This window comes from Manis pentadactyla, chromosome 1 (genome assembly GCF_030020395.1).
Source record: "Manis pentadactyla isolate mManPen7 chromosome 1, mManPen7.hap1, whole genome shotgun sequence".
In the NCBI taxonomy this organism is placed as follows: Eukaryota; Metazoa; Chordata; class Mammalia; order Pholidota; family Manidae; genus Manis; species Manis pentadactyla.
Window position 1 is genome coordinate 6163924 of NC_080019.1, and position 70355 is coordinate 6234278.

The following is a 70355-nucleotide window of genomic DNA, read 5'->3' on the forward strand; positions in this document are numbered from 1 at the left end:
TACTTTTGTCCTTGATTTTCTTCAGTTTGAATATGATATGCCTCAGTGTAGATTTTTTGGCACTTATTCTGTCTAGTGTTCTCTGAGTTTCTTGAATACGTGGTTTGAGAAATTCTGTTATTTTTATTTCAAATGTTTATTCTTTTCTCTCTTCTCATGTAAATGGGAACATGTGTAATTCCCATTATATACATGTTACACCTTTTGTAGTTATCCCACAGTTCTTGAAAATTATGTTCCAGGGCTTTTTTTCCCTTTGTTTTTCAGCTTGGGAAGTTTCTACTGACATACCCTCCAGCTTGCTGACTCGTTGCTAGCTGTGTCCAGTCTACTGATGAACCCATCAAAGTCATCCTTCACTTTGCTATTACAGTGTTTCTGATTTCGAGCATTTCCTTTATGATTCTTAGGATTCCCATTTCTGCTTATACTACCCACCTATTCCTGCATGTTGTCTACGTTTTCCACTAGAGTCCTTAGCTTGTTAATCAAAGTCATTTTTAAATTCCTGGTCTGATAATTCCAGCATCCCTCTCCTATCTCTGGTTCTGATGCTTGCTCTGTCTCTCAAACCGTGTCCTTGTTAGTGTGCCTTGTAATCTTTCTGCTGAAAGTTGGATATGATGTACTGGGTAAAAACAAGCTGGTACTGGTTCCTGTAGAGGTTTCTCCTCATGGGTTTCTACTCTGGTAAGTTGTGATACTCTGTATCCACCTATCTGTCTTTCCTATCTTGGGGGCAGCAGTTTGCCTTTTGTTTTAGAAAAACCTGTTTTCCTTCTTCTACACAGGAAAAATTCCAGTTCTTCCCCAGCATGTGTTTCTTCCCTTTGAGTCTCTTTTACTACTCACACAAAACACATTTCTGACACCAAATACGTGGCGGTTTTTCACTACACCAAGCAATTCTCTGCAACTCCAGCCGAGTGTGCTATAATTTAACTCGATTCTGACACCATCTGCCTGGAGATAGCATCAGATCCCGCAAGTTAAGGGCTCAGTCCCACAAGAATGCTACCTGCCCCATACACACATATACACCTGAGATGCCAGTCACAAGCCCTGTGCTTCTGGCCTAATGATTATAGATCAGATATTCCAATGACCCCCTCCTTGGGTGTGATTAATTTGCTAGAGCAGTTCACAGAATTCCAGGAAACTTGCTTATGTTAGCCAGTTTATTAAGGATATGGTAAAAGATACAGATGAACAGCCAGATGAAGAGATACACAGAGTGAGGTCGGGAGGGTCCCAAGTGCAGAAACTCGGTTCCTGTGGAGCGGGAATGTGTCTCCCTCCTGGTGTGGATGTGTTTACCTACTTGGAAGCTCTCCAAACACTGTAATTTGTGGATTTTCTGGAGGTTTAAGTATGATCAATTTATAAGTCCATTTCCAGCCCCTCCCCATCTCCAGAGAAGTGGGGAATACGGCTGAAAATTCCAAGCTTCTGATCATGGATTAGTCTTTTTGGGGACCAGCCCCCATCTGAGAGCCATCCAGATGCTCACCCAGAGTCACCTGAATGGAACAAAATATGCTCCTGCTCCTATTATTTAGAAATTTATAAGGGTTTTAGGAGCTCTGTATCAAAGACAGGGGCAAAGACAAATATTAAAACAAAAGACACTCCTAGTTCTCTTATCACTTAGGAAATTACGAGAGCTTCAGGGGCTCTGTGCCAGGAACTTGGGGCAGAGACCAATATATATTTTCTATTATTTCAACCACTGTGACCTAACTTCTCTGATGGGTATATTAAGAGTTGTTGAGTTTCAGTTTGTTCCATCTTTTTCCTTGTTAGAATGGAATTACTGATTTCCAAGCTCCTCAGATGCCAGACTGGAAACCAGAGCGCTCATCCTTTTACATTTAATCTGTGTCTTCGTTTTTAAAATGGGTTTCTTGCAGGCACCGTATAGTCAAGTCTTGCTTCTTTATCCAATCTGACAACTTCTGCCTTTTAAATGGAGTGTTTATGCCATAAAGTGCTTATTGTCATCATCAGTATGGCTGACTTTAACATTTTACTGCTTGTTTTCAGTTTGTCCCATCTGTTGTTTCTTTTTACCTCTTTTCCTGTCTTGGGTAAATTAGATTAATTGAACTTTGTTATATACAAAAATTAAAATAAACATGTTCTTGTTTTCCTCTACCTTCTTTAACATGTGGAATACATTTAGAATAGCTCTTTTAATATCCTTATCTGCTAGTCCCATTATCATTTCTGGTTCTGTTTCTATTGACTGACTTTTTATGCTGGCTGTGGGTTGCAGTTTTTCTGGTTTTGTTTTTCTTTTTCCCATGAGGCAGTAGTCTTCTGAAGATACTGCCTGATGCCCCATGTATTAGAAGGCTTTTCCAGCCTTGCTGGTGGGAACAGAGGCTTTCTGGCTTATGTGAGCTCAGGAGATTGTTCTACCTACTTCTTCTCCGTTTTTTTCTCCACAGCCTTAGTATTTTTTCACACACATGAGCATATGAGCACTGAGCCAGATTCTGCAGATCTCTGAGCCTCTGCCTCTGTCGGCAGTCTCCTCTGCTTTGCTTCGTCCTCCCTGAACTCAGACCATCGCCTCCTTTACACGGCAAGACCACTGGTTTCTGTTTGAGTTTCCCATTTCTGGGCTGGGGCCTGGAAACTTTCTGCAGAAAGTGAGAAGAACTTACTGGGTTCACCTTGTTCCTTTCTCTTTTCAAGGATTGCTGTCCTGTGCTCTCTGTGTACAATGTCTGAGAACTCTTATGTCATATATTTTGTCTAGTTTTGTAGTGGCTTAAGGTGGAAAGATAAATGTGGTTACTGTCTCTCCATCATGGGCAGGAGTGGAAGTTAAAGCTTCCTTTATACATGTGATACTGTTCATTTGTCCAGCCTCATTTCATTCAAGCCCTGTATCTGGTGGAGAATTAAGCAATGAATGAGTCTCCTTGAGAGAGCCTTGTACTGAGTCATTTTTCCAGTTCTGCCACTCGCTAGTTGTCATTTAATTCCCATGTGCCTTAGTTCCTCCTCTATAAAACTAGGGTAATACTAATATACCTTCCCTGCTTTCCTTGCAGGGTGCTTGAAAATGAAATCAGGTGTGATTTGTAAGAGCATCTTAAATCATGTTTTAAGTAAGCAAAAATACCTGTTGGAACAAGTAAACCAGTCTGGTTCGTTCTGCTCCAAACATTGTGTTGACTAGATAGTGTCAGGAGTGAGGGGATGACTGGGTAAAAGCCAGCTGAAGAAGGGTCCCCAGAACCACTGTCCCGGCCTGCATTTAAATGAGGCCAGAATATCCCCAACCATCCCTCTAATAAAACTCTACAAATCCCAGTTCCAAATGTGGATCTGTAATGCATTCAGCTGTTTTCAAATGCAATTCACTATTCACACCCATCCTATCCTTTAAATTGTTTTACGGCCCTAAACACACTTTGTGCCCCAGAAGTCTCCCTCTTAAAAATGAAATTACCATTAGTCTATTTCTATTATTTTCTTTGAGGGAGCTTTGACAAACCTTTCAAGGACTGGCATTGTGTGACATGCATGGAAGATAGGCAGGAAGGAGAGGGTGACACCCTTCTTTGCCTTGACATTGGCTTTGGGGTGGGAAGGAGTGTTGTTACAAGTTTCTTAGTTATGTGTCGGTTTTAAACCTCCAGTGTCCTCACTGCCACTGTCTCACACACACACGTGCCTCATGGAGCTTTTAAAATGGCAACAATTCTTCGACACTCCTCATAGTGAGAACTGGGGATCTATGTTCCCTCCCTTTGAATCTGGCCAGGTGTGGGCCTGGTTTGAACCCACAGAGTACTGGTCAGTATGATGCCATGTGACTTCTGAGCCCAAGTCCTAAAAATGCCGTGCATCTTTTGATTTGTTTGTGAGAATGCTCATCCCTGGATCGAAGTTGACATGTAACAAGTCCATCTAATGAGGCCATCATGTTAAAAGGAAGCTAAAACAATATGGAAAAGCTGTGGATACACTTCAGTTAACAGTCCCAGCTTAGCCCTGGCCTTTGAATCATCCCAGCCCTGTTGTGCCAGACATATGGCTGAGGAAGTTTCCAGATGGTTCCACCTCCTGACCATTCAAGTTACCTTCAGCTGTGCGTGTCTTTCCAGCTGTGACACAGACATCACGAAGGAGACATCCTCACTGTACATTATCCAAATTCTGAATTCCTACCCGCAGCATCACTGAGCATAACGATGGTTGTTTGCACTACTAAGTTTGGAGAGGTTTATGACACAACAGATAACAACTGGAGAATGTCCCTTCCCAGAACATGTCACATGCTGGCAGAGATGCAGGGCAAATGGTTCAAGGACCGACACAGATAGCGTAAGTGGATACGGATGAGGCATGTTTCCCAGTGAAGGCTTCATAAAGGGGTGCTGAAGACTGCCAAGACATCCCAACTTCCTAAATATAAATCCAGAGGCTGTTGAATGGAGTTTCTTTCCACGAGTTGCTGTGACCAACTCAATCTAATGCTGGTGTGAAATGAGCCTCCTGCAAGCAGCCCTCTTGTTTCCCAACTAGCCAGCCCACTGCACTGTTCCCCTCAGCCCCCCAACCCCCGCCCTGCCCGTCTTTCCCCTCTAATTGAGTGCCTGTTGTGTGCAACATGTTACTTTAGGTTTGAGAGTGTCAAAGATGAGTGTGCATTGACCATGTGTTTTGCTGTCTGTATCTTGATGCTTTGCCGTCTGGGGCCTTGCTGACTGGAGGGACTGCCCCTTCCAGGGCTAGCCAGTTCCCAGAGGTAGTAAGCAACTCGCTAGTGCGCCTTTCAAATACAAACCCACACCCCACCCACCTCCTTTATGGAGCTCTTGAGCTCTGGGCCATTATCCACATGCGCTAATCACCCAAAAACCAGGTGGCTAGGGACACACAGTCCCTAAACCTCCGAGCTTACCCAAATTTTCAGACTAGCCAACCCCAAGCCTGTTTCCCCTCCCTTGCCCATTACTTCCTGAGGAAGCCACAATAAAGACTCTTGCCCACAGGTTCCCCTGTGCCCGTACTTTCCCAGGTGTCCCCCACAGAGTGGTTGTGTCCCTCTCAGGAACTGTGGGTAATTAGCTTCTCAGTGGCAATGGTCTCCTGGTCTGCTGGCCTTACTATGTCTTTTATTTCCTATTAATATACTATATTTTAAAACAGAATGATACTCAGTCCCTGTCCTAAGGGAACTTACAATTTAGTGGTGGTGGTGAGCCTTAAAATAGGGGTGCCAGTAACATTCTGTTTCCTGATCTGAGCACCACTTACAAAAGGTGTTAGCTTTGTGAACTCTCACCGTCGGGCTGTACACTGTGCACTTCTCTGCAAGCGTGCTGTACTCCAGTGAACATATTACTAAAGGACAGAACATGAAGTAATGGTAGTTGAAATCTATCCATTCAAACAATCTCATAAGCTAAACAAGTATGCTCGGCTTCTCACCCCAGAATGGTCGGCTGATGACAGAGCTCTGCATGATGATATCTCTATCAGGGCCGCCTCATACCGTCAACCATCCTGAGACCGTCTACCCAGAAATCAGATGTGTACAGGTAGCCTAGGAAGAGACTTGTTTGCCATTATTGTATTATTTATAGGTGGTTTCTAGTCCATTTCCCCCTCTTCTTCTAAGACATCTGGAAAGAAGAGGCAATAGGATAGAGATAGAAACCTTGAACCTGCAGTTTGTCTTGTACTTTGTTGGTTTTTCCATTTAAATTTGTGCAAAAGTTTAGCTTCCGACCAATTAAATAAAGGTCACCTCAGTTCGGTAATCCAACACAGATACTCCCTTACAGAAGGAAAACTGGTCATTGCTCAGAGTGGACTGGGAGAAAATTACTGTAGAGAGGAATGTGGCTTGGAACTCGCCTGGCCCCAGAAGCAAACAGAAATCCCCAAATGAGCGGTGGCTGTTCTCAGTGGTACCCCCTAGGGTGCATACAACACAGGCAAGTCGTTCGTCTCACTGGGGGTCAGAGGTTCTCCCGCTGTGACTGGTTAGGTGCCTCGCTCAAATGTGCACAGCTGTCAGCGGCAGATGCAACTGGACTCGCGTTCTGGCCTCAAGTCAGGGTCCTCCCACCATTCACTAGGAGACATGGCTGACCAGCCGAGCCTGCATGTGTGTGTGGGGCACTCTGTAGCAACCACGAAATCTGATCTGGGCGACCCCCGGAGCACTTGGGTTTCTGTACCTCAGGATGCTGTTATAGCAAGTCCCTCTTCTGATGTTGTCAGGGGGTCCATACTACCCACATTCAGGAGCAGTGTAGTCTGAAAACGCTGTTCCTTTCCTCCTCATCCCTGTAGAAAAGCTGTTAGACTTAGGGTGCTGTGTAGCTCTGACCAGGTGTCCTCATGTCCTGCCTGCTTCTAGTCCTCCCAGGTAAACCTACAGGTGTATCTTAATCCCCTCAAATCATTTTAATTAGGGACCTTGATGAATTTCTCCTAAATGGCCATGAAGGGACTTTCGTGGTTTAAAAGAGAGGAACTCTTGAATGTAGCTTCTTGGAGGGAAGTCAGGGCTTCTGGACGCTGGATCAGCCTGGAGGGGTGGGTGAGAGGGCGGCGCCAAGTCTCCTGGCTTCCCAGCATGCACCTCACCTGTGGCCAACAGGTTTGTCCATTCGCTTTTCACATTTCCTTGAAACTCGAAGTGCCCTTCAGATGAGGAAATGTCCAAGGAACTTGGGGGGTTCAGACTGGAGAGAGCACAAGGGACAGGGGGAGATGGTTAGAAGCCCTGCTCTCTGGCCTGGGGCTCTGGTGAGGGTGGGGAGCTGGTCGCTGGCTGAAGGCAGCCCAGAACCAGGAGCAAAGGCAGGAGGGCAAGAGATGTGTGTGCAGGCGTCTGCTCTGCCAGGTGCCGCTGCAGCCTCACCTGGGATAATGGTTTAATTCTACAGCTCAGACTACCCACTTCCGAGAAGGTTTGTGTGGAGAGGCGATGAATGTAGATAAATCAGTGTGAGCACATATAGTGGCAATGGTGATTTCTACCCACAGCCTGGTGTGAGCGTCAAACCGCCCCAGCAAACACATGCACAGTCCACGGCAGAGAGGGGCCTGGGTCTGTGGCTCGGCGGTCCCAGTGCAGCTGCGGGGTGCAGCTGCGGGTGCCGGGGCTGCCTTGCGCTGGCAGGGAATGCGTGCCGACTCCCCTCCTCCTCCTTGAGTGGTCAAAATTCGTCAGTTTGAAATAGAATAAGGTAAGGTCCAGGAGGGAAAGTTCTGGAGCCCGACCCTATTAATTTTATTTACATTTTCATCCTTTCATAATTTTTTAACATTAAGTATAGTAGGCGCCCTCGCAAATAATAAATCAGTAATCCTGTATCACATTTTACAGGTGGGTTAACTGAGGCTGAGACCAGGTGAATGAACTAACATCTCCCGCTAGCCAGCTGCACCTGCTCAGGCTGGGCCGTGGGGGGGTGTTTGGACTCAAGGCCTGTGTTGCGGAAACGGACGTTCAACGAACTGCAGAGCTAAAGGCAGATGGGACGGAGGAGGGGAATGGGAGGGGAGGGAGGGAAGGGCAAAAGGAAAGAGCAAAGTCATTTAGGACGGCAGAGAGCGCAGTTCACTCAGCACACACCGGGGGAGTGGGGCTCTCCCACCTGTGTGCCGACAGGTCTGCTGCGTGGTGCCCCCACCCCCCGGGTCCACTGTGCCCTGACTCACCCCCGGTGGACCCGTTTCCCCGACCCTGCCCTCCAGTGTCTCTGGGAACCCCCACGCCATCCCATCTGGGACCCGGGACGGCAAACCTGCGTCTGCTTGGTTCGGTTGCACGGAGCGCCGACCATGTGGATGAGTCTCCGCCCCAACCACTGGCCGCAGACCTGGGCCCCGCCCTGGCCCGAGCAGGCGTCGCGGGTGCCTCGGAGGGCGCCAGCCCTGGCCCCCTCGCCCAGCCGTCTGAGCCCCCCGGCTTCGCGGGTGCTTAGGCTCTACGCGGAGCTCCGAGAGCCTGAATGCCACAGTGAGGAGAGGGGCGGCAGGGTCACAGGGACCCCGCATTCCTTAGCGCTGCCCGCACCAGGGCACGCTTGCATCAAGTTGCCCCTGTGAATCAATGCATGGTTGCAAATTAAGGAAGAAATGAAGGAAGGCAGGGAGCGCACGCGCCCCGGTTCCTGGGTGCAGATAGCTTACTGCTCAGGGCGGCGCCCGTGCTCGTGGTGCGGCCGTCAACGCCCAGGTCCTGGACAACCCAGGTTCGCCCGCTCTCTCCGAACGAAATGCAAGAAACTAAATGATTGGAAACAACACATATTCTGTCTGCCCCCGCTTCCCTATTTTCTCCATTTTTGCCACCGGTGTCTGGAATCCAACTTGACCGCTCTGTGCTACCCGGGGCCAGCGTTCTTTACAACCTGGTGCCTGGGCGCCGCCCCACTGCGTGCGCGCAGGAGCGCGCGGGGCTGGGGTCGGGGACGGGGTGGGGTGGGACGCCAGAGATGCGGGCGGGAGTGGGGGTGTCCGCAGTCGGCGAGGGGCGCTGTCCTTTAAAGGCTGCTTAACCCTGCCGAGCACCTGCCGCGCGCGCCCTGCAGCGGCAGTGAAGTTATGAAGTGTTGGAGCCGTGTTTTCCAGGGGACAGCGGTTGCCGACAAGTCCCCCCTCGGTGATCGCTTCTCCCTCCCACTCCTCCCCGAGTCCCTCCCGCCGCAAACACACACCCACCGGCCGCGAGCTGCCCTAGCTGCCCGAGGTACCCAGAGCATTCTGCCTTGGGGATTTTCCTTGAGGAATCTCTGGCAGAAAGGACCAAGATGGGAACTGGCCGAGGTTCCCAGGGCAGGGAAGTCCGCCTGGACCACCAATGCATTCTCCCCGCAGCCCCCGCCCCAGGTCTGCTCCCCGCTCCGTTCCCGGCGCCAGCCAGCCCCGCCGCTGCACTCGGGTTCCAGGGTGCTCTCCTGGCTGCGGGCCGGGACACCCACTCGCCAGCCAGCGCCCTGCCCCACAAGGGCTGGGAGAGGAGCTCACGGGCCTAGGGTGCTGCTGCTCGCACCTGCCTGGAAGGGAGAGGAAAACTAAATCTATGCGTAAAGCCCGTTCTCCGATGAAAATCGTCTTGGCTCTAGGGGTTAAAATTGGGACCTAACGGAGAAGTTGCATTTCTGTACCCGCTTGTCGGCCCTTATGGGTAGGGCCCGCCTGGGAGTGCAGGTTGCACACAAGGCCCTTGTGAACTCAGTCATTGCGCGCCGGGACAATGAAATCCGGGCTTAGAATTTACGGGCTTAATGTCTTAGAGTTACATTAACATCCATCGTGTACAGAGTTTGAGCTTTCACGTTTATCATCTCACCGAATCTTCACAACAGCCCTGTGAGATCAGCCTTATCATCATTCTCATTTTAGGATTAGGAAAGGAGGCCTAGAGAGACGCCTGACTTGCCCAGAGTCACGCAACAAGTAACCCGAACACCGAGGACGGGTCCTGCCTGCAGACCCCGCCAACCTCCCACGACAATACTACCGCCTTTCAGGGTCACCTCTGCAGAACCCTGCACGGGGGTGGCGCTCAGTGAATATCTGTGGACTGAATTCCAGTATATCTAGTCAAGCCGTGTGACTGCCATGTTTTATATACAGTAGGGTCTGTCTAAGTCTTATTTACTCACTCATTTTATTCATTCACTCATGCGGCAGTTCCTGAGCAACTACTATGTGTGGGCGCTGAAGAGTCGAGGGAAAAACCCTAATCACTCGAAGCAGAGTGTGCGTGGGCTGCGGTCCGCCGCAGGGGTTTGGCGTCCACGAGGGAGGGCCACGCGCCGCAATCCCGCAGCCCTCCGGGTTGAACACAGGCAGAGAACACGCAGCGCCATCCGCCCTAGGGTGTCGGGATAAAGGGGGGACTCAGGGAACCCCAGATCGTGCCCTGGGGGATGGGGAGGGGAGGGACGGAGGGACTCCGTTCCCAGGGGCAGGACTGATGGTCGGAGTAGAAAAGAGAAAACACAACGAGAAGCGCGAGGGAAGATGGGAGAAGAGCGAGAGGTGAGGCAGCTGGACGCCCGACGGACACCCGAGCCTGGGGGGAGGAGGGACGGGCGCAAGAAGAGAGAACTCAGACGGCAGAGTTATAAAGGGGCGCCGGGAACGCGGACAGGCGCTCCCGAGATCCGGGAAGCTGCGGGGACGCCAGGGGGGCTCGGGCCGCGCTGCGGGGACCCTGACGCGGGATCCAGCCCCAGCCCCTGTCGGCCTCTATGGCCGCGGGCGGCCACCGGCGAGGCTCCCGAAGCCCGGGTCGTTTTAGAGAAGCACTGGGTGTGTTCCCTTAAGCACGGGACACAGGTTTCTCCGGAGGGATTCACGGCCCATTTCCTGCGAAACCTGCCGGGCTTCGGTTCTCCGCCGGCTTCCAAGCGCGCGAGAAGTTGCTGGAGGGCGGCCCGGGGAGGCCGCGGCCGGTCGGGGCCAGGGACCGGCGTCCGGCGCCCCTGCTGCGCGGCACCTGCGCCCGGAGCTGGCGGGACGCGAGGCGGCCGGGCGCGGATGCCCGGAGGGCACCGGGGGCGGGGCGGCGGGCCGGGGGCGGGCGCGGGGGGCGGCCTTCCCTCCCTCTTCTCCTTCCGGCAGGACGGAGCGGGCCGCGCGGCCCGGACGGCGGGAGGGGGCCCGCGGCGACGGAGGGAGGGAGGGGCCGCGCCGCCTGCCCGAGTCATTGGAGGACGCGCAGCCCGAAGCTGATAAATAAGGGGCCGAGCCGCGGCCGACGGCCAAGTTGGGCGCCCCGACCCGAGCGAGGGCCAGGTCAGCGCCGGCCCGGCGAGGCGAGGCGAGGCGAGGCGACCCCCGTGCGGCCATGGCCTCGCTGCTGGGCGCTTACCCGTGGCCCGAGGGGCTCGAGGGCCCGGCCCTGGACGCCGAGCTGTCGGATGGGCTGTCCCCGCCGGCCGCCCCCCGCCCGCCGGGGGACAAGGGCCCGGAGAGCCGGATCCGGCGGCCCATGAACGCCTTCATGGTGTGGGCCAAGGACGAGAGGAAACGTCTGGCGGTGCAGAACCCGGACCTGCACAACGCCGAGCTCAGCAAGATGCTGGGTGAGTAAGCGGGCGGGCGGGCGGGCGGGCACGCCCCGGGGTCAGCCGGCTGGGGGCGCGGACAGAGAGGACGGGGACGGGGCTGGCGGCTGGCGGCCAGGCGGGGGCCGGGGAGCGCGCAGGGCTTGGGTTGGTGGCGTAAGGGTGCGCGCGGGGAGCGCGGCCGCTCGCCGTGCCTGCTGGCTTGGGCATCTGTGCCAGCGTGGGTGGGCGCGCGGTGGCCGGCATTCAGGGCAGGGACACCTTGGTGGGGTCCAAAGTGAAACCTCGAGGCGCACCGGATGACCCGGGAGGGCCACTCGCCAGGACAGGGCCCCAGGGGACAGGCGGGGCCGGGCAGCTGCCGGGTCCGTTGTAGCCCAGCGACGGGGACCCGCGCGCACAGACAGGCCGGGAGGGAAACATTGAGGCCGTTTGCTGGGAATTCCGAAGCGGGAAAAGCCACCATTCCCCGAACTTTACCACTGGCACGATCACAGTGGGAGGACCCAACTATTACTAACGAATAGTCGTGAAGAGAGACCTGGTGTGAACGGGTCCCCAGTTTAACTATTAAACCAACATCAGGAAACGTCTGTGTAAGTGGACTCGATTCGTCAGTCTATTTCTCAGTAGTTAAGATTGTAGACAATTTGATTCCAATGCTTAGGGCGGCCAAGGAGGGTCTGTCCTGGAGCTGGGCAGCTTGCCCAGTGCTGCCCCGCAGTCCCAGCGGTGGCAGCCGCATGCGCTCAGGGACAGGCCCGACCGGCGGAGCCCAGAGAGGATGCGAGGGCGCGTCCGAAAAACCGGGGTCGGTGTCCGGCCGTCTTCTGTCTCCCGCGTCTGGAGCTGAGCCCTTGTCATCTTCGCCCTACTCCTCACCTCTTTGCCCCCCGGAACTGGTTTTTATTCGCTTTAATCTGTAGAAACCTTTCAAAGCCCTTTGTGTGTGCATCGGGCACTGCACTGTGAGAAGGGCGAGTGTGTGGTCACCCCCGGTTGGCCCAGCCTGCCCCAATCCCGCAGGCCCAGAATAGAGCTTTGCTCCTTTCTGTAGGAGCTCTGGGCTGACCCCCTGTGAGAACGTGGAGGGCTGATCCCCACCTTCCTGCCCTCTCAGGCTCACAGAGAGGGTCCCTCCTGTCTAGACGCCAGTTCAAAGCAGCTGTGAGCTGGCTTCAAAGAGCCTCCACACAGCCCAGTCTCCTGGCGACTGTGCTCAAGGCCGAATTAGTTGGTCAGTGGCTTAGTGAGCCCCTTCCTCCATAAGAAATAATAAAAATTCCATTTTATACTGTGTTAGCATTAAAACAAATATATTAACATATGCAATGATAAAACATTTTCTTTGGCTTAAAAGTTTGTATTTTTCTTCAGCCTTCTAAAGAAATGAAAACACTTATTTTTAGGGTTGAGCCTACTGCTGGAGCACAGCTCTTGTGACCAGGATAGAGCAGGGGTTCTGCTGCAGGCCCAGACCAGAGATGGGAGAGGAACTTGAGCTGAGCTAAGGAGCCTTGCAGGATTGGGGCTACCAGGTCCCAGGGAAGGCACAGGCAAAGGGACCTGGACCAACAATGCTTCCCATGAGTTGATCCCTGCTGGTAGTGTGCATTTAGGCTTCCAGAGGTTATAGTTCATTTTGCAGGAAAGACACTTGATTCCTTCCTGCTTAACCACACAGCTCCTGGCACTGGGTGAGGGAAACCAGCATGGTGTTGCTTTTTAAAATATGGACCTTCCACACCTCTTGATAGGGGGGCAGCAGAATGACCTGCTTCCACCCCCATGAACTTGCCCAGCCCTTTCCTTTCTCCTTAGGAAAGGGAAGGGCTGGATGTGAGAGTCCCAACTTATTCTTACTATCAGCTTTCAATCACTAACATTAAAAACTTTGCCCAGTAGCGCATTTTTCATATATTACAAATGAAAAAGAACATTAAGACAGTCATATATTTAGTGGCTTTTAAAACAAACATATTTTATTCACACTACAACATCCAGAAACATTTAGGAACTAGAGCCACATTTTATATTCAGCCCACAGACAGGGTGTGGGGTGTGTCTGGATCTTGTCCTCTTGTGACAACTTTGTGGCCTCAGCCACAGGCTGGGAACTGTTGGCCAACCCCAAATCTGGAGTTGCTAACACTTTGCCCTTCTAAGTGACAGCTAATTATATTGATGACTCTATCAGAATAGTCATCAACTTTCAGCCCTGTGGTAGAATACCTGTAATAACTGCCCTACTTCACCATCTTTGAGGGCCTGGCGTGCAGAGCCAGCCAGCCAGTGTGGCACGGAGGGCAACTGTACACACAGCTCTACTTGGCCCAGCACAGAGCGCTCGGGTGGGAGATGGGCCCCTTTCCTTACAGGACTCAGTTGCCCGGCTTCCCCCCTGGGCTAGTAGGTCTCACACTTCAGGAGACACTAAAGTCTACAGGGAAACTTAACAAAGTTGCAGAACCCCCAATCCAGCCTAGTAGGTGACAGTCTAAGGGGTCTGGAAGCAGCCTTCAGAAAACCTGCAGCCAGAGGGATGGGCAGTGTCTGAGATGAATGAGAGATGCAAAAAGTTTGCAAAACAACACACAAGCAAGTAAAGACAAAATACAAGGGAATCTAGCATTTTTCAGAGCAGTGTGGTACAAGGGGAGGTTGCTTCTTTAAGAGAGGGTTTTGAGTTGGGCAGTAGCACAATGTATTTTATAGTGAGGAAAACAGTGCCAAAGAAGTTGACGAATTTGCTTCTGCATAGAGTCAATGGCTGTGCAGGTGCCATCTGCCACAAAGGGTCTTAGGTAGATGGCTGGAAGCCACCACTTGTGTGTGTGTGTGTGTGTGTGTGTGTGTGAGACAGGGTGCGTGCATACATGCGTGGTTGGTGCAGGCAGATGCTAGCATTCTGGCCATGGTCAGGTCTTCATACAGCAGGGGCCTCTGACCTTCAGATGTATAGGATAATGGTCTGTTATCCCAAGCGAGATCCTGCATATGAAACAACTGACCAAGCCTGAGTTCCCACACAAGAAGGCATGTGAGATTGATGCCATAAATATCGTAATATCACTTCCTAAGTGACAATCAACTAAGGCAAAGCGTTTTCATTAACATGCACAAATGATTAGAACTGGCCCTCCAGAGGTAACAAAAGCCCAAATCAGTGTTGGAGTCCTTTTATATTTTTGCCCTGTGGCTGATACTGGGTGCGGTGGGCCTTTCTCAGTGAATCTCGCATTGTTTACATGATCACTTTATCTAGGGGTTTTTATATGGGACGTGACTGGAGGGTGTGCGTAGTAGGCACGGATGGTTCTGCGGGGTGCTGGCGGGAGTGGCTGTTTTGGCCTCACGGAGTATGCAGGGTCTGGGCTGGGGAAGGGTGCGAGGAGGGCGGTGTCCCTTGGGGCGGGGCGCGGGCGGGCTGGGTGGGGGACAGCGGTGGACAGTGTGTGTGCGCGCGTGTGTGTGAGCGAGAGGGACGCTTGGAGGCAGGAGAGGCTGAGACAGGTGCGGCGCCGGTGCTGACAGTGCCCTCTGTGACTTGTGCGAGCAGGGAAGTCGTGGAAGGCGCTGACGCTGTCGCAGAAGAGGCCCTACGTGGACGAGGCGGAGCGGCTGCGCCTGCAGCACATGCAGGACTATCCCAACTACAAGTACCGCCCTCGCAGGAAGAAGCAGGCCAAGCGCCTCTGCAAGCGCGTGGACCCCGGCTTCCTGCTGAGCTCCCTGTCCCGGGACCAGAACGCCCTGCCCGAGAAGCGCGGCGGCCGCGGGGCGCTGGGCGAGAAGGAGGACGGGGGTGAGTACTCGCCGGGCTCCGCGCTGCCCAGCCTGCGCGGCTGCTACCACGAGGGGCCGGCTGGCGGCTGCGGCACCCCTGGCAGCGTGGACGCCTACCCGTTTGGGCTGCCCACGCCCCCGGAAATGTCGCCCCTGGACGTGCTGGAGCCGGAGCAGACCTTCTTCTCCTCCCCGTGCCAGGAGGAGCACGCGCACCCCCGCCACCTCGCCCACCTGCCCGCGCCCGCGTACTCACCGGAGTACGCCCCCAGCCCGCTGCACTGCGGCCACCCCCTGGGCGCCCTGGCGCTCGGCCCGTCCCCGAGCGTCTCTATGATATCCACGGTACCCGGCTGCCCCCCGTCGCCTGCCTATTACTCCCCTGCCACCTACCGCCCCCTCCACTCCAACCTGCACGCCCACCTGGGCCAGCTCTCCCCGCCTCCCGAGCACCCCGGCTTTGACGCACTGGATCAGCTGAGCCAGGTGGAACTCCTGGGGGACATGGATCGAAATGAGTTCGACCAGTATTTGAACACTCCTGGCCACCCAGACCCTGTTGCAGGGACCGTGGCCCTCAGTGGGCATGCCTCGGCCTCCCAGGTGACACCGACGGGCCCCACGGAGACCAGCCTCATCTCCGTGCTGGCTGATGCCACGGCCACGTATTACAACAGCTACAGCGTGTCATAGAGCCGGGGCCGCAGCCCTCCCCGCCCCGCGCCCCGACAGAGCGGCCGCGACCCCGCAGAGCTGCGGCTCCCACCGCCCCGGGCGGGCAGGCCTGGACTGCCGCTGGCGCCGGGGCTCTGCGATCCGCCCGGGCCCTTCCCCTGAAGGGGGCTGTGCTGATCCCCGCGCCCCCTCCACTCCCTCCAGCCTGCATTTTGAGTATTTTCCTTCAAATGAGTTTTCATTGGCTGCACCTGGGAATAAGGCGAGGTAGGTGCTGAAAGGTGCTGTTTCCCGGTGGCTTTTTCACTGACCTCTCCTCCCTGTCCCCATCACGAGGACAAATGCATAAAAAGCCCAGCAGTATTCTCACCTCTTTTGCTAATGACACAGCCGCAGGGGTAGAGCCCTGCTGATGTTTGGGTCCATCAGGGGAGGCGAGCCTCCCGCTGGGATCCCAGGCCTGCTCTGCTTCAGAGGGCTGGTGAACCCCCACTGGCATCTCTTCTCCCAAGAGCCCCTCACCCCCACCTGTAAAGTCAAGGACAGACTTGACATCAAAGTTTCCCTCTCTGCTCCAGGGTCTTCTGATGTAGGATTCTTTCAAAGCTAACTAAAAGGAAAATGAAGTTTGATTCATTAGTAGGCTCATGAACAGGCCGGCAGGTGGTAATTCTACATGCACAGCCCAAGAGCATGGGGCTTTCTGCACGGCACTGCCTTCCCAAACGATCCTAGTCTTCTAAAGGGACTCTTTTCCAATTTGAGAAAAAGCAGTCATTGTGATCTGGGAAATTAACCACTAGGGTTGACTGCATCACTGAAAATGAGATTGAATTCAAGTCTGTTTTTTATTTTTTACGTAAGTTCTTTTCTTTTTATTAAACATGTATTTCAAGAGATATACACAGCCTGAATGTATACAGTGTGTGTGACACACACAACACACACACCTTCATGAACACAGTTGGATGCATGTCTGGCAGCCTAAGGCAGACACTCTTGTTGACGTTGGCATCTTTCGGTCAACTCCCTGTTCCTAACGCCACAAAGAGCAGGGAACCTAAAAAATTTCAACAAAGCAGCACCACTTACCTTCTATGTGGATGTGCTGATTTCTTGAGCAAGATTTCAGCACACTGCAGACACAGAAGGAACCTCCTCCCTGCGGTCTCTGTCTCCCTCTCCTGAGATCTCTTTCTCTCTCCTTCCTGGCCCTGCTTCCACCTGAGTTGCCATTAATTCAAAGGTGCCCTGACCTCAAACTCTGAAGCATGATTCCTATGGCTGAGATGGGAATTGGTTCTTCTCGCCAGCCAGCTGGTTCTTGGTAACATCTTCGGCCAACACTTCAAAACAACTTCCCCATTTATTCTATTACGTTCCAGAGAACAGAAACACCTGGGATTCAGAAAGTTTCTGAGCCCTGACCCTACCTGGAAAACATCCCCATCCTTCTCCCAAACCTCCTTTGAAGGAACCTACCCAGCAGTGGGCTAAAAGACAGTTGTTTGTCTTTTGATCTCAGTATATTATTGCCTGTATAAGTGTTTTATATATTCTCCTATTATTTTCACCTTATATTTTGTATTGTTGAAAGATTTTTTTTCCTTCTGAGGAGTCCCATTGTAAATCACTCATAAGATATAATTAATCTTTATGCTATTACTGTATATGACACTTGGTAATAAATAGTAAATCATTGATTGGTGCAGCCCAGAACTGGCCTTCATGATCTTGTAAAATATCATCACAGACATTAAGCTAAACTGTTCCGTTTCTTTTTTGTAAGAACTACACAGGCTTTGGAACAGTTAGAGATACTGGTTTGTCTAAAATATTTAATTTAAATAAATGTTTTTGTACCGTGATCATTCTATCATTTAACATACGGTTTTGCAAAAAGAAAAAGTTTCCAAGTGAGGCATAGAAAACATGCCCAGTGATACTTATATTGGTCAAAGTGTTATCTACACCAACTTTTTTATTTTATTAAGTTATCTTATAGGGGTGGTTTATTTTATGAGTTATGATAAAGAGATAAAGCCTAATATTACATATTGAAAATGGTGTTATCATTAATATTGAAAGAAAAAGCCAGCCCATAGTCTGCCTACAGAACAATTTTCTCTGTGGGATGACTTCACCCTTATCAGTGGAATGTGGTGATTGTCAGCCTGTCTCAAGATAGGAAGGAAGTTCTGCCTAATTTTTCTCTTATTTAAGGCTATCACATTTTTTCTCTTCTTGAAGTAATCTTGAAAAGCACCCAGATTTCCCACTTGACTATGCATTTATGAATGTGGTATAACAAGATATTGTGGGCTCGCAAAACCCAGTGGAATGTTGTGGAGAGGGCAGGGGAGCTCACAGATCAGAGGTTAAAGGAGGATTTTGTGAGGTTCAGGATTAACTCCCAACCAAAACTGCCTGGAAAAAACTGATGATTACTAAGCCCCTTGCAGGTCACCCCTGTCTGGCTTCTCTCTGGCAGGAAGCAGTTGTAACTTGTTCAAGTCAAGGGCAGCCTTGTGTTCTTCCAGGCCCTCTGGGCCAAGGAGTAGGTCTTGGGAAGGCCCAGATGGGTTTATGTTCATCCAATTTTGATCATAATCTATAGTCATTACTTTAATAGCACTTTATAGGTGTAGGAAGATTTACAGCAACTTTTATGGGCTATTTCTCATCCACAGCCCCAGGGGGGGGCTGTCACCCAGCCACCCCATTGCGCAGCCGGCACACTGAGGCCCAGGGTGGGAGGCAGTGCTGCACGGTCCACCCCTTTCAGCCAGTGGAGGCCGGGGGTCCAGCTCTTCATCAGGTACATTTGTTGGCAGCATCAGCCAAACAGTTCCACAGCTCAAGGCTTTTTTAGCACTTCACCACAAATGAATTACAGGTTCATACTGTTCACAGCCTGGGGGAAAACAGAACGAACCTGGAGGAAACTACAGGGCACAGTTAGATAAGATCCAAATCACTGCTGGCCCGCCCTCGCAGTGGTTGGCTGCAGGGTCCTCAGCTGGCTGGAGGACTTGACCGGCAGTGTGTCTGCCTAGGACAGGGGCCCTCCCACTGTCAAATGGGTGCATTTCATTCCAGGACACACTGTCGATCGGGGGCGTTGTCCCTGCCTCGGGAAAGGCAGGAAGCAGGCTACCATGCTGCTCTTTCACTTTTGCTCAGCTGTGAAACAGTTGTGCGTAGAAGCCAGGGCTATTTTAGAGTTCTTGGTGATGGTTCTGGGTACCCAGTTGCCCCTGGTGACAGAGCCCTTTTTGCTTTGGCTGATGAGAATTGATGGGTATGCACAGTTATTCGTTGCTTTTCTAAAATGTAGACGTTACCATTTCATTGTTTTCCTTAAGGTCCTTCTGCACCTGCTTGTGGCCCACGCATACAGGGTGGGCGCAGAGGTGGGTTCATATGAAGCCAGGGGGTTCATGCGTCCATGCCCCTCACCTGTAAAGCATCCTGGGGGGGACCCTGATGATGTATTCACATGGCCAGCTCCAGCCCCCCAGTTGTGCAGGCTTCAGGACCCTCAGCACCTGGCTTGTCCTCATGTGAGTGGCCCTAGGGACGACCTTCTTTCCAGAAGCCTCCCCCATCACCTCTTGCACCCCACCATGGTGTACCTACTACACAGAAAACCTACTGTGCTCTGAAAATGCTTTCCTTCCCCATAATCCTGTTTTTTTCCCAATACTCTTCCCCAACTGGGGAGACCCTCACTCCTATCACCTGTCTGATGACACCCGCTCATTGTCCAGATCCAGCTCAGGTGCCCCATCCTGCCCAGCAGAGGGGGTCGCTCCTCCCCGAGTTCCCGCGGGGCTGGGGCAGATCCCGGTGATGGCACTTGGCCATCGCCTGGTGCTGGAATTATCAACTAGGAGCATCCTCCCCAGCAGCACAGACAGAGTAGCTGCTCAAAAATAAATGAATAAACACAGGAAATGTCCTGTAGGTCTTCCAGGTAATATTGGTGGTAAAGACTTGAGACCTCTCGGTCCCTTATTTTCACACCCATCTCTCTGGAAACCAAGACCTTGGCGCCTTGTGCGTGTAGCTCTCAGGGCTCAGAGGCTCGGTGTGATGCAGCCATGGCTGTCCACCCTCACCTGCTTGCAGCCTGGAGTACACAGGTCGGGAGAGAGACACAAGAATCCCAGAGGGGATCTCCTCTCCCATCCCACCTTAGAGTCGCAGATGAGAGCTGAAGACAGACGATCTGTAACCTTTATACTTGCCTCCCTCTCCTTTTGAAAAGGCTGTGTTCTTTAGTTCACCCCAGTGAAGCGGATTTGAAAGGAATCCTTGCAGGAAAGTAGGAAGAAAGGAAGGTAAGAAGAAAAGAAGGAAGGGAGAAAAGAAACCTATATCTATCTATCTACCTATCTATCTACCTACCTATCTACCTATTATCTATCTATCATCTATCTCTATCTATTATCTATCTATCTATCTATCTAATCTATCATCTTTATCTATCTATCATCTATCTATCTATATCTATTTATCTATCATCTATCTATCTATCTATATCATCATCGTCTATCTATAGCTATCCACCCATTCATCTTTCCACCTCATTCACCCATCTATCATCTTTCTACTCAGCCATCTACCCATCTATTATCTATCTATCTATCTATCTCATCTATCAATCATCTATCTATATATCTATCTGGACTATCATCTATTGATATTTTCATTCTCAAAAGAGACACAATCTTTGTAGAAAGTTAAGGAAAAAATATAGAGAAATAAAGTAATCTATTGTCCACAACTTAGAGACATTACTGGTAATTTATATATATCCTTTCAGACTTTTTTGTCTTGTTCTACATACATATGTCTTTTATGATTAAACATCTTTATTCACTAATATTAAATAAACATTTTCCTATGTCATTAAACTTTATCTTTCTGCAGAAAGTGTTTTCTTTCCAGTTGAAAAACCAATGTGCAAAAATTTTGGAAACAGGAAAAATTACCCACTCCACAACCCTGACATAACTATTTTCAACATACTCATTGTATACTGGCCTCTCCAGTCTCATGCTCACGTGGTGTGATCACACTGCAGGTATAGATATCATTGGTATTTGGCTTTCTCCTCTCCACATTCTATACCAGAGGTTTCACCACATTGATAGCTGTCTTCATATTTTTCATTTTTGATGATGGCATAGTATTCAGTGCGTTCATGTAGCTCAATGTGTCTGACCATCCCCCTTGCTATTAGGTAACTAAATTGTTCCATTTGTATTATTTGCCATATAAATAACACCGCCATGAACATCTACGTGTTTATGCCCTTGGCTAGACTCCCTGCAGGGTTATCACCAGGTCTAAGCATATGAACAAGTTTCTAAGTTTTGCTTCAAACAGCTTGTTGGTCGATTTTCTACAAGAGTCTCAATTATAGCTGACTAGCCTCTTTCTTAATGGAAAGAGTTAAAATCGCTGAAGGCTGTTTATAACTGACTTAAATCTCACCACACTCAGTTGGCTACACTCGTCATGGGGGCTTTGTCTTCCCGAGAACCCATCGTGTGCTTGCTGCTGGCTGCCCTCTGTGAGTGTCCTCTCCCCAGGTGCCACAGTGGATGGCACACCCTTCTCTGAGCATCAGCTTTTGACATGGGGGGAAGGGTTGTTCTGTTGGTCAGCAAGGCACCTGGACTTGTCCCCCAGAGTCCCCCAGAGCACACCATCAATGCCACTGGTCACACTCTCAGGGCACGCAGAGCTTTACACTGTGGGAGAGCGTCTGGGAAGAGCTGAGACCTGGGGGCTGGGGGTTCGACCTGACCCCCAGCTGGGTTTTGATCGGGACTTGGATCGATGAACCTGTCCCCTCACCTAAGGAGATAGTGAGTTTGTAGGTTCTTAAGAAATTGTAAAGCTTTATATGAATGTATGGAATAGCTATTGTTTATTTTAGATTTCTTTAAGGAATTTAGATTTCCTCTAGGCCTGGAGGCTGTGTTGAGTGACTCTCATTCTGGGATTGATGGCATGGGAGAAACAAAGAAATGGACCTCCGCAGTATACTGAGGGGGACTGAGAGGCCTCTCTCGGCATGTGTGTGTGTGTGTGTGTGTGTGTGTGTGTGTGTGTGTGTGGCACTGCGCTGAGATTGAAAGAGCCCATCGGGGTCATTTGGTCCATTCTCCTGCCTCTGCTGGGGACTGCCTCATAGCTGTTCTTGGAGGATGGGCTTCTATTTGATTAGAGCACCCTCTAGAAAAATGGATTTTTCTCTCTGCAAGCCCATCTAACAAGTTCCATCATCAGAGCACTTCCTTTTACCTGGCTCGGATCCCTCCTGCTCCAGTCTAAGTCCACGTCCCCTGGATGTCACCTGTGAGGGCACGATGTGCCCCCACCTTGCCCAGGTGCTCCTCGGCCCTGAAGGCCAGTGGTCATTCCCTCTCCGCTCTGTTAGGGACCCTGTTTGGGGCCTGGCAGGGGTTGTGGTTCTCCCCGGATCCTCTCCCAGGTCTGCATTCCCCCTAATCAGAGGTGACTGCTGCAGGGACTTTGGAGGGGAGAAGAGAGGAAGGCCTTGTTACCCAGAGTGCGAGCGAGGAAGGTGGGGGGTGTCACCAGGGAGTGGGCGAGCCTTCTCTGTGGGCACTGCTAGAATGTTCTGCGTGTTGGCAGAGGGTGTAGTCATCTGTCAGAAGTTCACGCCACTGGGCCAAATGGTGGGTCTCCGGCCCTGCTCATCGTCCTTCCTCTGGTCTCTCATCTCCCATCCAGCCAAGGGGCTGTGGGGCGAGCGGCACAGGCCTGGGGTGAGTGAGGGGCGCTTAAAACAAGAAAAATCTTCCACTGGATTCTGGAAAACAAAATCACTCGGTTTTGATTAATGAAACGTCTTTGCAGCCTCCAGGGCCCTCAGGGTGCCACTGCTGTGTCTTCAAGTCTCTGATGATGAGAACTGAGAAGGGGGGCTGTGACTTCCGTGGAGGAGAGGCCCGGCGGAAGGGGAAGGGTACTGGGGGCGCCCACTGGCCTGTCTCCCCACGCTGGTTTGTCCTCACGTCAGAGAATCCAAGACGGCTGCCTACCTCCTTTCTTTCGATCCTGACAAGTCTTATAACTTTTTTTTCTTGATTCCCTTTTCTGAAAAACAGAAGCACCAGCTCCCACTCTTAGGGTGCCACGAAAGTCAGGGCAAGTGCGTAGCATCCTGAAAATTCGCCGCCGTGACTACAGTGATTTGTCATGAGCATGAGCAACAGGTGGCCAGAGGCGTCCTAGTGTGAACAGAGCAGTTACCCTTGTACTGGAAGGAACGTAGAGTTGGAATGGAGAGATTCTTGTCCCACCTTTGTGACCTTGAAAAAAATCACTGGAGGTCAGAGCTGGCAGGAATTATTGTTATCATCCTGTTTCACCCCAGATTGGATGAAAAAGGAAATGGAGGCCCAGAGAGGTCAGGGGATTTGCCTGAGAGCCAGAGGCTGAGAAGAGAAGCCGGGTGAAGGGGACAGGGGACCCCCCCAGGGCCCCCAGCACTGGGGCAGCCGGTCTTCCTTAGCACCAGCCAGAAGGGTGCTAGGCAGGGCTGTGGAAGAGGGCCCCCCACGCCTCTCTCTCTGCTGTGCAGGGGTCTCAGCAGGGCAGGGGCCAGGGGTGATCAGGAAAAGGGGTCTTGGGAATGCAGATGAGCCGGGAGCCCGGAGCCCAGCAGGTCAGCCTGCCTCCAGGAGGTTCCCAAGAGGCTCCTCCTTACGCTTCTTGCAGCCCAGCTGGCCCTGGGGTGCTGGCCCAGGAAAGGGAGGCTTGGAATGAGCCCCTCAGAGGATGGAGAGGCCGAGTGGACCCCTGCAGGAGGCAGGCGCCCTGCCCTTGGGTTCCCAGACCCTTCCAGGCACAAACGGTGGCTTCTAGGGCAAGGGAATGGCAGCGAGAGGCCCACCCAGGCCTCCCTGGGGGCCAGTGCCCCTTAGTTGTGTTTCTGCCACGCCTGCCTGCTCCCCCACCCCCACCCCTGGACCCAGGCTGCAGGGGCTCAGAAGGGTGCAGGTGGTCAGGGTGGCAGAGGGGATGGGAGGCTGGGCCTCTGGACCGAGCCCCACGGGCAGCAGACCACCTTAAGGGACGCTCTGCCTGCCCTGTAGCTGCAAGACGAGGGGAAGGCGGCAGGAGGGGCCCGCAGAGGGCGGAGGAGCGGCGGCTGCGGGGTGTTTTCCTGCTCCTGGGAGCTGCTGTGACCGGGCGGAGGATGTGGCCGGAGCCCAGTGTTTCCTGCCTGATAAGCCGGCCCCTCCCCGGGAGCCCGGGCCAGGCCCACCTTTGCGTCTAGGGCTCTGCCCAGGGAGCGGCTGGCCGAGGAGGAAAATCTCTTCTCCAGATTAGCTCACCCTGGCCGAGCCCTCCTCCCCCACCCCGTCCGCACAGCAGCCGCAGGAAACAGGGCTGGGCCAGCACGCCCAGGGGTCCCCACCTTCAGGGCACTCGGCTCCAGGCCCAGGGACCCCAGCTTGTCTCGGGTCCCCACCGTCCCTGTCCCCCAAGAGCGGAAGCCTTTTTGCTCCAAAGGCAACCGTTTCCAAGGAAGGCAGTGACTGCAAACCTTCTATGTGGCCTGGAGTCTGGGCCTAGGAAACGGGACCCTTTATTCCTGGTCCGGCCACGCACCAGCCCCGCCCGCCTGATTGTCTGCGGAGTGCGGAGGCCGGTGGGCTTGGGAGGACGATGCCAGGCTGGCCTAGAGGGAAGGGCAGGGGCTGGCCCCCCGGGGACAGGCCGTGTGACCTGACCCTTGCTCCGGGAGCCCCCATCTGTGATTGGATGGGGTGAGCCACTGGGGAGCTAAGAGCCCCTCTCCCTCCCCACATTCGTGATCAAGGACGGGGGTGCCAGACTAGGGGTGCTCCCAGGAGCAGCAGGGGCAGTGGCCATCCCTGGGGAGGGCTGGGCACCCTGTAGGCAGCCCATCCACACAAAGGGAGCCGAGAGGGAGCGCTGGCCCTGCACGGTGCCCTCCCCTCCCCTCCTCTCCCCTCCGGGAAACCATCCTCTCCTGGCTTCCCCCTGCTGCCCCGCCGGCCCGTCTCCTCCCTGGGAGCCAGGAGGCCCTGGCTCTAGGCCAAGGGCAAGGGCCGTGCGTAGGACCCCCATGCAGGGGAGTGTTTCTCAGAGAACATCGTTTCAAAATAAGGCCAGAGTCCCAGACAGGGAAGGGGGGCTGCTCAGAGGCCCATTCACAGACATGAACCCCAACCCCAGGGGCACCCCTGCCACAACACAGCCCTCTCATGGGCCCCCTGCCCTGGGCATTCCCCCCCCTCCCCGAGCTGTGAGCATCTGGCCTGCCCTACAGCCCAGACCTGCTTCCCAACCACTGGCAAAGGCTCCTGTCCGCCCACTGGGAAGCGGGTTCTTGGTGATAAAAGTGCACACAGGGAGTATTTAACACCCAGCACAGACGAGCACACGCTTGTCCTGGAGAAAGCACTTGCAGAGGTGTTGACAGTGCCTGTGTGACATCCGCTGAGGTGAGTGGGCGGCGTCTCTGCCCCTCACCTCTGGGGCCACACTGTCGCTTACAAAGCACTTCCCCATTTGGCCCTTCATGTGACCATCACCGCTAGTCCCCTGCAGGTGCGATTATGCCCCTGCGCAGACAGTAGAGCGGGTGCTCAGGGGGCGCCAAGTGCCGAGTAGGATCAGTAGCTGGTAAGCGGAGGCGGGGAGTCCCCGCCCACGGCGCAGGAGACAGACTTGCCGTCCAGTGGAGGGGCCGTCCCTGGGCCTGCGCCCACAGCAGAGGCTGCACAGCCGCGGGGACCTTCCGAGCCGACCGTGCTGCACAGCGCTCGCTGTTTGGGGCTCTGCTAGTCATGGGAGACCTGGAGGTGGGAGAGGCGAGGAAAGAAGAAAGACTGGGGTCTAGGCCTTTTCACTGTATGCATTGCCATTTGCCTGTCCATCTGCTGTGTGACCTGGGGCAAGTCACTTTCCCTCTATGGGCCTCTGTAAATTAGGAGCACCTGACAGTTTCTAAGGGCTAGAATACTTTGGTTTATGAGCCTGGGAAAAGGGAACAGGAAAAGAGAGGAGATGCCCTCTGCCCCTGCCCCTGGCCTCAGCATGGGAGGGGCCTCTGGGGAGCAGGCAGTGGTGGGGGGCCCTGGGCAGGGGCACCCTGAGCAGAGCACAAGCTGCCCACATCTGTGCTGTGGCTCCCACACCCATGTCCTGAATACCCCCCAGGGCATCAGCCCCTCCTGCCTCAGCTGCTCTGGGCTGCTGCCCAGCCTCTCTCCAGCCCATGGCATAAGGCCCCCAGACACCTGGCTTGGTCCCATTCCCACGCACCACCAGGCCCCAGCCCCACCTCCTTGGAGCTCAGCCCCACCCGGCCCACATCACCTGACCTCTACGGCTCCACACAGTGTGTTGTGCCGGACAGGATGGGGCAAGAGGCCTCTACCATCTGAGCCCAGCCTGGCGGGTCCTCACATAACCCTGACACCAGGAGCACCCTTCCTGTGAGACAGGAGCTGGCTGCAGTTGGTCTCCTGAGGAGAGCTAGGGCCCCCTGACTCCATCCTCCCAACCCCAGAGCTGCTGTCTAGTCCAGGCCCTCACCACAGTCACTCACTGACTGTCACCCCTAGCCTTTCCAGCTAGAGGTTCTGAAAGGTCTGGAAATGTCACACTTATGCTGAAGCTTTTGCCTACCTAGTATTGCTAACAAGGTGAAGCTCAAACCGCTCAGTGAGACCTCCAGGTCCCAACTCACCTGGCTGGCCTCTCTTCCCCTCTCTCACTCCCCACAGCACACTCTGTGTTCTTGGCTCATCAAATTTCCAAATAGGATTTGTTTCTTCATACCCCAGTGCCTTTGCACAGGCTCTCCTCGCAGGCTGGAATGCAGTTCCTCACATCTTCAGTCTGTGGATTCCTACTCATGTCTCAGGATGCAGCTCAAATGTTCCCCCTTCTCAGAAGACCTTTTCCACACACTCTGCCCCTGTCTGGCTTTCGCTCTCCTGGTTCCCAACCCCAGCGAGTTTCCCCCTTTTCTGCCTGTTCCCATAACCTTCTCACACAGCACTTACAGTGTGGCAAGGCAGTCTCCCTGTTTTCAAGCCTCTATCCTCCCACCAGTGTGGGGACATATTTATCTGGGAATAGCATCTCTTTTATCTTTCATTCTATGGGACCTGCTTCATGCCAGCCACATAGTAGGTGTCCAATCAATATCTGTTGGATGATAGAATAGCTACTCAGGACTTAAACACCTGCTGGTCCAACTCCTGTTCACTGTTTGATCTTAGACAAGTCACAACACTTTTCTGTGACTTGGTTTTTCTATCTGTAAATTGGTACCGGCTTATACTGAGAGCTTTCAGATTATGGCAATAAATAGAAGCAATGGGACTAGTTCAGGAGATGACCAATTCCTAATGCAATCACCTTTTGATGATCTCTGAGAAAAATTTATTCTATACTGGCTCTCTGCCCCCTCCTACCTTGTGTCCTTACCCTATCCTTGGCCATCAGTCAGGAATGAAAACTATTTGTAACATTGTCCCTACCAGAGCTGATTAGGAAGAAAATTTGTGCTGCATGTGGGGAGATGATATAAACACATGCTTTTGTACACATATATGTCACAAACACACACTCATACATACACACACATGCCGTGACTTTCCAAGACCTGATGTAAAACACATTAGATATTTTGCTCTCCATGTGACCCCAGAGGGACAGATACAGGGGGCTGACACCAATGATTAGTGTTAGGATTTATCACAGTAAGGAGTTGGCCACAAAATCTATAGTAATAAGGATACTAAGTTCTCTTTGGAAATAAGTTTAGCTCTTTGGTAAGGTCCTTTTCCAGGCTTAATTAAAAAACCTTTTATTATTTCCTTTATTAAACATGTTATGTAGGTATGTACAGAAAACTTGAAAATGCAGAGGAGAGAGAGAGAGAGAGAGAGAGACAGAGAGAGAGAGAGAGAGATCCCCTGTAATCTCAGCATGCAAGGATACCTGACATTTTGTTGTATTTCTTCTAGACGACTTTTTCTAAATGTATATGTGTGTTCACATGAATATTTTTAAACTTCCTTTTAGAATATTGGGATTACATTGTTTTATAAACTTGCTTTTTAAAAAACCAAAAATGTACCTTAATATGCTTCTGCGTCAGTGCATGCCTCCTAATGGACAGTGCACATGCTGTGTGGGCCCTTCTGGAAATCACTCATCCGTTCCCAGGGTCCCCAGACCCCACGAAGGCCGGCAGTTTGCTGGAGAAACCAGTCGCCCTGGCCACGATCTGCCTCCTTAGCTGGAGAGCAGTTCACCTGCTCGTCACCCCTGAGGGGCAAAGGTCACAATCCCGACATTTTGTGGTTTCTCAGCTTTCACCTGGGCCCCATTTCCAGGAGTACAGCCACCCCCAGGACTCCCTCCTGTACGCACTTCCATCACCCAAGAAGTGTGGAGCCTTCTTTGCAGTGCTGTGTGCTATGAAAATAGGTAGACGTTATTTTCACTTTCTAAGGGTGGGTTGTATTTTTCCATTGACTGTCAGGTTTCAAATGCCACGTTCCCTGCTCTCCTATGTCACCCAAGCCCCCTCCCCACCCAGCCAGCTGCTGGTGAAAGGCCCCTTGGGCAGAGCGAGTGCAGACCCAGATCTGGCGAGGGACGCAGGGATGCCCGCTTTCAATGCCGGGTGCCTAGGAGGGAAGTGACTTATCTGAGGGTTGCTCAGTGAGTCAGCAGCTTGGCCCGGCTGCCCGGAGAGTGCTGGGAATCAGCCCCAGGCCCGGGGGCTGCCAGGCCGCGGCCTCTGACGTGCGCTGTCTTGCTCAGGGCGGAAACCTCTCTTCCTGGGAAGGAGGGGCAAAGGCCCTGGGGTGCCCCTAGGCCTGGAGATGCCTCCTTCTGCTAGAAACTGCACAGGGGACTTTTGGGTGGTATTTTCCTGTGTGTGTCTCCTCTGTCCAGACAGACTGTGACCGCGCAGGACGTGGTCTTCCTGTCTCCTGTACCTTTCCAGGTTGAACCCCTTCCAGCTCACTGCTGCCGGGGAGAGAAAGTGTGCACAGAGGGTGGAGTTCTCAGCTCTTCCACTTGCTAGCTGTGAGCCCTGAGGTGAGTCACGTCATTTCCTCAGGTTCCTCAGCTGGAAGAATGGGGTTACGGAGACCCCCTCACAGGGTGGGTAGGCGAACTGAAATCCCATGCTGTCATCAAATGACTCAAAGCAGGCACCTAATAAGTGGGCATTTTCCTTTTGCTTCATCCTGTCACTGCCCACCTGGCAATGGCAGCGGCTCCTGCCCTTGAGTGCACAGCCTTGGGGAACACGCATGTGAAACACCTCAGGGCGGGCTGTGCAAATGCAGCCTCGAGATAGACTCCCTGGTTCCCCCTTTTGAGGGTGGGGTGCAGAAGCCCTCAGCCTTCCTGTGCAGCCGTTCTGAGCTCCTGGACCCCCCAGCCTGCCACCTCTGACGCTTCTTCCCAGCCCGGAGCCTTTGCTCAGACGCCCTGCCTCGTCCTCCCTCTCTCTCAGGCCTTCCCCCCCCCAACCCCCAGGCCTGCCTCTGCCGTGACTGCCCCGCCCCTGCATGCCTGGGGGCCTTGTCACACGCTGTCCTATGGACTGAGTAAGGGTTGTACAGCCTGGCCTCCTAGAGGTGCGGAAGCAAGTCAGAGCGACGGCTGATTTAGGGAAAAGGGTGGGCAGGTGAGGTTAGCTCAGATGGGCCTGGGTTTGAATCCCAGCAGGTTACTTATTAGCTCTGGGAGAGGTGAGTGCCTGCAAACCTCAGTTTTCATATGGAAAATGGGGATAATGAAATAAAGTGCCTGGCAGTGGGTAGGCATTAGAGATGACTTCTATTGTGCTTTTTTGGCATTCTCCTCTGCACTTTGCACATTCCAGGGGTTCCACAAATACTCCCGACATGAGCAGTAGCCAGTGTGACTGGCCAGGCAGCACGGCGGTGACAGGCACAGACATGCAGCAGGCAGGCTGCCCTCCAAGGCCGTCTTGGTCCCAGCCTGCGCTCCTCCCCCATGTGGACCACCGCAGCCCCTCCACAGGCTCCCCCCTCGGCTCAGTGGCGGAGATTTTCAGTAGCTGCTCACAGACTGGAGTGCGGCCTGTCCAAGGAGAGAGGCCCAGAAGGGTTAGGGTTAGGGTTAACCAGCAGCGGAGCTGCCCACAGAGAAGGCAGCCCTCCCTGCACTCCTGCAGCCGGCGGCAGCCGCCTGTGGGCGCAGGCTCAGTGCTGCACATCCGAACCTTGGCCCGGCATGTGCCCTGCCAGTGTCCAGCACAGCGACCTTGGGCACATCCCTTCTTTGCCCTGGACTCACCTTCCTCAGCTGTGCTGTGAGGCGGCTGACGCGGACTACCTCTGGGATCCCTTGAGCTCTAACGTTCCATGACTCTGAGTGCAAAAAACCTTCTGGTTTCAAATAAATTAGTATCAAGGTAATATTTTATTCTGGAATTTCTCATCGTGGGACAGTGGCTATATGGATGGGGAGGAGATTACTCTTGAGCAATGGCTGGTAGCATTTGTTGACTAATTTGCTTATGTAATTAGCCATTTATTTAGCTCTTCACTCATCTCTGTGCCAATGTAGCAGAGCAAAGATGGCTAAAATGACTTGTCACTCCCTGCACTCTGAGGTATGTCTGTTTTCCCACTGCCTCGATTCTGGGCTAGACCCAATGCAACTTTGACCGATGGAATACAGTGGAAGTGAGGCTCTACTGGTTCCTTTCATTTTAAGAGGGCAGCCAGCTTCCACTGCCCCTGCTCGGAGCCCAGCTGCCATGCTGTGAGGAAGCCCAAGCAGCCACATGGAGCGGCCCATGCAGGGGAGAATCAGGGCTGTGGACCAACAGTCTCGGCTGAGCTCCCAGTCAACAGCCAGCACCAAGTTGCCGGCCACAGAGGTCAAGCATCTTGGAAGGGCGTCCTTCAGCCCTGCCTGAGCTCTCCTAGCTGATGCCACGTGGAATGCAGATGAGCTATCCGTGTGCACCTTGCCCAGATTGCACAATCATGACTGTTGTTTTGAGCCACTAAATTTGGGAAGAATTTGTTACGCAGCAATAGCTAACTAAGACAGAGCTAGTGCTGGTATACAGGAGCCCAAAGATGAAGACATGTCTCAGCCTACGTTCCTCTCAAAAACAGAACCTAAGACAAAGGTTTGTTTACAGCATATAGTTTTTTGGGGGAAGTGATCTCAGAGAGCAGGGATAGAAACCAAGGAGAGGAAGACACAGAAGGCAGAGAAGCCAATACAAGGTATGACCTTGAGTGTCCAGCACTGCAGGCAACTGGTGCTTGATCCCACCGAGACCTTCTGAGGAGCCCTGTGGACTGTGTCTCAGAGTCGTTCGCCTGAGGGAGGCAAGGGCAGCGTTTAGCCACGGGCTTCTCCCTCCCACTGGCCAGTTGTTCCATGGGGCGTTCAGTCCCCGGCACTTCCGGGTCATGCATGTGTAAATGCCACTCAGATTCCTGATGGTGTCCCATGCTGTGACAGCCAAGTGCAGAGAAGTCCCCAGGCAGGAAGCAGAGACAGTTGGCTATGCTGGAGATGAGCCGTTGTCAGCACGAAGTGGACAAGATCTGCATAGATCGCTTTTCTGTAGCCTTCGCTTGAATCAGAGGTGAGGCCAAGAGAGTGGCAGAAGGCCCACAGAAAGTGTTCAGGGTGACGTGGACCTTTGAGGCCCTGGCCGTCTAGTGCCCCTTCTCAGCACATGGGCAGTGGCTACTCCAGGAAGCTGTCAGCCTGCCTCAGCTGTGCCTGAAGGCTGGAGTCCATTCTGGGCTTTAAGTCTCAGCCTGAGCAACTTCCTGGTTCACAGTTAAAAAGTGAGTCTCCTCTGGACACTAAAGGTGTCCAGCTGGGATCGTCCTAGAGACAATACCTGCTGACTGAGTGAGCTTGTCTGGGGGAGTCTTGAGAAGTGCTACCAACCCAGTTCTCACCAGTAGGTCTACCCTTCTGCTAGAGAAGTCCCAACGCCTTTGGGCACCTGTCTGGCCTACATCATTCACTCAAGATGTCAGAGGCATTTTCGGTCCTCCAGAAGAAAACACCTGAGGCTGGTTCACACAAAGGTTTGGAAAATTTTGAGCTGTGCCCCTTTCTCTGCTGCAGGGGCCATGGAGGTAGTATTTCCAGATTCTGCTGGAAAGCTGAAACCTGCAGGAAGGACCATCTCATGAGAAACTCTTCCGGGATGATGGGGCCCAGATAACATAGTCTGAGTGTGTCGGGTTCACACACCTGTGCTCCTGCCCTCCCTCTGGCCCAGCTGCCTTGGGATGCCCCTGCACGGCTGGGAGTCACGTTGCCATGTGCTGAGAGTATCCGAGTAAGCAGGGGCCTCATAAAGGGTGCAAAGCTTACCCCGCTTCTCATTTCAAAAATGTGGGCACTGGGAACAGCCTGTTTTCTCCACCTTTTGAATAGGTAAAAAGAACTTTACTGAAATCTCAGAAAGCCCTTTGGGTTCTTTGGAGGACATTTTACAAGCACACTGTGAGGAGTTACAATTAGAAAACATTAATGGTTGACAGAAGCTTGGACTTAATGCACTTTGTGGTAGACCCCCTCGTGAATAAGCAGGATATGATGACATTGCTGTGTGGTAGACGTTTTCTGATGAGGGAACGATGACTGGTAAGTTCTGTTTAGTGTTGCACAAATCTTCCACTCGACACTGTGTGTGCAAGTTCCTAGAGGAGAGGGTCGGCCCGCTGGGTCCCGATTGTCTCCCATCTAAGAGTAGGTGCTGTGGTGTCATTCAGAGTCCAGATCGAAAAGGGTGGCTTAATCCCAGGAGCCACAGCCCATGTGGGCAAGGTGGTGATCTTGGCTGCAGGCACTGTGCCTCTTGAGGTGGAGGATGAGATTCAAGCTCTGATGGAGAGGGCAGAAGTTCTGGTTGCTTCCGTCATGGCTTCACCCCCTGTCAAGTGACCTTGAGCATTCGTCCCACTTGTCTGAGCCTCAGTTTCCTCATCTGTCTCAAGGGAAGCATTCCCTGCCCTTCCTGTATTCCTGACCTCAGTCAGATAATGGGTGTGTGCGTGCACACTGGCTCACACCGCGGGCAGGGTGGGGCTGCCTCCAGGGTGACGGGATTAAGGAGCAATCTCTCAATCAATCTCTCCTCTTTTCTGTTTTCCTTTGCCTGTTGTCTTCCTTCTCTCAGAGCTGCAAGCTGCTCTGGCCTCCTCGGATCCATGTAGCCTCACAACCAAGAGGAAGTGAACCCTGCCAGCTCTGGGTGGAAAAATCCCCAAATCAGACACCATGGCTGGGGGCGTAAGGGGTGGGGCGAGGATGGAGCGTTTCAATAGGTCCACCTTGGGTCATGTGACCACACCTAGTCCACTCATTGGCCAAGAGCAGTGGAGGACTATGATTGGTCCATCTGAGGAATGTGCTGATCCTTTGGCTAGGGAGGGAGGCCCTGGGCCTGGGAGGCCTCATCAGAACCACATGATTGGGGCAGGAGGTAGAGAATGGTTCTTCAAAGGAGCTGTTGATCTGGGCAGCAAAGCTGCAATGCCCGCTGAGATGTGGGGCTGCCTGGTAAGCCTATAGGTGGCGGCTACCTGTACGGCTTCATCAGGATCCCCGTTGTCAGCCCTGGGCCTGAGTTTCTGTGAGCAGGAACACGCATGGGGACCCTGCCCCCCTCTGAGTGCCCTGGCTGAGAAGGGTGCGGATTTGACTTCTTATCCATCATTAAAAATTCCAATGTCTTAGAGCTTATACAAGTCTCCCATTTAAAACATAGACCATGGGCTGAATACCCTTAAAGTGCTTCTCCCCACCATGGTTCTCTATCTCTACTCCATCCCTGCAGCCATCTTGGCTGAACAATGCTCTCGAGTCTGTGTTCATGCCACATGCCCAGCCATGTGCAGGTCTAAGAGGAAACAAGAGAGGGACCAGGGTTCCTGGCTCTCAAAGGAGTTGCAAGGTAGCGGGCAGGACAGCAGGCAGATGAGCAACAGCAGAGCGAATGGGTACATGCTCAGGACTGTAAGGTACAGGGGAGAGGAGAGACGCGAGAGGCTCGGGATGCCTGGTCTAGGGAAACGAAGGGCCCTGCTTTTGTGCAGTGTTCCTCCCCACCTCCTGCCTTTGCTGGACCCCCAACCCCTGAAAGGCAGTAAAACGTGGGGGCAAAGGGTATGAGCTCTGCCTAGACTGCCTGGTGTTATTTAATCCAGGCCCATCAGTTTTCTCATCTGTAAAATGGGAATGGTAATAATACTACCTACATAGGATTGTCTTGTGTATCATGTGCTTATAAGAGTGCCTGGCACACAGTATGTGTTCACCTCCTATAGCTTGGCACCAGGCGTGATGTCAAATATTTACTTGCTTATTCATTTACACTCTCTCTCTGATTACCCACCAGATCATAAACCTCCTAGGCAGGGACATTTTTTTACTGTTTGGTGCACTGTTCTTGGGGCTCGGAATAGCTGCTAGCCCACAGTGAGCACTTGTTAAATGTCTGTGATTGCATACATGGTAGCTAATATTATACTTGGCTGGAGTTTTTTTAATAGCTTTCTTCCTGGTCTCCCTTCTTCTAGCCTGTCTCCAATATATTTTGCTTCCCTGCCTGAAACATTTCAAAGTGTTTCTTTTCCACGAGTCAAGAGTTCACGCTCCCCAGGCCTTTCCTTTGTAACTGGCCCTCCAGCTTTACCACTTGCTCTTGCTCTAATCTCTGCCCACCTGCCGCAACCTGCTTGCTGTCCTGGCTCCTGCTTTGTCTCCAACAACGGCCATTGTCTATGCTTTTCCTCTTTCTGTATAATGACTTTCCCCTATGCCCGCCTCCATTAGAATCCTAATTATCTTCAAAAGTCCATTTCCCATTGTCCTGCATTTGAGCATCTCTCCTTGATCTCTCCTATAATAGGTAATTGTCCCTTTGTGCATCTATTTTAGCATTTGTCTCCTCCCTTGTCCAAGTATTAGCTGTGTGCACATCTGCCTCCCCCTTAAGACTATAAGCTCATTTAGGACACCAGTGTGTCTGGTTCATGTCTTTATATACATGAGTTATCTCAGTGTCTGGTGTATAATGGGCATTTAATGTGTGCCTGTTGGACAGCATCAGTAGTGAAGTTTCTGACACCCTAAAGTTATTTGAGTTACACACCTGCTTATGGCCTTCCTACACGTGTCCCAATCAGTGAGCCTCGACTATTTAATTGCTTGTTCATGTCCTGCGTTAGAAAGTGAGCTCCTCAAAGATGGGGACCTTGTCTATCTTGTTTACTTTTCAGTCCCCAGTGTCCGACAGTGCCTGGCACAAACAAGTGGTCGAGTAATATTTGTGAGATGAATGAATGGATGCCAACTGGCTCTCAAGCAGAACGTCTTTGTGGAAGGAGGCCGACTCTGTTATTCTGCGTTGCTCATCACTTTCTCCCATCCCTCCTCCATCTCTATTTCTACTTTTCGACCCTAATGGTTCAGGCCTGACTTAAGCATGCCCAGCAATCAATTCTAGGTACATTTTTCTCCATAGTTTTCTTTTATTTAATTTAGTGATACCATTGCTTTTATCAGCATTTATATATTTAAAGTAATAATATTATCACCTCAAGAACAAGTCCATTTATCTTTCAGGTTGAACTTTTATCAAGTAAATTTCCAGTACCATTTACAATATTGAGAGATACTTCGTTTTGGGCAGAACGGATTTCCAAAGCTTTACTTTGACTGCCTGAATAAATGGAAAATGGGAACTTATTGGAATTGACTGGTCTTCCCACTGATGCATCTGACTACACTAATATGAAGCTGACCTCATTCACCACACGTGAGCTTCCTCCCCTAGCAGTACTGTCAGACAAACAGCTCTCACGTCACTTTACCACGTTACGAGAGAACGTGGAATTGACAAATGTACTAGGCAGGGCTCTCCAGAAAAACACAACCAATAGGATATCAATATAAATATGATTTTGTAATCTGTAACATAGTATTTATGTGCATGTGTGTATTTCAAGAACCATGGTTGGCTCCCATATTATGAAGGTTGGCAAGCCCAAAATTTTCAGAATGAACATCTTCGGTTTGAGTCCAACATCTGGCAGGTTGTATAAAGCAGGAAGAGCTGATGTCCCATGTCAAAGGGCAGGAAGAATTGTCTCCTACTTGGGGGAGGTTGGTGTTTTGTTTCAGGCACATCTTCAACTGATTGGGTGAGGCCCACCCACAGTCCGGAGAGCAATCTGCTTTGCTTAGTCTCTCCATTCAAATACTGATCTCACCCAAAAACACCCTCACAGAAATACCCAGGAAAATGGTTGACCAGGATTTTAGATGGCCCTAAGTTACCGATGACCTTTGAGGTAGATGTTGATGCTTCTTGAGCAGATTTGTGGCTTGGTTTTCGTATAATCAGTGACATCACTAAGGTTCTCAGGGTGGATGGTGAAGGCGGAAAACAGTTTTTTGCTCATGTTACAATTTCTGATTGACTTCCTTGAAAAAGAGAAAGTTGGGCTACTTACGTTTTCATTACTCATGCACTTTCCTTTTTTGTTGAACTCGTCGCCTCTTAGGGTTTATGGAAAAATGAAAATGCAGCCGCAGACACTAGGACAGCTGCAGGTTTATAGAGCATTGTAAGTGGTAAAGGCGTTGCAGGGAAGCTGCCCTCCCTGCTGTCTGTGAACCCGTCAGCAAGACTCCTGCCCTCGAGCTCTGGCACTAGACCCCTTACCTGTCACTCCCACCTTCCCCCTGCCCCCAGGGGCTGGTGGCCTGGGGGCTTCGTGCCTCTCACATGCAGGGGTACAACTGGCAGAAGCGGCCCCATGGAGTCCGTGTCAGCACCGTCCCAGCTGCTTGGGTCTGGGTGCATTTCAGCGTCTCAGGGAGCCGCCTGCTCGGGAAGGAGGGGCACGCCCCCCCTCGTCATCTTCTGGATTTCGCCTTGAGTTTAGGTGAAAACTCGCTCACTGACCACGTGATGCACTCTAAGAAATGCAGTCATGACAGAAGCTGGAAGGACAAATGGAGGGGCACCACTCCCATCCTGGCTTCTCCATTAGATAATGACCCAACAGGCAGGACGACAGGATAACAGGGGTCAACCAGGACGATCGTGGATGAACCAGATGTGTGGTCCCTCACCTGTGGGCACGCTGTCCTAGGGCCCTAAGGGATGCTCCCATCTTCGCCGGCCTCAGGGAAGTTCTCAGTTTGGGGTTTCCGCACCTGGGGGTGGAGGCGTCCAGGCCCTGCACATGCAAGAGCCCCAGGCGGGAGCTCTGCCCGCCCACAGGAGACTGGGTCCTCCGTGAGGGGCTGCAGGAGGCTGCTCGGGGCTGCTTCCCCGGGCGGGCGGGAGGAAGGGCCTCCCCAGCAGGACCACCGTTCTCTGCTCGCGCCTTCACGGAGAAAGCCCGGTTTCGGCTCCCATGGTGTGTGGGGCTGGAGGTCCCCGCTCCCGTCTCCGAGGACGCCTTGAATTCACTTGTCGCTGAGGCTGCCCTCCTCATTTCCGGTCCCTGTAACATCCCCATTCCCACCTCTTTCATAAAAGCAACGCAGCTACACATGAAAGGGCTGTGTGACAAGGTCTGTGACCAGTTCGGCCGTGTGGCCAGGAAGGAGCTGAAGGAGGAGGGCGGCTGCTCAGGCTGAGTCCCCGCACTCCCAGAGGCCGCCCGGTCTGCTCTTGGGCTGGGAGGACCTTGGGGTTTGGGAGGGTGTCCCTCATCCCTCATCACCTTGGCACCATGCCCCCCGCCACCTCTGCCTGTCCTTGAACAGATGACACTGAATGAGTGCGGAAGCCAGCTGGGGGTGAGGGGTTTGTCTCCCTTGCTAAATGGGGAGATGACCCTGAGGGCAGAGGCGGCCAGCCCGGGGCTGGGCCCGGTGGAGGGCCCCAAAGGGGGTGCTGGGGTGGGATGGACCACTGCTCATCCCACAGGTGTGCCTCCCAGTCACCTTTGCCCTTGGCAGGAAGAGGAGGGCTCCACCCCCGAGAAGGTTGATGAGTTTCCCAACACCTCTTTGGACAGGAAGGAGGTTCCAGGATTTAAGTTTTTCATTCTTTCCTCCTTTACTCCCCAAACATTATTAACATCTGTACCTCCTGTGTGGCTGAAATCCTGGCTCTGAGGGCGACCCCTCCAGGTCAGGGCGAAGGGTCTCCCCCAGCTGCAGGCTGGCCCCGGCCACAAGGCTGCAGGAGCCCACGGCCTCCGCCCTGCTGCCCCTGCAGCACCCATCCCTTGCTGGCAGCTGGCTGTGCTGGGAGTGATCCGGCTCGCCTGGGGGCTCACAGGGGGCTGCTGAGGAGCTCCCTAAGGTCCAGGTCCCCTGGGAAGTATGGCATTAGGAGGCCACTGATCATGGCTCAGGGCCTGAGAGGGTCAAACCCCTGGGCCCTTGGCAGAGCAAGGCTGGGATAGAGGTGGGGATGTGGGTGTGGACGGCACAGTTGAGCCTCCCTCAGCTCAGGAGGAAGGCAAGGAGGAGGGGGCTATTAACCCTTTCATAGGTAACCGACCCAGCCTAGAGCCCCCCAGGGCTCCCAGTGCCTTCTGCACACTGCACTGTAGTGGTGCTCTCTGCCCAGACGGTGCCCATGCTGCCCAGGGTGGTTCTCTCCTGCTCCAGCATGGCAGGTCTCCAGCAGGTGGCTGGGGCTGGGGCAACACCGCTTGCCTCTTCCTTGTCCCTGCAAATATACACACACTCACGGGCACACACGTGTGCATACATGCGTGCATGCAGGCATACTCCCCCACCACCCAACCAACCACACAGGCTGCAGGGGTGTTTTGGGATCCCAGTCAGGCCTAGGCAGGATAAGATGGCTCCTCTCACACTTACTCCTGGGCTATAGCTGTGAAACTATATCCAGCAGATGGGGATGTTAAAAAATGTTTTTGAAATGAAGGATGAACACATGAAAGAATGAAGAATTTAAGAAAAACCTGGAACCTCCTCCTTCTTGTCCAAAGAGGTATCGGAGAGCTTATCACACTTCTCGGATATACCACATGCTGTCTGGGGCACCAAGTAGACTGGCCTTCCCAGCGAGGCCACCTTCCCAGCCAGGGGTCTCCTCCCTCCTGGGCCTGGCTCACAGGGTTCCAGGGCCAGTGACACACCTCTCTGGGGCTCCCTTTCTCTACCCACATCCAGCCTGGCCTCCAAAGGCAGGCTGACTTTACCTGGAAGCACAGAGAACCAGGCACTCCTCAGGCGGCCAGACCCAGAAAGCAGCTGTGGCATGGACAGGTGTGCATGAAAGACATGGGCGTGAGGGGCAGGGGTGCCGCACAGGGCCCCCTCCAGTCACGAGCGAGGGTCACAAGACTACAACAGAGGCGGAGAGAGAAGTCGCCGGCCTGGAAGAGGCGGCGAGAGGTGATGCCCTCTCTGCCCCAATCTCGGGGACCAGAGTCCCCTGTCAGTTATGTGGCTGTGATAACCAACAACGTCAGGATTTGAGCAGCTGTTTGCATGAGGCACAGTGCTGCAGGGGAAAGCACAGAAGTAAGAGTCTGGAGGCCTGAGCTCTAGTCCCAACTCTTTCACTGCTTCACTGTTTGACTTTGAAGTGGGGACCTGACCTCCTTGAACCTTCATGCCCTAGAAAACTGGGAATAGCCAACCTAGCTTTGTCTCTCTCCCAGGATGTTACAATGCAAGAGGGTTCTTAGACACAGACAGCAGTGCCCCCCTTGACAGAAGAGAGACTGGGGCTCAGAGATGGAAGGGACATGGGCAAGGTCACACAGCAACCCAGGGGCACAGCTGGGGTCAAAGCCAGGTGTCTGACCCCTAGGACAGCCCTCGTTCCCTGCCTCCATCTAAATAGCGTATGTTCTCACAGAAGGAAGAGTTTTCTGGAGGCACGCAGCTCCACTCCTCCAGCACAGAGACGGGATATGCATAGCAGGGTGCATGCAGTCAATCCTGTTGAACACATCACAGAACGGAAACAGCATCCCAGGACCCGTTCCCCCCATGCCAGCCACAGGGCTACCGTGTGGGCTTGAAGTCCCTCCAGGTGGCTGGGTCACCCTCCTCTCACCGCTCAGCCCCACGGCGCTGGCTCTGTCTTCAGGCCTAAGCTCAGACTTGGCTGCAGGTGACATTCGCCTGCCCACCGAGCACGAAGCTCTGTGCTCAGCAGAGAGAGACAGCCTTCGCCCACCGGGCAAGGAAAATCCATCTGGGCTGGATTTTCAGGTAGGAGAAGATGGTTTCCAGAAAGAAGGGAAGAAAAATACGATGAGTGTTGTTTTGTTTCTTTTAATTGCTAGAAATCTTTGGTCAGCCGGGTGCTCAGCATGTCACATGATACTTTCCGAACTGGCAATGGCTTTTCCGCAGCCAGAATCTTTGCACCACGGACACCAGAGGCCGTCTACTTCCTCTTCGCTTTCGCTTTCTTTCCTTTGTTTGTCTTGTGGGACTTGAGAGCTTCATCTTGGCCGGGCTGGCTGGTGATGGAGACGGGGACAGGGATGGGGGCGTTGAGGGTCAGAGTCTTTTTCTGAAGCTTCAGGTCCAAAATATCAAAAGTTGTCTGTATCTCACACTGCAGCTGTTCCTTCAGACACTCCATCTGGATGTGAATGGCCTTGTTGATGAGATTCTCTAACTCCTGGAAGAAATGGAATGTGGCTGGTGAGCAGGGCTCCTGGGAAGGCTCAGGCCATCTGTGCACAGAGTCCCTCCACCTGATCTCAACTCAGCCACCTCCCTTTTCTGCACTCTGGGACCTCCCACGTCCCCTCCAGGTCTCCGCTCCACCCTGCTCTGTGCCCCTGGAGGCTGACTTATAAGGGCTGCATCAGGGGGCCTTGACCTCTGGCTTTCGGTTGAGTTCAGCCAAAGGGAGGCGCTGGCAGGAGACCTTGGGTGGAAGGAGAATGAAGTCTCTCATTGTGCCCCCAGCCAGCTGCAGGCTGGCCATGGATAGGACCCTCCATCTTCAGCCATACCTTCTGTCCCGGGGCCCTTCCGACAGCTCTCTTCATGAGTGCCAGTGATTGCTATTTCCTAGTGACCATCACCTGTTTGTGTGTGTCATTTATTGCTGGCATTGTTCTGAGCTCATAGGCTCTCTTTCCTGGTCAGTGCAAGCTCCATTTGGAGATGCATCTCTTCCTTCCCCTCCCACCCTTGGCCTATTCTCACATCTCAAAGTTCTAGGCTTCATGGGAGGGAACAGGAGAAAGAGCTCTGAGAGTGAGTGTGTCCCCCAGCCAGCCAGCCACAGGAAGAATGGAAACGTAGCCGTCGTCTGCCATGGGAAACAGGAGACCCTGTCTTTCATCTCAACCAGCATATGACATCACGGGATCCTGGCGACACGGACCATGTAACTGTGTTCTTCCAAGTTTCCTGCCCAAGCAACCAAACAGCAGAGGAGAATTCATGCTTTATTATGTCACTTAAAATCTCATGCAAAATCTTATATTAGCCCCAGAATGGCTCCTTGTTTTTTTCTCTGCAGGAATAACATTTTTCCTCTAAGTCCTTGGGGAGGATTGTGCCCCAAGAGCATGCACCATGTCTATCTTACGGTGATGGTGCCCCCAGCTCAGGCACACCACCAGGGACACACAGCAGAGGGGACGCTTGCCCACAAGTTCCCCCAGGCAGGGACCAGCAACGAAGCAATGGAGGCCTGCAGGGAGCAGGGGGCTTGGTGGGGAGGCAGCCCCTGCCCCCCGTGGCCTTGACCTCCTGTGCTAGAGCCCTGAGGTGGGTGGGGACAGGCTGCTGTGTAGGTTCTCTTGGGTCCCCACTGGGCGTCCTGATGCCCTATGATCACCCGGCAGCCCAGTGTGCTGCCACCTGGGAGACGGCACCTAAGAAGAGCATCATTCATTCTGTGGTGTTCGTTGTTCTTTGGAGACTTTCCCCCCAGTGTTTTCTACCTATTTAAATGAATACTTCCCAGGCACATGTGCTCCCAGGTACATTTGCTCTTTGGCTGGCAATTCAGAACTCAAAACCCTTTTGGAATTCACAGGCCCTGGGGCTCCCTACTTCCCCCCCAGGCCCACTTCCCCCCCAGGCCCAACCGTCCAACACGTGCACACACGTGTACCCACATGCACATACTTGTTCCTGTGCTCAAAGATGATGCAACAATGATGACGTCACTGCCTGCATATAGTTAAAAAAGGAGTTTAGACGCTGCCAGGCCCTCAAGAAGTCGGCTGTCCTGGGGCCACACTAGTCACCGTTCAGTGAAGAGCCCGTCATTGGAGCCCCAGCGGCCTTAGCACCCGCCAAGAGGGCAGTCCCCTTTCTGAGACCCACACTTCAGGCTCCCATCCCCGGGTCACTGCACTACCCTACCCCTCTGCTGGCCTCATCACACAGCCCATCCTGAGCTGCCCCCATGCCCTTCCTCTGCCATCTCTCCCCAGGCCTTGATGGAGGTGTCTCTGCAGATGCCCGAAGGGCACTGAGAGTCTGTGGTGGTTCAGAATCTGGGGTCTTTTTGTGGTGGAACCTGTCAGTGATTGATGACATAATGGGAAGAACTCGGACTTTGGGGTCAGCCAGGCCTCAGGCCAAATGTCAACTCTACCACATACTCAGCTTGGGGACCTTAGGCGAGAACTGATACAATTCTCTGAGCCTCAGTTGTCTCGTCACTAAAATGGGACATGAATTACACCTCACAGGGATGTTTTGTGAAACGCATGCAAGTATGTGGCAGACACCCAGGGATGGTCTGTCCCTCTCTGCCCCCTTCCATTCGTGCAGACAGCAGGGTCCTGGCTGTGCATCTAATTCCAGCCTGGACACTCTCTGGGTAGGAAAGGGTGTTTGCACATGGCAGGCTCGGCCTTACTTCTCTCTTCAGAACGCGGCTCTGCTGGGCGGGCGCCTCCAGGAACGTCTTCTGCAGCCTGCGCTCTCGCTCCACGCGCAGGGCCTCCTTCAGGAGCAGCACGTTGGCGCACTTCTGCACCTCTGCTGCATCGAGCTCGGCCACCTGCTGCTCATGCTGCCAGACGGCCCTGTCCTTGCCCTGAGACAGTGGGAGGGGCTGGGGTGGTACACACACCTCCAGTTGGGTGACGGTCAGGTTGGCGTCCTGGTCGTGGCCGAGGACATACTGTTGGAGTTTGTAGTGGCGGATGAAGGTGTTGTGGAAGCAGTCACAGAGGGCCAGCAGGAGGGTAGTGCTGAACTGCCCCTGGTAATCTCTGAGCTCGTTCCTCAGGGTTGTCACAGCCCCAGTGACGGAGCAGCCTGCGGGCAGAGGGACCGGGCACCAGGTGGGAACCGGGTCAAAGCTGTGCTGATGGCTGATCAATATAAGCTCTGAACCCTGGCATTCGGACCCAGAGCCTTCGTCCTACCAGCTATTCTATATTACCATTTGTTAGCTATTGAAAGCTATGGAATACATCACATTTCCTCCCTTTTTACCTTGGCTTCTAGGAAGCTCAGACCAATTTTGTGTAGTAATTTATATTTATCCCATCTTTTTCTTATATGATTATCTCCCTTCTTATGTATATTTTGACCTTTAACTCTTGTTTTAAACAGTTATTTCAGCTGTGTTCTATATTGTGTCCACTTCAAACTTTTTGGGAAGGAGAAGAGGGTGTAAAAAGGGGATTCTGATAAGAGTAGAGCATAAGATGATCGGAAAGACAGAAATCCAGGCAACCATTATATTGGGGACTGTGTCACCGAGTTAGGCAAATATTGTTTGTGTCGTACGCAGATCAGCTCTGAGGGCAGCGCCGTAGGCAGTGCCCCCCTGAGGGTAAACCCTCTGCTCCCACCCTAGTCCATTCATTCTCCTGCTTTCAACTCCACTGAAAACTCAGTAGTGGTGTGATCACGGGGAAAAATGGGGGATAACTGTATTTACTTTATAGGCTTGGTAGGCTGATCAGAAGGGATGACATGTCCAGGAGCTTTGCACAGAGCCTGCTATCAGGTAGTGAGCCATAAATGCTGTGGGGAAAGAAGACTTTGTTTCTGCCCTGTGAGAAAAGTCTCACCTGGGTACATCTATTCTTTTTCTCTTCCATCTTTTCATTGGTCTGTCCATCCATATTGTCCATCCACTCATCCATCCACCCATCTCTCCATCCATCTCTATCTATTTATCCATCTATCCAGTCATCCATCCATCTGTCCAGTCATCCATCCATCTCTCCATCCACCCATCCAAGATTAATTTGTCAAACTTGACTGAGCACCTATTTAATTGCTAGACACTATGTTAGGTTCTGGCAATACTATGATAAATGAGACACCCCTGTTCCTTCAAAGTGTTCACAGGAGAGACGCGCAAGGAGATGTTACGCATATGTGTAAAGAGGCACAGAACCAAGTGGAGAGGAGTGCTCAGTGGAGGACGGGGGATCTGGCGTGCATGGGGCATGCGCTCCAGCTCAGAGTCTGCATGGGACTGAGCCCGCAGAGACGGGGGGGAGGGCCCTTCATGGGGATAGCTTGAGCAGGGCAGGGGGCAAGCAGCCGCATGGCACGGGGGAAACCAGACAGGATTGGCTGTGGTTGGCACCTAAAAATGGAGGCAGGAAATGGCACAAGGTGTTTGGAGAGGTGGGCAGGTGGGGAAGACAGGCGGGAGGGCCTTGATGCAGAGCTCGGAACCAGGGCTTTATAGTCTAGGCCATGCAGGGCCTGCGGGGGGTTGTAGGCAGGCTGTAGACCTGGGAGAGTCCAGGTCAGCAGGTGTGAGCAGAAGGAGCAGATCTGAGCGGCAGGACTGACGGTCAGACGTGGAGCGTGGCGGAGACCTGCACAGCTCCCAGATTCTTCCCGGGGGCACTTGGAGTGAGGGGACCACCAACGGAATATGATGTGGGTAGGGCATTTGCCTCTGCCATGACCCCTGCCCTCAGAGAGCTTCCAGGCTATAGAAAGGCAAGCAGCGGAATAAACGACGTCCGCCTTTGCACTCTCAGCTCCCAGCTCAGTGGGGCCGATAGGTGTCTAGGAATTAAATGAACACCTTCTGATATGTCAAGTACAGTGATGGAGCCATTCATTTAACCACTTAACAGATATTTATTAGGGGCCTTCTAGGTGCCAAGAACTTCTCCAGGTGCCAGGGAGGCAGTGAGGGCTAGGGAAAAAACAGTATAATTCTGCTCAGCACTCCATGGGGCTAGGTGGGGCCACCATGGGACGCAGTGACTTTCTCAGGGAAGCCAGGGAGCACTCCCCTGAGGAAGTGAGGAAGGGGCTGAGATGAGCAGTGTCAGTGGAGTTACTGGGCAAGGAGAGGTAGAAAAGAGTGAAGCAGCACGGGGACTACCATGTGCAAAGGCCCTGTGGTTGGAGAAAGCATGGCCCATATAAGGAAATAAAGGCTGTGGGTGGGGAGTTGGCAGGCTAGAGAACATCCCTTGAGGGGGGTCCCCGGTTCTAGAAGAGGCTAGGAGTTGGGCAAGGGCTGGCATGGACCTCCTCTATTTCTCCACCACTGCCCACACCTTCGCCTGGGACACCCTTCCCTACAAAGGACTCCCTCCTCACTCCCAGGAATGCACCTTCTCACAGAGGCCTCCTGGACCCACCACCCCACACCCCTATATACTAGCTATTTTGCTATATTGGGCAAAAGTCAAAAGTTAAGTGCCTCGAAACTAATTTGTAACGATTTAATATTGTCAACTTTTTGCTAGAAAAATGACAATTTTGAATGGAATTATAAGTGTGCATTGCTATGATGAGTCTGTATTTCTATAAAGTGCTTCTTTGCATAGTAATTTGACATTCCAATTTACGTAAGTATTCAACAACATTAAAAGCTACCCAGAAGGTGTAGTTGTAATGTTAAGTTAGATATTGATAGCTTTTTAATTTCTAATATAACTTAAAAATTTTATTTAGTCATCTTTAACCCTGCATCGAATACAAAGGGTAAGCTTTATATGTGTATAAAGCAGATAAACATTGAGTATGTAATGTACACAGAATATGTATGATATAAAAATTTGATATAGAGGTGGGTGATTAGGGAAAAATGTCTAAATTAGCTCCTTGATCTGATGCAACAACCCCACTTCTGAGCACACACCCAAAGGAAACAAAATCGTTACTTCAAAAAGACACCTGTACACCCACGTTCCCTGCAGCAATGACCACAGCAGCTGACATACAGGCACAACCTCAGCGTGTGGGTCATGGAAACTGCGGTGTGCATGTATACAAAACGGGATATTATTCAGCCTTACATAAGAAGGAACTCCTGCCATCTGCAACACCGTGGATGCACCTGCCGGACATTATGATAATTGAAATAAGCAAGACACAGAAAGACAAATACTGCGTGAATCAAAAAAACGTGGAAGTCTGGGAAGCACAGGCGGATGATGGTAGTCAAGGGCCGGCGGGCAAGAGACGGGCAGATGCCCGTCAAGGAGCCCAAGTTGCAGCTGCAGGATGAGAAAGTCGTGGAGACGCACTGGACAGCAGGGTGCCTAGAGTTAGCAGCACTGCTTTCTGCGTAGGACATTTGCTAAGAGAGTAGATCTTAGATGTCCTTGTACATAAAAGTGGTAACTATGTGAGGTGATGCATATGTTAATTAGCCTGATGGTGGTAATTATTTCACAATGTATATATCAAAACATTACCTTGTACTCCTTAAATATTTTTTAATTATTGACAAATTGACAAATTTTTGTGACTTATATCTCAGTAAAGCTCGTGATGGGGGAGAAGTCATACACAAAAATATTTAAAAAGCCAATGAAGTGCCTCATAAGGGAGCGATAATGAAAAAAAAGGCTGAGATGCTGCTTTAGGATGCTAGTGTGCAAGGCACGTGCCTGCTCACTGTCTCACTTGATTCTCACACCTCTCACCTGCATCATGGAGCCCCCGGCAGACCCTGGGACAGCGACCCTGGGGCATTCCTGGGCCTGTGTCATATACTGGGCATAAGCTGGGTAGGTCGCAGAAGCTGGGGACCCCCTCACCCTGGACCTGTGTCCCAGGCGGGTGGTGGTAGATCGGGGACCAGTGGGAGTCCTGTGTTCCCAAATCACCTCGTGCTTTCGAAAAACACAGAGCCCCAGCCACACCCGACCATCTCCTAAAAAGAAGTGCGGATTCCAGGACAGAGCTTGGGAATCGCTGCCTCCTGACTGTGATCAGAGTTATGAGGCAGATTGGAGCCCAAAGAACTGACATTGGCACACAGGGGCCATTGAGTCGCAAAATGGCCAGATGGCAGGACTGAATCAAGGCCCCCAAACACCCTGCTGTGCCGAGTGACCTTGAAACATGGCACCTGTCCTCAGGACCCTTGTCCCTCTCCTGTGACGTGGCTGCTGGGTCCCTGCCTGCCCTTGTGAACTTTGTGCTGCTCGGACGCGAAGTTCATTTTGTCCTATTCCTTTTTGCTTTTGGAGAGGGGGGTTCAACATGACATAGAACATAGCCTCTGGCTTGTGTTTTTATGGCACTCAGGTACATTACATAATTGCATACCAAGAGTTGAGGACTCCACTCAAAGCAACGTGCAAGACAGAGCCCAGGCACAGGGCAAACCGGGGCACCGACGTGCAGAGATGAGGAAGGCAGGCATGAAGGAGACAGGGTAGGAGCTCGCACAGAAGAGGCGCCCCAGCCCAGGGTGCGGTCGGGGGCCAGGAGCCAGGGAAGCTTCCCTGCAGAGAGGACTCTGGGGTCCAAGAACCAGGGGGTTGGCAGAAGGCAGGAAAGGGCACTGCTGGTGGAGGGGCAGCTGGGACCCAGGCCAGAGGCAATGGGAGGGCAGTGCGGTGTGTGCACAGTGCAGAGTTTCTGGGAGGCAAAGCTGGAGTCTGGGGGGCTGGACAGGAGCACAGGAGGGCTTGAAGCCTTCGGTTTGCACGGGGCAGGCTTGTGTACCTGGAGAAGAGCTGGACTTCATCACAGAAACTGGGCTCTTTAACCTGAACTCCCGGAACCTGGAAGCATCCCAGGATGGGCTCCAGGACTGACTGGGACCTGCTGGAGTGGCATCCAGAATTTTGCATGCATGCTTTTTTCTGTGGAGAGTGTTCATAGTGAGAATCATCAAATTATTAACAGGAAAGTTAAGAACCATGACCAAGAGCTTTGGAGACACTCAGAGGTGATACGCCAAGAGGTGAGAGGTCAGATGGGGGTTTTGGTGGGAAGGTGGAGGTCTGTGTAGGATTGCAGGGACCTCATGGGATGGGCTAACAGCTGAGGTCACTCATCTCCGATAATCAAAGCTGGACTCTAGGCCATGTGGAGGAGGCTGTGTGCGAACTTCCTGAGGTGAATCATCAAAGCTTCTCTGGGTTCCACGGAGCTGAATGTGCTGGAGGGTCCCTGCTTCTCCTCCAGCCTGCCTGGCAGTGCCCTGGGCTGGGATACCCTCCCGATGTGGCTGCCCATGATGCCTGTCCGTCAAGGCCAGCCCCTGGCCTTCTCTCTTCGGCTCCCAGCAGCCATGCACAGAGCCTAGCGTGAATGGAGGAATCCGAGGGCCCGGATGTGCTGAGCACCCGCAGTTAAATGTGTGCACGTGCTCTCAGCTGCCTGTCATCCTGGCGGATGCCCTCCTATGGGCACGAGTCAGGGACAGCCTCAGCCTAGAGGTCATAAAACAAGTGTGGACCTTGTCTGGGGTGATCAGGGAAAGTGCCCAGGAGGTGAACCCAAGACGCTTTCAACCAGTTCTGGTTTTCAGCAGGAGTCACCCCCAGCTGGCTTGTGAGGCACACTTTCTTGGCCCCCAGACCACTCTCCATTTGCCGCAGGTTGACAAGTCTCCAGTGACTCAGAAGCCAGGGATTAGGTCTCAGGGAAAAGCCTCTGGCTGAGGCAGACAGATCTGTACCTGCACGTTGCTCTTCAATAACAGGGAGTGGCCTTCATTTGCGTTGGCTGCTGGGAACTTCCTGAAGACGGTCCCCAAGCCCCCGGAGGCCAGCACCTGCGCAGGGACCCAGGCACCTGAGTGGAGGAGGGGAGGATCGGGCATGGGGCGGCAGCCCCAGATGCTCCAAAATCAGGGCAAGGAGGCACTGGGCTGGGACCAGGCGCTCCCGGCACCCTCCCACTGCCTGCAGCCCACAGGTCCTGGGCTGCCTAAGGGGAAGGCAGGCAGGCCACGTCCTAGAGGGGCTGGGAACAGGGCAGGGGGGCCGCTCCTTCTTGGTGGGCAGGAGGGGGAGGATCCAGGTGGCACCCCTGCCCCTGGCAAACCAGTTTGGTTGCCCCCGCCTTGGCTCTGAGGGAAGGAACCAAGCCAGGCCGCAGCCTGGCCGGCTTGCCTTTCCGAATGCCTGAGCGCCTTCCAGGGCTGCCCGGGATGGTGGGAGCGGACAGGCATGGACCGCACCTCTACCTGCCTCCTGTGTCCTGAGCGCTGCCCCCTGCCCACCCGTCTGCTCTTGGGAAGGTTCTGCCACACTCATTCAGCCCGAGGCACTGCTGACAGTGACAGCTCAGGAAATGGGTGTGCTTCCTCCAGGCGGCAGAGGACCCTGGTTTAGGGAGCTCCCTCTGTGCCCTGCACCCCCTGGGGCATCTCAGCTCTGCCCAGTCCCTCCCAGCTCCTCCGTGAGGCAGGTGTAGGCACCACCCCACTTTACAGAGGAGAGAAGCTGAGGCGCAAAGAGGTCAAGAGATTTGAGCAAGGGCACACAGCTGGTGAGGGCGGAGCCAGAATTCAAACCCCAGCCTGGCCGGGGAGGCCCCTTTCTGAAAGCCAGCTCCAAGCAGCTTTGAGCAATCTTTGGAGACACCTGGAGGTGGACACTGGGGGTGGGGGGGTCCCCAACCTTCTCTGGCACAGTTTTACAAAGGATGCCCTGCAGTAGGTATTACACAGAAATGAATGCTCCGTTAATCAGAGAACTTGAAGAGAAGTCAAACAAAGCCCTTAATATGCTAATGGATCCACAAAATATGCTGATCAGTCTCAGCAAACAGCCCAAATGGGTTTGCAATGGTTTTCAGATTTACTTGAGGCAGATAGTGTCTCTGGACCAAGGAGCATATCTGGCATCTACTGAGCTGCTCTTGAACTTTCATTCTACAGGTGGGAAACTGAGGCCCAGGGAAAGGAGGAGACCGGCCCAGAGCTCCCTGTGACCGAGTCAGGACCTGAGCTCCAGCCCAAGTTCGGGGGCTCGGGACCTGGCCCTCGGGTGGCTCCCGTCACCACTACCAGGTGGGGAAGGGACTGGGTGTTTCTCGTCATTGCCCCTGCTCTGGGGCTCTTGTGGGTCAGAAATGTTTCAAAAGGGTGGGCTGGGGTGTTGGCTGCCCAGGCTAGGGGTGGACGGGGCCAGGAGGCAGGGGATTCTGCTCCTGGGACTTTGCTCTGTGGCTGCACTGCTGACCACAGGCCCTGGGGGTGGGCAGGAATCTGGGGGGAGAGCCTGAGAGCCCCCCACCTCCGCTTGAGGCCTCTTCCTGCCTGTCCCGAGGCCCCCAGACTGCTGGCCTCCCCTCCCCCCAGTGCAGAGCAGGCAGTCGCTTTGGGAACTCTCTTCCTGGGCTGTCTGGGGGCACAGCAGCCTGGTGAGCTGAAAGCGAGGAGACTGGGTGGTCTGGTTTTGCCTGATGTCCCCCGTCTGGCCCCCCGCCCCCCCACCCCGGAATCGGCCAGAGAAGGACCAGCGGGCTGGAGATGAAGCTGTGCGGTCCTAGCACCGCAGCGCCGAGGGTCCTGTCGCCCTGGGATTTGCCGGCCACATGTGCTGTTCTCAACCGCCATTCCCAGGCACACAGAGGCCACCAGTAAGCTGAGGGCAGCCCCTGCACTGGGGACTGTGATGATGCTGGGGGCTGTTCCCAAGCGCCTGGCTCCGCCACCAGGGCCCCCGTCTAGGAATTCAGGCTGACGGGGCTCACGTCTTGCTTCTGCTTCTTGATCCCGTGCACAGGTTGCTTTGTTCTTCTGGGCGTCAGAGTTCGCATCCATAAACTGGAGGCAGTAAAAATGCCCATCTCATAGGGTTTGATGAGGGCCTGTGTACAATGCTTCCTGCAGGGCATGGTTCACAGGAAGTGCTCACTAAATAACATGGTCCTTGTCACGTCGGGGGTCCGGAAGCCTCTGCTGGCATTTGCAATTCCCCAGGGACTGCGAGCTATTCTGGAATCCCCCTGGCTTTCCAGAGGGCACCGCATGGCTCTGGCGCCGAACATCCTAGAGGCTGACAAGTGCTTCAGTCTAGTCCCTCCAACGTCCTTACCTGTGGGCCTCATCACCTTGCTGGGGGCTGGTGCACGGGATGCCAAGCAGAACGGCTGTCCTTAGTTATGGGACTGTGGAGGGTGGTGAAGAGCCAGCCACTCACTGTGTGACCAGACACCTTAACCATTTTTAAGTGTGCAGTTTAGTGGCATGACGGTCATGCTCACTGCCTTACAAACGTCGCTCCCATCCACCTCCAGGACTTTTTTTCATCTTGCAAAAGTAAAACTGTCCCCATTAAATACAAACTCCTTGTTCACCTCCCCTGGCCCTGGCAACCCCCATTCTGCTTTCTGTCTCATGAATCTGACTGCTCTGGGGACCTCATGTAAGTGGAATCATATAGGATTTGTCCTTTTGTGACCAGCTTGTCACTTATTATAACGTCCTCAAGGGTCATCCACGTAGTGGCTGGTGTCAGCATTTCCTTCCATTCATCTGTTGATGGACATCAGTTGCTTCTGCCTTTTGGCTCTTGTGGCTGATGTTGCTGTGACCACGGGTGCAGACGTGTGTCCGGGTCCCCTTGCTCAGTCTTCCGGGTGTGTGCCCAAATGGGGATCGCTGGATCTCAGGGCCATTCCATATTTAATTTTTGAGGAACTGCCCTATTGCTTTCCCATCCACTAGGTTTTTTGATTTTAAGATAAACCAACAACAACAGTAAAGGGAAAATCTACCCTAACACTGGAACTAGAAGCATTTTGTTGTCCTTTTTAAAGACTTCCGCTCTGTTCACTCCCTGGGGATCACAGGGCAAACACAGGGCCGTGTGTCTTAAGGACGATCATGGGCTTTTCCCCAAGACCTTCTCTTTGCCCACAGTGGTCGGCCTCTCTGGTGTACTTAGTAAAAGCACCCCTCACTGCTCCTCACCCCTGTTTCTCCAAAAGTTGACATGTTGGTGCTGAAGAGCTTTGGCAGGAAGGACAGACTCGGGGGCCAGAAGGTCTCCAGGTTAATGCCGGTTCTGCCCTTTACTGTGTGACAGTGTGCAAGTTACTCAACCTCTCCAAACGTCAGTTGCATCACTGTGAAATGAGGAAAGAAGTGCCACCCACTCAGGGTTGCTGTGAACATTACACGGGATGATCTTCCTGGAGAGCCGGCATGTGTGACTGGGGAGGGGCGCCCTTTCCTCCCCTCCCCCGGTACAGCGCTCTGGCAACACTTGCTGGAGAAAGGCGGAGTGAGTGGGGCCCAACAGGCCAGCGCGGGGAGGGGTCGGAGGGCAGGACAGGAGCCATCAGGCAGAAGGCTCAAAGGGACAGACTTTAGTTTAGCAGAGGAAGAACTTCTCAGAGGCAAGGAGCAGGTGTTGCCTTAGGGGACGAGGAGGCACTGAACTGGGAGGATTCCTGAGCTCTGGTTGGATGGGCAGGGCTGGCATCAGGTGACCTCTTGGGTCCCCCTGGACTCTAAGTTTTGGTGATTCAGTGACAGTTGCCCATCTGGGGCAGTGTGGGGGTCTCCTGGCCAAACTTGGCAGCGGGCTCAGGTTCTGTGAGGGAGCCCTGACTTCGGATTTTTGGCATCAGCCTGATCATCCCCCTTCCGATACAGAGATGTCCAGGCAAGCCCACTGTCAGGGACATGGTGCTGCATCAAGGCCGGAAAGCAGCTCCTTCATATCCCTTGTCCCCTCTGATGTCCGGGGGCTCCAAGGCTGACCAGCACGTCCAGCTGACTGGGGAAGGACATGGGCAGTTAGAGGTAGGGCATGGGGTCACTCCAAAGGGCCAGAGGCACTGACACCCCATCTCCTCCGCCCACACACAGGTGGCCCAGCCAGCCAGCACACACTGGCCGCTGGGAGCAGCTCACTCTCCCAGCTGGCCTGCACTGCCCACCACCCTAGTGCCGTCCTGCTGGGGGCAGGATCCCAGGCTCATGCTATGAGTAACTCCAGGTGACCCAGTTAGGAGCCCCACCCCCAGGTGCTCCGCCTGGTTCTTCCAGGTGCTCAGCCTTCCTGCGCGGCAGCGACCTCCTTCCACTCACTGCAGGGGGCTCCCTGGGCTCCGGCCTCTCACGCCCTCAGGTGTCCATGGGCAGGTCCCTCTGCACAGGACAGGTGGTGGGGGTCAGACATGGCCACATTCAAAGGCTTTCCGGGAGTTACAGTCTAAACTGTGACCCCCAAAAATTCACACGTTGACGTCCTGACCCCCGGGGCCTCAGAACGTGATCGAGGACAGTCTTCGAAGGGATCACAAGGATAAATGAGCTCAGGTGGGCGGCCTGAACCAATAGGCCTGCGTGTCCTTGTAAGAAGAGGACCCAGACACACAGAGGGGAGCCACATGAAGACATAGAGAAGGTGGCATCGGACGGCATCTGCCCACCAAGGAGGGAGGCCTCGGGAGCCACCAGCCTGCCGACACCTCCATCTCAGACGTCCCATCGCCAGGGCCGTGAGCACACACGCCTGCCGTTGAGACTGCCCGGCCTGCGGCTTTCGGTCAGGATGGCCTGAGCACACTCTCCCGCGCACGGGTCCCTCTGGAGTGACAGCTGCCTTTTTGTCCCAAGAAACGCTCTCCCAAGATGTAACTAAGGGCCTCTGCGGACTTCTGCTCTGCATAACCATGGAAGTGGCCTCCAAAGGCCACCCCCCGCCCCCACCCAGGGCTAGTCTGAGGGGCGGTGGGTCCTGCGGAAGGCTGCTGGGGGAGGCCCCTTCCCAGAGGTGCACAGCTCTGCAGCCAGGCTGGGCTCCCTGCCGTGGCCGGCTGCCTGGGGGCCAGAGGGGAAGGCCTGGACCCGGCCATGAATGTGCAGGGACAGAGTTTCCACAGGCCCCTGCGGGACAGCTGCCTCCTGCCAGCCCCAGGCTGTGCGGCCTGCATGGTGGCTGCCCGGATGACACTTCCTGGAGAATTGGGAGCGGCTGTGAGCGGAATCCACAGCTACCAGTGCTGTGACCCACTTGAGCCGGCACCAGTCTGGCGCCGAGTGCATCCACGGACAGGTCATTGAGGCCCACTTCCTCCCGGCCCCAGGATTTGCAGACCAGGCCAGAAGGAATGGGGTTCTTTGCAGCCCGATGTCTAGGTGGGACATCAGAGACAGGCCAGTGCCCACCAGACACTGGTGCTGATGACAAGAGGCAGCCGCTGCACAGCCATGAAATGCTGGTTGGCCCCGCAGACCAGCAGGTGGCGGGGGGGACCCTGGCCCACATCTGCGCTGGCTCGCACACCTCGACCCTCAACTCCCTGCTGAGCGAGTGAAGCCTGGAGAAGGGAGGCTGTCCCTGTTCCACCCCTCCCCTGCTGCAGTGTGCCAGTCAGAGATGGGAGGCACAGGGCCTCCTGGGCGAGCTGCACCTCTGGGGCTCTCCCAGCTGGAGGAGGGGTCTTCAGGGTCCCCAGATGCCCCACTTCTCTTTCCTCTCTCCTCCGGGCACCTCAGCACAGCATGCAAAATCCTGCGATTTTCTCCCCCCAGGATGGAGCAGGCAGCCTTCTGCACCAGGCCCACTGACTCCACCCCGGGTCCTAGGAGACGGCTCGCTGAGGTCTGCCCAGGGCTTCCCAGAGGCTGGCCGAGGAGGTGCCAAGGTGAGGACTCTTCCTTCTGGCCTGGGGTTGAGACCAGAACGTCCTGGTGAACCATTTGCCAGGATGGAATCAGTTTACGCTTTTGAATAAAGGGCCACCTTTCCCTCTCTGCGCTGAGTCCTGATTGAACTATAAGCTAAGTGGAGCGGGTGGTTGACCTAGCAAAGCTCTGAATCACTGTTGTGCAAACATGACCCTCCTTACGTGCTGTCTGCCAACTTTGTTATCTAGTATGCAAATGGAACTCAGCCATCGTTAGCGCCGAATTAACCAAAAATGAAAAGAAGAACAAAGCACGGAGAAGCTACCTTCTAAGAGGAGTGACCCCCAGTGTGGACTTTAGTCAAAACAGAAGCTCGAATGTGAGCCAGGGGGCCAGTGGGACCCCTGGCTGTCTATGTAGTGTACCCCATGACCTGTGACAGGCGGGACGTGTGCCCAGAAGGAGGGGCAGGTCCGGATGCAAGATGGGAAGGGCTGGGGCTCACTGGGAACCTGCCTTGCCCTCTTGACAGCTCTTCCCACCCTCTACTGCCTGGGTGCCCCAACGAGGGCACGGACAGCTGCCCTGTCCTTCAGCCTCGTGGGCAGTGCCACTTCCTCACACGTGGGTCTGAGCGTGAGGCATGCGCACTGGGCAGAGCGTTAGGGACCGGGCTAGACCGGTCTGGACCTCCATTCGGCTGGCCTGTGATCAGAGCCCACCTGCAGTTCTGCCTGCAGGGTGAAGGGAAGATAAATGGCACAGACAGCAAGTCCCCCGTGGGGTGGCACACAGCAGCTTCAAGTCCCAGGCGGCCGGCATCTGCTGTTCATCCCACGTCACCTCCATGTGTGACAGACGCATGGGAGCTAACAGGTACTGAGCCCCTCCTATGTGCCTGTCACTATGCTGTGCATTTTGCACACCCAGTTTCACTTAATCTTTCCAACAGCCCGAAGAGTTGGAACTATTACCACCCTCATTTTAGAGATGAGGAAATGAAGCCATAGAGGGGTAATATTTCTAAGGTTATACAATAACTGAAGGCAGTAGGATTTGAACCCAGATCTTCGGATTGCAGTGTGTGGTGCGTAATCACCGTGCTATGCTGCCTCTAACCTCATCTGGGCATGTGGCCCTCAGTGAAGCAGCTCTGGGATGAGCTAAGCACCCTGACCTCCTCTTTGCATACAGAAGAATCTACTCCATTCCTTCATTCATTTCTTCATGTAGCACCCACTGTGTGCCACAAGCATTGTTTGGCACTGGAGGACAAAAATGAAGCAGGCATAGATCCCCTCTCCAGAGTTCAGACCTCCCTTTGGTCTGGCCTTCCGGGCTGCCCCTTCATGGGTCTTTGGGGGAAGAGTTTAGATCTGAGCAGACAAGGGAGGAGAAAGGCTCGACGGAAGCAGCCTTGAGAAGCCGCGTGGGCAGGGGGCCAGTGGGCATCCACGCTGGGGTCCGGAGGGGAGTGCTGCTGCCGAGACCCTAGGCTGCAGTCTCGGTGGCCTCGGGAAGGCGGCCCCGGCTGGTGAGGAGGGGGCTAGACCTGGGCCTGGTGCTGGAGGGTCCAGGACTGGCTCTGAGTGGTGAAGGTCAGCGCCCTGGAGGGTTGGGGTTGGGTGGGGGCTGGAGTCGGGGAAGCCCTGGCGCTGAGTTCAGAACAGGAGGCCTCTCAGAGGAAGGTGGCCTGCGGGGGGGTGGGCAGGCCTGGGGGGCGCAGGTCGAGCAGAGGGGTAGATGTGGAAACACCCAGCAGCAGGCGGGGCTGATGTCAGATGACCCTTTGCCCAGGCCTATGCTGGCTCAGTGGGTTCCCACTGGGGTTGGGTCCCAGGTCCTGGGGACTTGTCAGGAGTGGAGTTTGCCCAGAGCTGGTTGGCTCAGGAAGGAACAAAGTGAATATGGGCCAACCCTGTAGGCCTGTGGTCCAGAGCTGGGTAGTGTGGCTCAGGTAATACCACATGGGAGCAAAAAAGATAAAAAGTTGGGCTGCAGTTGGGCAGAACTGGAGCCGAACCAATAAGCAAAGTCGGGGGCCTTGGGATCCCAGTAGGGTGAGGACAGCTGAGCCCTGGGAACAGTGCCAAGGGGCCGCCTTCCCCTGCAGGTGTAAGACTTGCCGGTCTGGATGGACAGCAGAGCCCGTGGGGGTGCCTGAGACCCCCGAGGAGGGGCGTAATAAAGACGGCCAGCCCCCTGCACATTCACACGTTACATGCAATGGCCTCCTCTGATCCCATGAGGTCGGTGTTGTTCCTGTCCTCATTTTACAGAGGGGCGACCTGAGGCACAGAGAGCTTAAGGGACTGTCCCACGGTCGTGCAGCAAGGGAATGGCACAACCAGATGCCAACCAGGGCTCCAGCAATGCTGAGGGCAAGTCCCACCTGACACTGGGGTTGGCTGCTGAGTGGGGGGTGGGAGAGAGCCCTGGGGAGGAAGGAGGCATCAGCCAAAATCCCACCCCTACCTCGGGGAGCCCTACCTGCTGGGCTCCTTCACACCCTGTCCCACTTCTGGGATGCAGTGTGGACACAGCTGCCACGGGGATGCCACCTGGGCCACCTGGCCATCTTCAGGAGCAGCAGGCGTCATCCTGAACATCACCAAGCAGGCCGAGGTACGCAGGGCCCCGTGCAGGAAGCGTCCAGTGTGGCTCTGCACCCTCACTCTCGGCTTCCTCCACCTGTAGAGCCAGCCCGGCATCGTGGGAGGGGCAGCTCTCTACAGGTCAGTGACCCGGGAGGGGAGCCAGGGACAGGCTTTGGGCCCCTTTCCCACATTCCCCACTTCTGGGATGAGTCTGCAGCTTGCTTTACCTACTGAAGCGCCAGGCCCGTCCTGTCTCACTCCCTATAGAGCAGGTGGCGCCTGGGGAGAAGGGGCCTCAGAGATCTGTCTCTGCCGCTGAGAAGGAGCTGATGTGCCTCCCGCACGTTTGGAAGCTGCATGAAGCGTGCCCAGCCCCCTGATCGCACTGTCTCTGTACCACCTAGCTTGCTTAAGTCTCAGATCCTCATCCCTGTGGTCACCTCTAAAAATAAGAGCTAGTATGTACTGAGACTTGCTGGGCACTGGGTATGTGCACACATGTAACCTCAGTTAATCCTTAAAACAACTCTAAAACTGGGTGCTCTTGCTCTTCCCATTTTCCAGAGGTGTGACCAGAGGCTCAGAGGTGATGTGACTTGCCCAGGACCACACATGCAGTAAGGGACTGAGGCAGGATTTGAATCTTCCCTTTCGGTGCTGAGCCTCCTGCCGGATTCTACTTTCATCAAGTCACATTTGAGGCATGAGGAGCCCACCCAAGAGCTTGTTCCAACAGGATGTCTGTACCAACCATGTTTCACAAATTTTGAGATGATGTAAAGTAAAGGTAAGAGGAAGAACTTGTAAGCTGGATGGCCCAGGATCATAATTGAAAAGATGTCAGGAAGAAGGAAATGTGGGCCAACATTGACAAGTTGGAATCAGTGGAGACGACAAGTGAAGTCTTGCATGTGCATTTAAAATCAATATTGCACAAGGGCAGGATGGGAAAAATGGTTCCGATAAGGAACTTCCTGCCCAATGTGAACCAATGTGACCTTGATGCCGGTAAAGCAAATGCACCATTAGGTTATATAAACAGGAGCATCATCACCAGGACAGGGGAGGTGATAAAATCTCTGAGCCCTTCACTGATCAAATCACAGGTTGTGTGGTGTTTGGATCTGGATGTCGTATTTTAGAATGATATTGACAAATCCAAAGGAGCCCAGGGAAGGGCAGCAAGAGAGGGGGCAGCATAGGTGTGGTGGAGGGGTAGATGGAAATGATGCTGTATTAAGAAACATGAAAGGCACTGGGGCTGTCTAAATGTGAACACATGGTAGTCATATATAAAGCTCAGTAAATATCTGCAGGGCCGTTACTCTGCTCTAGAGGACAGACTTTGAGCATTTGAATAAGAGGAGTAGAAGGCAGATATAGCTAGATATATAAAGAGAAACTTCCTAATAACGAGGACGGTTGTACAAAGGGATGAAGTGTCTCCGAAAGAAGGAGTGAGCTCCCTGTTGCATGGAGGGTGCCGGCAAAGGCTGGAGGAATCTCCTGGGCTGGCTGAGAGGGCTCCCTGCAGTAGAGAGAATTAAGTTCCCTGGTCACCAAGTCTCCTTCCAAGTCTAAGGTTTTTAGAACCACGAGACTTCTACATACACTGTGCTGGCAAGGTGTGCAGTAACCAGAAATGCGAAAAGCCAGGGGACAATCTAACCTCCTGGGTTTGAAGTTGGCTTTGCATCATCACTGACTGTTTTTCAAGGGCTCAGCCTGTGGAAGGCTCTGCTGCAAACTTGAAAGAGCCTGACCAGGTTCCCACCTGCTTGGGGCGGACGTTCTTCCTGCTCATTAGTGTTTGTTCTGGCCGTGAGCCACTGCAGAGCTCACGAGGCAGGGCTGGACTCTGGTACCTGCCTGGCACTGTGAGCAGTGGGGTGCAGGGCCCAGGGGGCTGCCAGGAAGGCCCTGGGGGCAGGCTGTGGGGTGGCTGGGTCAGATGGCATTTCCCAAGGCTCTCTGAAACTAGCCCTAGAGCACAGCTGTGTCTGGCTCAAGCCTTCAGAGTGGGATCACTAGGTGGGAACGCTGGCCTGGGGGAGAGACATGGCCAGGTACCTGAGCAGCTCAAGAAATAAAAAGTGGATCCATATGCACATAACGCATGCAATGGGAACACTGAATGGCCTGAAACTGAAGAGCGATGGGATTTTATTTGTGTCTGAAAGTCACGGTGCAGTTTGGTGAAAGGGAGCAGAAGTCCAAGATTTGAAAGCAGTGGTCTGGTCAGGGGATGAGGTGGTTAAGAAAGGAGGGGTCAGGGAGGTGGCAGAAACATGGTAAGATTAGGGAAGGAGGCTGAGGGGCTGCTGAGGTGGGTGAGCTCTGGGTGCATCTGGGCAGGGACCTGACGCATCAGGGACAGGGCATCATGTGCTCTGTTTGCTTCGCATCTGTGGGGGATCTTGATCAGAAGTGCAGAGGAGGACCTCAAATATGCCACACGTTAAAAAAATATTACACTTAAAAAGATTTCAAAATAAAGAAATACAGAAAAGCTTCAAAAAGAGTACATAATCAAGGCATGGTGGTATTGGCAAAAGAGTAGTGTATTTGTCTATAGAATAGATCAATGTGTCCAAATAAAACATTGGCAAAGGAGTAGACAAATAGATCAATGAAACAGAAAAGGGATCCCAGAAATAGAGCCACACAAATGTAGGCAGCTGATTGTTGACAAAGGAGCAGAGGTGATACAGTGGAGCAAAGGCAATCTTTCCAACAAATGGTGCTAGAACAACTGGACACCCACATGCAAATGAGTGAATCTAGACACAGACCTTACACCCTTCATAATAATTAAGTCAAAAGGGATTGTGAAATGGATCAAAGACCTGAATGTAAGTCATGAAATCATAAAACTCTTAGAAAAAAACATAGGCAAAAATCTCATGGACATAAACATTAGTGACTTCTTCATGAACATATCTCCCCGGCCAAGGGAAACAAAGGCAAAAATGAACAAGTGGGACTATATCAAGCTAAAAAGCTTCTGTACAGTAAAGGACACCATAAATAGAACAAAAGGTATCCTACAGTATGGGAGAACATATTCATAAATGACAGATCCGATAAAGGATTGACATCCAAAATATATAAAGAGCTCACATGCCTCAACAAACAAAAAGCAAATAATCCAATTAAAAAATGGGCAGAGGAGCTGAATAGACACTTCTCTAAAGAAGAAATCCAGATGGCCAACAGGCACATGAAAAGATGCTCCACATTGCTAATCATCAGAGAAATGCAAATTAAAACCACAATGAAATATCACCTCGCACCAGTAAGGATGGCCATCATCGAAAAGACAAACAGCAACAAATGTTGGCGAGGTTGTGGAGAAAGGGGAACCCTCCTACACTGCTGGTGGGAATATAAATTAGTTCAACCATTGTGGAAAGCAGTATGGAGGTTCCTCAGAATGCTCAAAATAGAAATACCATTTGACCCAGGAATTCCACTTCTAAGAATTTACCCTAAGAATGCAGCACTCCAGTTTGAAAAAGACAGATGCACCCCTATGTTTATCGCTGCACTGTTTACAATAGCCAAGATATGGAAGCATCCTAAATATCCATCAGTAGATGAATGGATAAAGAAGATGTGGTACATATACACAATGGAATATTACGCAGCCATAAGAAAAAAACAGATCCTACCATTTGCAACAACATGGATGGAGCTAGAGGGTATTATGCTCAGTGAAATAAGCCAGGTGGAGAAAGATAAGTACCAAATGATTTCACTCATATGTGGAGTATAAGAACAAAGGAAAACTGAAGGAACAAAACAGCAGCAGAATCACAGAACTCAAGAATGGACTAATAGTTACCAAAGGGAAAGGGACTGGGGAGGATGGGAGGGAAAGGAGAGATAAGGGTGGGGAAAAAGAAAGAGGGCATTATGATTAGCATGTATAGTGAGTGGGGGGTACGGGTAGGGCTGTGCCACACAGAGAAGACAAGTAGTGATTCTACAACATCTTACTATGCAGATGGACAGTGACTGTGAAGGGGTATGTTGGGGGGACTTGGTGAAAAGGGGAGCCTAGTAAACATAATGTTCTTCATGTAATTGTAGATTAATGATACCAAAAAAATGCAAATAAAAAAAAAGGGATTGTGAATCTAAATGTAAAATACAAAACTATTAAGTTTCTAGAAGATAACATAGGGAAAAATCTAGGTGGCCTTGGGTTTGTGATAATTTCTTAGATACGCCACCAAAAACATGGCCCATGAAGGAAAAACTGAGAATTTGTACCTCATTGAAACATAAGACTTTTGCTCTGCAAAATGCAATGTTAAGAGAATGAGAAGAAAAACCACAGGCTAAGAGAAAATACTTGTAAAAGACTTATATGCTAAAAGGACTGTTATCCAAAGTATACCAAGAATTCTTACAATTCAACGATAAGAAAACAACCTTCTTGGAAAATGGGTAAAGATCTTAACAGACACCTCACCAAAGAAGATAATACAGATGGCAAATAAGCACATGAAAAGATGCCCCACATTGTTTGTTATCAGGGAAATGCACATTAACACAACAATGAGGAAACACTATACACCTATTATAGTGGCCAATATCTGAACACTGACACCACCAAATGCTGGTGAGGATATGGAGCAACGGGAACTCTCATTCATTGCTGGTAGGAGTACAAAATGGTGCAGCCACTTTGGAAGACAGTTTGGCAGTTTCTTACAGAACTAAACATACTCTAACCATATGATCCAGTAATTGTGCTTCTTGTTATTTACCCAAAGGAGCTGAAAACTCATGTCCACACAAGAACCAGCATATAGATGTTTGGTGAAGACTTACTCATAACCGCTAAAACTTGGAAGCAACCAAGATGTCCTTCACAAAGTGAGTGGATAAATAGCCTGTGGTACATCCACACAATAGAATATCATTCAGCACTAAAAAGAAATGCACTAGCAAGCCATATACAGATATGGAGGAAATGGAAATGCATATTACAAATGAAAGAAGTCAGTTTGAAAAGGCTACAAACTATATGATTGCTATATGACATTCTGAAAAAGGCAAAACTATAGAGAGTAAAAGTAAAAAGAGCAGTGGTTGCAAGGGGTTGGGAGGAAAGGAAGAATAAACAGATGGCACATGGGATTTCTAGGGCAGTGAAAATATTCTACCTGATACTATGATGATGGGTACATGTCATCAGACATCTGTCAAAACCCACAGAATGCACAACACCAAGAATGACCCCTATGTGAACTATGGACTTGGGGTGACAATGATGTGTCAGTGGAGATTCACCAGTTGTAACACATGTCCTCTCTTGTGGGACCCTGACAGTGAGGGGGGCTGGGCGTGTTTGTGGGCAGGGTTTCTGTGGGAAGTCTCTGTACTTTCTGCTCTATTTTGCTGTGAACGTACAACTGCTCTAAAAAATAAATTCCATTTTAAGATATAGGGCAAATGAAACCGTAAAACTCCTAGAAGAAAACAGTGGAAAACCTCTTAGACATTGGTATTTATTTTTGGACAGTAATTTTTTGGACATGACACCTAAAGCACAAAAACAAAAGCAAAAGTAAACAAGTGGGATGACCTCGAACTAAAAAAAGCTTCTGCTCAGCAAAAGAAATGACAAAATGAAAAGGCAACATATGGGCCATGAGAGAAAATATTTGCAAACCAAATATCTGATAAGGCATTAATATCCAAAATATATAAATATATAAGGAACTCAAAGAACTCAATAGCAAAATCCCAGGTAATCAAATTAAGAAATGGGTAACATACCTGAACAGACATTTTCCCAAAGAAGATATTCAAATGGCGAACAGGTACGTGGGAAGATGCTTAACATTACTAATCATCAGGGAAGGCAAACCAAACCACAAGATATCAGTTCACACCTGTTAAAATGGTTCTTAGCAAAAACAACACGCACTGGTGAGGATGCGGAGAAAAGGGGGCCCTTGTGCTCTGTTGGTTGGGTTATAAATCGGTATAGCAATGAGGAAAAACAATGTGAGTTCCCTCAAAAAATTAAAAATGGAAATACCATGTGCTCCAGTACCTCCACTTTTTGGGATACATCTAAAGGAAATGAAAACACTATCTCAAGGACATATCTGTACCCCCATGTTCACTGCAACATTATTCACAGTAGCCACTCCAAGACATGGGAACAACCTATGTGTCCACTGACAGATGAATGGACAAGGAAAATGTGCATGTCTATAATGGAATATTATTCAGCCATAAAAAGAAGGATCCTAGCATTCGTGATAACATGTATGAACCTTCAGGATATAAAGACAAATACCATATGATCTCACTTATATGTGGAATGTAAAAAAACTGAGCTCCTGGGAATAAACAGATTGGTGACTGACAAGAGATGGGGATGCTTGGGTGAAATGGTTGAAGGGGGTCAAAAGGTACAAACTTCCTGTTATAAGATAAATAAGTCCTGGGGAACTAATGTACTGCACAGTGACTGTAGTTAACAATACCATATTGTATATTTGGAAGCTGCTAAGAGAGTAGATCTTATAATTTCTCATCACAAGAAGAAAATCATAACTAATGAGGTGATAATATTAACTTATTATGGTAATCATTTTACAATATATACATCTATCAAGTCACTATGTCATACACCATAAACTTATGCAATGTTGTATGTCAATTATATTTCAACAAAACTGGGAAAAATAGGATAAAGAAAAACTTCCCAATAAGTGGCCCACATTATGCCCCATCACCCCAGAATCCTTTCAAGTACATTTCCTAACACAAGGACATGTCTGACCACAGCCTTCAGAATCCGGAGATCTCCCTTGACACATTACCACTGTCTGAAGCCCAGATACCATTTCAGTTTCACCAGTTGTCAGAATAACATCTTTTATAGTAAAAGAACCTGAACTGGAGCCATGCATTATGTTTCCCAGCCAAGTCTCCTCGGTGACTTTAGTTTGGAACAGTTCCTGCACCTTTCCTTGGACCTCATGACCTAAATATTTTTGAAGCTTTCAGGAGATGGGCTTGGTTCAGCGACCCTCACTTCATGTAGTCTCATGATCAGGTCAGGTTCTGAGTCTTTGCTAGAAGCATGCAGGGCTCTTCTTTTGTACCCCACCAGGGGCACAGGATTCCCAGTGTCCTCTCTCTTGGGTCAGTTGACCATGGAGATGTCTGCCAAGCTTTTTCACTGTAGAAATATTCTTTTCCCCTTGGCGATCAGTAAGGACGTTGCAGGAAGCTTCTTGGGAAGTATGTAAATATTCCATTTCTCATGAAGCACTCACCCACCTGTTAATGCTTCTTGGCTGAGTATTACTGTGATGTAGCCACAGTGGGGCTGTTCCATATATTTGTGAATGAAGGACTCTGCATCTCACAGAGCTAGACATGGACGGTGTGACCCCATCCCTTCATGCCATGGAGTCACGGGGACAGCCGTTCATCCTCTTCTCATGAAGCCAATACATGGCGGGTGGGGGAGACGTGCCGCCCTGATAAACTCACCTGACTGCTATTCCCCCGTCCCTGCCTGTAAAGGATTCCTCCAAGGCATCCAGCAGAGCAAAACCTGATACCAGGAACAGTTTGCAGTCTTTCAGGAGGGCAGTGGGAAGTCAGTGAAGGATGTTAAAGCAGAGGAGCGACTCATTTGGTTTATGTTAAGCAAAAGCAAAACAAAACAAAAATTTTGAATCATGGTCCCTCTTTCTTCCTTAGAACAAGTGTGACTTCCCTCTGAGCATACTCTCAATGAGCTGCCCCAGAGGTATTGATCTGATAATGAAATTCATACTAAAGTGTAAACAACTGACCAAGAAGCAAACCTCCTGGCTGCTGTGTGAACAGCTTGGAGTGATGGGAGATTTTCAGCCAAGAACACCAGTGAAAAGACTCAGCAAGGGTATTCTGTTTACTCCATTCTTCAGGAAGCCTGGACGGGAGCCCAGCTACGAGCATATCAGGAGACTAAATGTCTGAACACAATGGAAGGGGCTCCCCGTTCCATAGGGGGCTCCTGGGGCTGCGGACCACAGTGGGGTCCTGTGCTTCTCCCGCCCACAACCAGCCTTTCTGACACCTGCCCTGGATGCCCCATACCTTTGGTTTCCTTGAGCAGCTCTTCTGTGAACTGGACCACCTTGGCCACCTCTGCCCACGGGAAGCCTTTGCTCACAGCGAAGATGACGCTTTCGTAGAGGGTGTCCAGCAGGATGCCCCTGCAGGGGTCTCCCAGCTCCTCAAACTCCTCCCATTTCAGCAGTCTCCGCAGGTGCTCACGACCTTCTGGTTTCTGCAGGGCAAGAGGTGAGGGCTGAGGGATCAGGATGCCATCCTCACTGGGTGAAACACTACTGGGGGGCCCCTCAGGGGCTCCCCACTGTCTTGAGGAGTGACCAGGAGTGTGGCTACACCTGGGAACAATTATTCCTTCGTTTCTGGACAGCTTTCCCTACCCTCTCCGGGGACATGCTCTTCCCAGCACTGCTCCTCCTCTGAGAGCTCTCGCCCCTGCAGCCCCAGGGTTGTGTAGGTCCCCCCCCACTTCAACCTCCAGCACGCTTCAAGTCCTGAGTTAAGGTCTCTCTCATTTCTCTTCTCTAAAACAAAATTTGGCTTCTCTCTGAACCCACTCTCAACTGGCTGCCCCAGAGCCCTGGATCTGATAATGACATTCAAACTAAATTCATATGAAATAAGCAGAGGTTTGGCGAAGCAGTGTGCTAACAGAGGGAATATATCTTTCTTAGTGAAAACTCAGGCACTTTGGCAGGCCAGGGGGTGCAGACTGATAAGGGTACCTGGTTTCCTACCTCTAGGTTAGCCCATTTCACCTGAGAGTTTGCCTGGCCTTTCCAGAGACCCTCCAATAAATCGCCAACAGATGTAGGAGGAGAAAATGCCTTAAAAGGAGAGGGTAAGAAGAGGTGTGGCAGGAAGTGGGGACCCATGGAATGCAGAAGTGTTGCTCCCTGGGGTGAGGGGAGGCTCTGGCTGGGGGGTGTCCTTGTCAGGGGAACCGAGGGCAGGCTTGGTGAGTGCGGCAGGGAGGCCCAGAGCCCTGGCGTCCACCCCGTGGACTCCCCTCGTCCCCACCCCGCTCCCCTGCCTGACCCTGCGGCCCTGCCCCACAGCCCTCACAGATCTGCGGGTTGGCGTCTGGTGGGATGGCTGGCTGGAAGGTCTAGAGGAGGTGGTGAAGCCCGTTCCCGGGTGGGCAGAGAGGCCCTGCTGGGGGCAGCCTTCACCTGGTGCCTGGCCCTCAGCTCGTGGCCTTGGGCCAGAAGCCAACCTCGCACAGGCTGGCTTGGGGTCCCCTAGCCTGTCTGCAGCAGTGCCTGGACACCCCGCTGTGGCCAGCCCTGTTCTGGCGGAGCCTGTCCAGGCCCCTGGTTGGATCCTCGCCACCCCACAGGCCCCTTGTTCACTCCTTGGTTCCAGTTCTGAGGAACCAACAAAGTCCACGCCTCCCCTACTCCCCACACACGTGGGTACGCACCCCCACGGGGCTCACAGGGCCCTGCCGCTGCCTGCTGAGAGTGGCATCGGTGGCACCGGCCCAGGGGCCTCGGCACAGGGCCTCTGTGCCAACTTGTTTTTCCCTCCAGGTGGGCTCGGCTGTGTTGGGAGGGCTGTCCCTGCAGGCCCGGAAAGTGCCCCCTCCAAGGGCTGGGCAGCCTTTGGCCTGGCTTTCCAGCTGGCACACAGCCACCTGGGCAGGCACCTGCTGGGCCCCGCCGTCCATCTGAGGGGGCGCCATCGAGAGGCCACTTCCCAGGCGCACCTCATTGTTAGACCAGTGGGAGCAAACTTCCTTTTAAAAGCCACATTTTCTGTTCACCTGAAACTGGAAGACTTTTTTCACTCCCTGGGGTGTTGACAGCGCCATGGCCCCTGCATCCAATCGCTAGGAGAGGGGAGCAGGACTGACTTGGAGATTCTGGAACCTGGGGGTGCAGGTGTGGGCTTTGTGAGGTCACGAGGACCTGCTTGCGGGGGCTTTTCCCAGCTCCTTTCCTCCCAGGCTGGCCTCTCCAGCTGGGCCCTTGCACCTGCTCAGGGCCTCGATGCCTCCCCTGCTCCAGCCTCTCCCCGAGCCCGCTCACCTCCCGGAGGCTTCCCTGTGAACATGCACACACGTCCTTGGCTGGTGCCTCTGCTGAACACTTGTCTCCTTGGCTTCGAAAAAGCTGCTCTCTCTTGAATCAGCTTCTATCTTTTCAGCCACTCCTTCCCTGCCTTCTGGGAAGACTTCTCTTTCTCTGTTTGTCCCTTAAATGTTCGTATGGTCCAGGGTCCTGTCCATGCTGTCTTCTTCTCTTCTAGGCCATTTATTTACTTTTTTCTTTATTCTGTTGTGGTGAGAACACTTAACATGAGATAGACCCTCAGTATATTTTAAATGTTCAGTATTGTTAACTACAGGCACGATTGCACAGCACATCTCTAGGCCTTAGCCATCTTGCAGCATTGAAACTTCATGCCCTTCGATCAGCAGCTCCCCGTCTCTCTCTCTCTCCTCCCAGCCTCTGGCAACCACCAATCTGCGCTCTGATTCTGGGAGCCTGTTTCAGCTCTCTCATGTCAGAGGAATCATGCAGCATTTGTCCTGTGAATGGCTTATTATGCTCAGCATAATGTCATCAGGATTCATCCCAGGAACTCTGCTTTTTAAGTTTATTTCTTCTATTTGGGTGAAATATGCGTAACATACAATTCACCTGTGTAACCATTTTTAAGTGCCGTTTTGGTAACATCGAGTGCATTCACACTGTTACATGGCCGTCTGCACCATTCATCTCCAGGGCCTCCAGAAACTGACCTTCCCAAACAGAAACTCCATCCTCACTGAACAACAAACCCCAATTTTGCTTTTCCCCAGCCACGGCTCCCCCCATTCCCTTCCTGCTGTGAGTCTGACTGCTCTAGAAACCTCACGTCAGTGGAATCATACAGCAATTAACTGCCCTTCTGCGACGGCTTCTTCACTAACGTAATACCCTCAAAGCTCACAGGCCACATGCTCTTGGGGGATTTTATCCAGTCTCACAGCTTCAAGGTCCATTGGCAGCAAATGATTTGCAGGCTTATGTAATGGAGGTGTCTCCCGTCCTCTGTCCCCAGCTTAGGGTGAGCAGAAAAGCCAGTGTCTCCCCAGAGTGGATGGTTGGGCAGCTTGTTAGGTCTCCAGGGGTCCCTGGGGCATATGCGGGTTTGCTGGTGGGGGTCCGGGGATGAGTCTCCAGGTGTAGGAGGGCCCTGTGGGGAGCAGGGCCGGGCAGGTGGTACAGGCTGGCCCCCCCGGGCCTGCCCCCTCCGAGCATGCCCGTCTGTGAGGTTTCTTCCTGAGCCCGCAGCCCTGGGAACTTCCCAGGGCGCACCTGGCTGCAGGGACCAGAGCTGGGATGGGCCCGGATTTCCCAGAACTAGAGCCTCTCCCCCCCTCTCCCTTCCCTTCTCATCTGCTTTCCCATCCCTTCAGTTTGCTCCTCAGGGTCTGTATCAGTGGTAACTTTCTTTGTTGAATCAGAAATTCAAACTGGCTTAGACCAAACGAGATTTTATTGTCTCTCTGGTGCGCTTAAGGCGAGGAGAGATCCACGTGCTCAAATCTGCAGCCAGCCCAGGAGCGTCCCTGGGATGTTCCCCTCCCTCCCCGTTCCTAAAATGCTCGTCTAGTTCCCCTCACCTGGCTAACTATTGCTGACTCTGCAAACCTAGCCCGCGTGTTCACTTTTCTGGAATGCTTTCCAGATCCTTCTTTTCTCACAGTACTTCGGGGCCCCTCCGGCTGCTCAAGCCAGCCTTCCTGTGAGTCGTCCCGACTGCCCCTCCCCTCACTCCCGCCGCCCCTCCAGGCTCTCCCAGCTGTACCCCCTGAGTGTTCACCAAGTTCCTTCTTTCCATCCCCGTAGCTCCTACCCAAGTACAGCCCCCATCATTCTCCCCTACGTGCTGCCAGACCTTGACCCCAACCACCCACTCCCCACACTGCCGCCAGAGTAAACACACAACAAATGTGATTATGGGCTGGAAATGGGAAATGGGCAGGGGGAGCTTGCGAGGGTCACATTCTTGTTTGGGGGTCGGTTGCCCTGGTATATATACCCACTTGAGATCCTGAATTTTCTTCCTTTTAAATTATGTCTTTCCCTTTCTCTACACATACAAATACACATTGGACTACACCAACTTCTTGCCTCAACACTTCCCATGGCTACTCACAGGGTAAATCCCCCAACCTCCACAGGCGTACCAGGCCCTGTACCGTCTGGATCCTTCCTCCCTTCCAGCCCAGCCGGGCAGCCCTGCCCTCCGGCCTCCTCCCTCCAGAGCTTGGCGTCTGCCTTGCCTTCCGGAATGCCCTCCCCTCCCTCACTCCGCCTACCTCGCGCTGGTGCCTCGGGTCTCACTCGTGTCTCAGCCAAATCATCTCCAGCTCCCGGAAACCTCTCCTGGGTCCCCGTGACACAGCTTGGGCAAGAAATGCATCCCCAGCAGCACGTTGCATGGGGTAGTTTTTCATTTAACCGTTTCGACGATTTGTTTTTAATGCCTGTTTCCCCCTAGATTGTGAGGCATGAAGACGTGTCATTTTACTGGTGACTATTTTGTTCCCCACTCTACATACCACGTAGGCACAACTGTTTGTTGAGTGGCTGTGACTGTCTGCATCATGACCCACGATGTGGCATCTCACCCACCTGTTGAATGACTGCCTGTCCCTCCAGCCGGCTTGTCCCATGAAGGCATGGACTATGTCCTCTTTGCCTTTGGGGCCTGGACGGTGGCTGACACTCGGTGAATGTTTGCTAGTTGAATAACTGGAAGCATCGAGAAGTGATGTGGAGGGGAGGAAACGTCTTTGAACAGAGCTTACTCATTTTGGCCATGCTGGGGTTTTTTTGTTAAATGTGGATATTCTCAAATTTTCCCTTGACGTCCATACAAAAGCCACACCGTCTGGCAGTCTCAAATGTAATGGTTTTTGAGGTGCTTTTTCCTGTTTACTGTGTAAGGAATGAATATGTGCCTCTCAGCTCACCTGTCCTATAGGCTTGTTTGGTTGTAAAAACAAAGCAACACACACACAAAAACCTCATAGAATTACCAAACAATGCTAAAGGGTGTTTTAGTTAGTAAATAATGAGAGGTACACTCCAGGAGCTTTAAATACATGGTCTGTTTTAATCCTTGCAACAATTCCGTAAGGTAGATATAATGGTTATTGCTCCCATTGAGATCTGAGAAAACAGACTTAAGAGATTAAATATCTTGCCCAAGATCACAAAACTAGCACTGGAACCCTAATCTTAACAATTGGTTGCACGGACTGCTATTGCAGGATTGAAGAGTTTTCTAGATAAGACCTGTACA

At 52.5% G+C, this 70355-nt stretch overlaps 2 protein-coding genes across 2 annotated transcripts; one reads left to right on the plus strand and one right to left on the minus strand.

Annotated features, from left to right (window-relative positions):
- The first annotated feature begins 10700 nt into the window (after positions 1-10700).
- On the plus strand, positions 10701-17389 carry SOX7 (SRY-box transcription factor 7). The gene is made up of 2 exons (XM_036889044.2): positions 10701-11078; positions 14620-17389. Exons 1-2 carry the CDS (start codon positions 10841-10843, stop codon positions 15537-15539), a joined length of 1158 nt encoding a protein of 385 aa, XP_036744939.2. The 5' UTR covers positions 10701-10840; the 3' UTR covers positions 15540-17389.
- A 22480-nt stretch (positions 17390-39869) lies between these two features.
- On the minus strand, positions 39870-43666 carry C1H8orf74 (chromosome 1 C8orf74 homolog). The gene is made up of 3 exons (XM_057500318.1): positions 43613-43666; positions 42445-42927; positions 39870-40233 (listed from the first exon to the last, which is right to left on the minus strand). Exons 1-3 carry the CDS (start codon positions 43664-43666, stop codon positions 39994-39996), a joined length of 777 nt encoding a protein of 258 aa, XP_057356301.1. The 3' UTR covers positions 39870-39993.
- Positions 43667-70355: the final 26689 nt, after the last annotated feature.

What these genes read in the sequence shown, in the direction of transcription:
- SOX7 (XM_036889044.2), top strand. Translation starts at nt 10,841, where the DNA reads ATGGCCTCGCTGCTGGGCGCTTACCCGTGGCCCGAGGGGCTCGAGGGC. An exon ending in CGAGCTCAGCAAGATGCTGG is followed by an intron (nt 11,079 to 14,619) that starts GTGAGTAAGCGG and finishes TTGTGCGAGCAG; the next exon opens with GGAAGTCGTGGAAGGCGCTG.
- C1H8orf74 (XM_057500318.1), bottom strand. Translation starts at nt 43,666, where the DNA reads ATGGATGGACAGACCAATGAAAAGATGGAAGAGAAAAAGAATAGATGT. An exon ending in AAAAGAATAGATGTACCCAG is followed by an intron (nt 42,928 to 43,612) that starts GTGAGACTTTTC and finishes TCCGAATGCCAG; the next exon opens with GGTTCAGAGCTTATATTGAT. An exon ending in GCCGCGTTCTGAAGAGAGAA is followed by an intron (nt 40,234 to 42,444) that starts GTAAGGCCGAGC and finishes CATTTCTTCCAG; the next exon opens with GAGTTAGAGAATCTCATCAA.